Here is a 72,089-nt window from a genome sequence, read left to right as displayed (position 1 = left end):
TGCACATTTATATGGCAGAGAAAAACCTTGCCCATTTTTTCTTGCACTTTTATGGGGTGTGATGAAAAGTGAGATTCCTTACCAGATAAGGGTGGTCATTCCGAGTTGTTCGCTCGGTAAATTTCTTCGCATCGCATCGATTTTCCGCTAATTGCGCATTCGCAATGTTCACACTGCGACTACGCCAAGTAAATTTGCTATGCAGTTAGGAATTTTACTCACGGCATTACGAGGTTTTTTTCTTCGTTCTGGTGATCGTAATGTGATTGACAGGAAGTGGGTGTTTCAGGGCGGAAACTGGCCGTTTTATGGGTGTGTGTGAAAAAACGCTGCCGTTTCTGGGAAAAACGCGGGAGTGTCTGAAGAAACGGAGGAGTGTCTGGGCGAACGCTGGGAGTGTTTGTGACGTCAAACCAGGAACGAAACTGACTGAACTGATCGCAGTTGCCGAGTAAGTGTGGAGCTACTCAGAAACTGCTAAGAAGTGTCTATTCGCAATTCTGCTAATCTTTCGTTCGCAATTTTACTATGATAAGATTCACTCCCAGTAGGCGGCGGCTTAGCGTGTGCAAAGCTGCTAAAAGCAGCTAGCGAGCGAACAACTCGGAATGAGGGCCAATATGTGCTATAGAATTATGCAAGGTTCCAACGGAAGCTCACTGTTAATTGATTCTCACCAATTGTATTTGCAGAATGGGGCAACTGGGTCACTACTGATCACGCACGTTGTTGCCCGGCAACGGATGTCGCCGAGCAACAACGAAGGGAACGAAGAAAGCGATCGCAGCGGCGATCGCTTGAAGATAGACAGGCGGTGGGCGTTCCTGGGCGGCAACACAGCGTTCAGACCCGTTTTCTGGAAGTGGTAAGAAAAACGCAGGCGTGTTTGAAGAAACGCAGCCCTGTGCTGGGCGGCCCCCTACATGTGAGGAGATGAATGCAGATCTGGCTGCATATATCGATCTGCATTCATCTCTGAATAAGGGGCCTGATTCAGCATGGGTTGTGGTTGTGTGAAAAATCGTACAACTACAACCCTTTACACTGACATGCGGGGGGCTGCCCAGCACAGTGCAAGTCCAACCCGTATGCCGGGTCCTCCCCCCCACAAACATGCGAGGGCCGCCATCTTTTGGGTTGCAGTGGCTGCGTGTGAGGTCACGCAGCCACCACGGGCCACCCCGCGAATGGTCCAGACACATCTGCGTTGTCCAGACCCCCAAAACCACAACACCACCCCTAAATGCCATGTCGACGCCCCCTCCCACCCCGCAAACACCTCTGCCTGTCAACTAGGTAGAGGCATTTGCATATGTGAGTTGCCGTCGCATCTCACTGTGTGCATACGCGCAGTGCAACTTCTGCACGTGTGCACACTGTAGAAGGCCTTCAGCATGCGAATGCATCGTAGATGCGTTCCATGCTGAATCGGGCCCAAGGTTCACAGATCCGCAACACAATTCTCCTACAATAAAAATTGTGTCATTGTTTTAGAATGGGGAATTGCACAAAACCACATGATAATGGCATAGTATTTGTCATTGCTCAAGTACATGCTGAGAGAAACACTGCTAAGGAAGATGAATGAAATGTTTGTCCATTAGGGCACATCTCAAGTTAAGTGTCTTTAGTCTGTAAAGTGATGTATGATCTAAAATGCTGCTGCTTGCTTTTGTGTATTAAATGTCTCATTTAAAGTACAAGATTGAACACACAATGTAAATTGTGGGGGGAAAAAATAGAAACAAATTCATCAGGAATTTGTTTCCTAGAATCAATTTCCAAATGGATTTACTGTTGATTAAGCAAAATTAGCACAAATAGATTCCTATCATTATTTTAGCAAAAAAAAAAACAGTTTACAGTACAAGGTGGGGAGGTCCAAAAAATTGGTCCAGGATACGGTACTATTAAGTTCAAGCACTGTACCTTGAGAAGCTCAAACGAAAAAAGGGAAAAGCAATACTGTAGTAATATTATAGGACGAGGAACCCTTATACAGTTAAATAGTAATATACATGTGTACCAGATTACAGACATTTAAAACACATATAAACATAGTAAGCTTAATGTAACCTCTGGTGATTAATAGTAGAAGTAAAATTGGTCCAATATATATAATGGAGAAATTTAGCACATCTATAATTAGTTTAACAGACACGTGGGGGGACGCCCAGCACAGTCTGAATTATCCCCTGTATTCCTCTGATGAGCAGTGTGCAAAACATCTACCATGAAGATTCGCCTCTATGTTGGCGTAAGTGTGGACGGGAGGGCACCCTGCTTAAAATTTTCTGGAACTGTTCAAAACTCACACCTCTCTGGAAATAAGTGTACCACCTTGCATTGAGTGTAACCCAGATTCATGGCCCCTCTTACTCTCTCTTGCCTAGGCAGCAGACCTATCTCTGATATTTCCATACATACTCAGCATCTGAGTATATTTTAAATGCAATCCGATGACAGATCTCCTTGGCTTGGAGACAACAAGACCCACCCATCCTTGGTTCCATTGTTGAGAAGGTTTGGTTTCTTTGTTTAGAAAATGAAGGACATCGCCTGTATAATCTCCATGTTTCTTTTTAACAATTTGGTTCCCTTGGCTGTATCATTAAGGAGCATCCTCTACATTCTCCCATGGCCTCTGAACAGGTCTAATACACACACACACACACACACACACACACACACACCTCTCCACCCCCTCTGTGTTGTTGTTAGTATAATGGCTGAGCAGTCCATGCATATACTGTAGGAGTCCACTTTAAGAAAAACCAGGATCCAGTAATAATTGCCAGAAATACTACACTAGTAGGAGCCTGTCTTTTAACACCTTTACAGAATCTGACTGTAAATCGAATCACCTAAAGACTGCTGCCATGGTATCAATCAAGAGAGTGTATTTAAGTCTTATTTTAATAACGTTTTTGGGAAATTATTTAATTCAGTTAAATGTGAAATCGGTGTGTGCACATTTATATGGCAGAGAAAAACCTTGCCCATTTTTTCTTGCACTTTTATGGGGTGTGATGAAAAGTGAGATTCCTTACCAGATAAGGGTGGTCATTCCGAGTTGTTCGCTCGGTAAATTTCTTCGCATCGCATCGATTTTCCGCTAATTGCGCATTCGCAATGTTCACACTGCGACTACGCCAAGTAAATTTGCTATGCAGTTAGGAATTTTACTCACGGCATTACGAGGTTTTTTTCTTCGTTCTGGTGATCGTAATGTGATTGACAGGAAGTGGGTGTTTCAGGGCGGAAACTGGCCGTTTTATGGGTGTGTGTGAAAAAACGCTGCCGTTTCTGGGAAAAACGCGGGAGTGTCTGAAGAAACGGAGGAGTGTCTGGGCGAACGCTGGGAGTGTTTGTGACGTCAAACCAGGAACGAAACTGACTGAACTGATCGCAGTTGCCGAGTAAGTGTGGAGCTACTCAGAAACTGCTAAGAAGTGTCTATTCGCAATTCTGCTAATCTTTCGTTCGCAATTTTACTATGATAAGATTCACTCCCAGTAGGCGGCGGCTTAGCGTGTGCAAAGCTGCTAAAAGCAGCTAGCGAGCGAACAACTCGGAATGAGGGCCAATATGTGCTATAGAATTATGCAAGGTTCCAACGGAAGCTCACTGTTAATTGATTCTCACCAATTGTATTTGCAGAATGGGGCAACTGGGTCACTACTGATCACGCACGTTGTTGCCCGGCAACGGATGTCGCCGAGCAACAACGAAGGGAACGAAGAAAGCGATCGCAGCGGCGATCGCTTGAAGATAGACAGGCGGTGGGCGTTCCTGGGCGGCAACACAGCGTTCAGACCCGTTTTCTGGAAGTGGTAAGAAAAACGCAGGCGTGTTTGAAGAAACGCAGCCGTGTCCAGGGCGGGTGTTTGACGTCAGAGCCAGGACCGAACAGGCTGAAAACGTTGCAGCTGGTAAGTATGTCTAGACCTACTTAGAAACTGTACAAATTTTTTTCCCATAGCAGGGCTGCACAAGCGAACGCAGCCTTGCTATGGGAAAAAAATCCACCCCCATAGGAGGAGTATAGTTGATCGCACGGGCTGCAAAAAGCAGCTACGTGCGATCAACTCGGAATGACCCCCAATGTGCATTAAAATGTTATACTATTTGCAATGCCACTCTAGTACCTTCAACATTCCAACCTAGAACTAGGAATCTTTACTGTGGCTGCAGCATAGATAAATACATTTATACTGGAAAGTAGGTATCCATTCTATAGCTGATATGAAGACATGCTGCAATAGTACTAGGGTTAATTTTCTTTAAAGTAGCAAAGTGAGGAAGATGCAGCACAGGAGGAAAGTGATTATACCATCAAATTCAATCAGCTGGATTATTCGTCTCCACTATCCCTGACCTTGATTCTGTTTGCCAAGGCATGAATAACCTACCCTCAAAAAGCAATGATAGGTCCTTATGGAGCAAATCACATCTTTCTTTCTGTCTAAAGATGTAAGAGGTCTTGAGGCAAAAAAAAAAAAAAAGAGTGAAAAAGTATGGAAGGCCAGCAGAATAGTTTTATTCATATAAAGAGTTTTGGAAAATATCTAATAACGAGATATGTGAAGAAAGGTTCTCTTAAACTTTAACCTGCCTAGGTGACGAGAAGTTTTACAGACCTTTGACACTGAAATGATTAAAACCAAGAACATACCCTAAAATGAAACTATTACAGTATTACCTACTGTATCGCATTTCTTCAATACAGCACAATAATGAAAATAACTAAAATGAAGCTTTGTTTGATGAACTTTGTATTTGCTAATTATATACTGTAGGTCAGGATTTGTCAGCAATTATTTTACTAATCCAAAGATAACTCCAGAGTGATAAATCTAGCATTGTACCACAGAGGAATCTATTTTTTACTTCTGTAGCTCTATATTCTAAGTAGAGAAGACTGGATCTTGCTAAAGATACAAAAGTCTCAAGGGTCATAATAAAGTTGGAAAAAAGTAGCCCACAGCGATAATTATACCAAGACGACCAGGGCTGCAAATGTTAGTCCTTCTGATAGGAAGAGCGGAGTGGATTGCAGTATCCTGTACTAATTGTGGGCTTCATGCACTTATTATTAGTACATTTTCTTTATAAGTGTTTCACAGCACCGTACATACGACACATTAGAACAATATGGGGTACACAGAAGTTAACATTACAAAAAACTAAAACAGAGCAGAAGGTAACAATTAGCACCACAGTTGTCAGTACACAATACAAATGAGATATACGGAAGCAAAGAAGTAATCGGCGTATTACTAGGGGCGGGCAGCCGTTGGAAGAGATGAACAGTCACGAGCAAGAGGAAATGTAGGTATAGACCAGAGGTTCTCAAACTCGGTCCTCGGGGGCACACACAGTGCATGTTTTGCAGGTCTCCTCACAGAATCGCAAGTGAAATAATTAGCTCCACCTGTGGACCTTTTAAAATGTGTCAGTGAGTAATTAATACACCTGTGCACCTGCTGGGTTACCTGCAAAACATGCACTGTGTGTGCCCCCGAGGACCGAGTTTGAGAACCTCTGGTATAGACAGTCACTTATTAGGAGAGAGCTGTAATTGAAGTGCAAGAGAAGAGGGCTGTGAAAACAGAAGGGAAGAGGGTTCTGCTCCAAGGAGCTTACTATCTAGGGGGATGGCGGAGACAAACAGATGACATGAGGCACAAGCAAGCGGAAGGTGGCCTGGTGACAGGAAGTAAGCGAGGCAGAGATAGCCAAGGCATGAGGATGGGAGAGCAGCCTTGAGACTAGGTTATGTGGAAGGATATGTTTTGATGAACAGGTGAGTTATCAGAGTCCGTTTGAAGCTTTGCAAGGTCGGGGAGAGTCTAATGGAGCAAGAGAGCTCGTTACAGTGAAGGGAGAGCAGCACGGGCCAAATCTTGGAGTCGTGCATGGGATGCATTGACCAGGAGAGGACGGAAGGGAGTATGTAGGCAGATGAGGTTAGAGATGTATTGAGCAGTGGAGTTAGAGAGGGCTTTGCATGTGAGGGTGAGTATTATGTAGAGGATTCTGTATGGAAATAAGAGCAAGTGCAGGTTTTGTCGAAGAAGAGTGGCAGCATTGACGTTTCTAAAATGGGTGCAATGTGTGCGGTGCAAACGGGCCCCTGAGTACACATTGCACCCCTGTTTTTATTACTTACCATTCTGGAGTAACATGTTGGAGCAGACGCAGTGCAAAAATCGCCCCCGTGCAGTAGAGATTTAGACTCTGAAACATGGGGGGCACCATGTTTCCAAAGTCCGCAGATGTGCAGTAGACTCTGGCATAATGCCAGCATCTACTGCACTGCTAAGAGGAAGAGGCCCACCCAGAGGCTGCAAACAGGCCCCCTCCTCTCTTGAGTGGCAGATGTGGAGCAGCGGTAGAGGAAGATAATGCAACCATGTTAAAATGAGAATTCCCATTGTAGGAGATGAAATGAGTTTTAGGGGATTGCATTTACAGTATGGAGAGTGTTACAAATGTAGATGGACGCCACAGAGCCTTTCATTTCTATATTGTGGCCTGATTATAACACATAACAGGTGATGGAGCATACTTACCTCCTGTATGGAAGTTGTGGGAAACTCACAATTTTTCAGGAGTAAGAATAAGAATCAGGGCTGATTCAGAGTTGGAAGCAAAGCAAAAATAACTTAATTATCTTCTACAAGGAAGTGAGCGAAAATCTTGACCAGGGAAAAGCTGTGGATGTGGTGTATTTAGATTTTGCAAAAGCCTTCGATACAGTGCCTCACAGGAGACTGATCATCAAATTAAGGGAATTTGGCCTAGGATATACTATTTGCACATGGGTGGTCATTCCGAGTTGTTCGCTCGTTATTTTTTTTTTGCAATGGAGCGATTAGTCGCTAATGCGCATGCGCAATGTCCGCAGTGCGACTGCGCCAAGTAAATTTGCTATTAAGTTAGGTATTTTATTCATGGCATTACAAGGTTTTTTTCTTCGTTCTGGTGATCGTATTGTGATTGACAGGAAGTGGGTGTTTCTGGGCGGAAACTGGCCGTTTTATGGGTGTGTGCGAAAAAACGCTGCCGTTTCTGGGAAAAACGCGGGAGTGTCTGAAGAAACGGGGGAGTGGCTGGGCGAACGCTGGGTGTGTTTGTGACGTCAAACCAGGAACGAAACTGAACTGATCGCACTGGCAGAGTAAGTCTCGAGCTACTCAGAAACTGCTAAGAAGTGTCTATTCGCAAATCTGCTAATCTTTCGTTCGCAAATCTACTATGCTAAGATTCACTCCCAGTAGGCGGCGGCTTAGCGTGTGCAAAGCTGCTAAAAGCAGCTTGTGAGCGAACAACTCGGAATGAGGGCCATGGATAGGTAATTGGCTGGATAACAGAGTACAATGATTAGTGGTCAACGGAATGAGCTCCAGCTGGGCACCAGTAGTCAGCGGAATACCACCAGGGTCCGTACTTGGTCCGCTACGATCTAGGAATAGGCCTGGAAAGCACAGTGTCAATATTTGATGATACTAAACTGTGTAAGGTAATTAATTCAGAAAGCGATGTGGAGTCTCTACAGAAAGACTTATTTAAACTTGAAACCTGCGCGTCTAAATGGGGAATGAGGTTCAATATAGAAAAATGCAAAGTTATGCATTTTGGGACAAAAAAAACACACATGCATCCTACACTCTAAATGGGGACTATATAGGGGTAACTGTGGTAGAAAAAGATTCGGGGGTGCGCATAGATAATAGGCTTAATAACAGTACACAATGTCAAAATGCATCAAAGAAGGCAACTAAAGTGCTTGCGTGCATAAAAGGGGGAATTGAGACAAAGGACGAGGATGTAATCCTGCCACTGTACAAATCATTGGTACAGGTTGAGTATCCCTTATCCAAAATGCTTGGGACCAGGGGTATTTTGAAAATTGGATTTTTCCGTATTTTGGAATCATGGCATACCATACAGAGATATTATGGTGATGGGACCTAAGTCTAAGCACAGAATGCATTTATGTTTCATATACACCCTATACACACAGCCTGAAGGTCATTTTAGCCAATATTTTTAATAACTTTGTGCATTAAACAAAGTGTGTGTACATTCACACAATTCATTTATGTTTCATATACACCTTATACACACAGCCTGAAGGTCATCTAATACAATATTTTTAATTCTTTTGTGTATTAAACAAAGTTTGTGTACATTGAGCTACAGAAAACAAAGGTTTCACTATCTCAATCTCACTCAAAAAATTCTGTATTTCGGAATATTTGGATATGGGATACTCAACCTGTACGCCCACACCCTGAATATTGTGTTAAATTTTGGGCACCATATTATAAAAAAGATATCGGGGAACTAGAAAGAGTTCAAAGGCGAGCTACTAAATTGATTAAAGGGTTAGAGACACTAGAGTATGAGGAAAGGCTTACTAGGTTAAATATGTATACACTAGAAAAGAGGCGTCAAAGAGGGGACATTATTAATATCTTCAAATATGTAAAGGGTCATTACAAGGAGTTAGCAGGGGATTTGTTTATTAATAGAACCCTGTATAGGACACATGGGGACTCGGTGAGGCTAGAGGAGAGAAAATTCCGTACACAACGTAGGAAAGGGTTCTTCATGGTAAGGGCAACAAAGATTTGGAACTCCCTGCCGGAGAAGGTAATAATGGCAGACTCTGTAAATGCATTTAAAACGGATTGGACACATTTTTGTCTGCAAAAAGTATCCAGGGTTATAGCATTTAACATACTGACATTAATATTTGGGAGTGGTAACAATCATAGATGTCAATTGGTACTAAACCATTACTTTAGCAGGAGCATTATAATATGAATTGCTTAACACAGAATACAGGTTGAACCCAATGGGCATTTAACCTCTTTAGCCTCTTTTCAACCTCACTAACTATGTAACTATGGGGGTAATTCCAAGTTGATCACAGCAGGAATTTTGTTAGCAGTTGCTAGCTAGTTTTAGCAGCCGTGCAAATGCTACGCCGCTGCCCACTGGGGAGTGTATTTTAGCTTAGCAAAAGTGCAAACGCATGTGCAGCCGTGCTCTGCAAAAACCAGTTTGTGCAGTTTCAGAGTAGCTCTGAACCTACTCAGCGCTTGCGATCACTTCAGCTTATTCGTGTCTGGATTTCACGTCATACACCCGCCCAGCGAACGCCCAGCCACGCTTGCGTTTTTTCAGACACGCCTGCGTTTTTGCAAACACTCCCTGAAAACGATCAGTTGACACCCAGTAACTCCCCCTTCCTGTCAATCTTCTTGCGGCCGCCAGTGCGAAGGAAAAAACTTTGCTAGAACCTGAGCACAACCACAAAGAGCTTTGTACCCGTACGTCGCGCGTGCGAATTGCGGAGCTTATGCATGCACAGAAATGCCGTTTTTTCACCTGATCACTGCTCTGCGAAAAATCGGCAGTGAGCGATCAACTTGGAATGACCCCCATAGTGCACTGCATACAGACTTACCCATCTGCTGTACAATATGTCTGGCCAGACACACTCATTTAAATTAGAGATGTGCACCGGAAATTTTTCGGGTATTGGGGGTCATTCCGAGTTGTTCGCTCGCAAGCTGCTTTTAGCAGCTTTGCACACGCTAAGCCGCCGCCTACTGGGAGTGAATCTTAGCTTCTTAAAATTGCGAACGAAAGATTCGCAATGTTGCGATAAGACATCTCTGTGCAGTTTCTGAGTAACTCGAAACTTACTCGGCATCTGCGATCAGTTCAGTGCTTGTCGTTCCTGGTTTGACGTCACAAACACACCCAGCGTTCGCCCAGACACTCCTCCGTTTCTCCAGCCACTCCCGCGTTTTTCCCAGAAACGGTAGCGTTTTTTCACACACACCCATAAAACGGCCAGTTTCCGCCCAGAAACACCCACTTCCTGTCAATCACAGTACGATCACCAGAACGAAGAAAAAACCGTGAGTAAAATTCCTAACTGCATAGCAAATTTACTTGGCGCAGTCGCAGTGCGAACATTGCGCATGCGCACTTAGCGGAAAATCGCTGCGATGCGAAGAAATTTACCGAGCGAACAACTCGGAATGACCCCCATTGTGTTTAGGATTCGGTTCCGCGGCCGTGTTTTGGATTCGGACGCGTTTTGGCAAAACCTCCCTGAAAATTTTTTGTCGGATTCAGGTGTTTTTTCAAAAACCCCTCAAAAACAGCTTAAATCATAGAATTTGGGGGTCATTTTGATCCCACAGTATTATTAACCTCAATAACCATAATTTCCACTCATTTCCAGTCTACTCTGAACACCTCACAATATTGGGGGTCATTCCGAGTTGTTCGCTCGTTGCCGATTTTCGCTATATTGCGATTAGTCACTTACTGCGCATGCGCAAGGTTCGCAGAGCGCATGTGCTTAGTTATTTTACACAAAAGTTAGGTATTTTACTCACGGCATAACGAGGTTCTTTCATTGTTCTGGTGATCGTACTGTGATTGACAGGAAGTGGGTATTTCTGGGCGGAAACTTGCCGTTTTCGGGGCGTGTGCGAAAAAACGCTGGCATTTCTGGGAAAAACGCGGGAGTGTCTGAAGAAACGGGGGAGTGTCTGGGCGAACGCTGGGTGTGTTTGTGACGTCAAACCAGGAACGAAACTGACTGAACTGATTGCAGTGGCAGAGTAAGTCTCGAGCTACTCAGAAACTGCAAAGAAATTTATTTTCGCAATTCTGCGAATCTCTCGTTCGCAATTCTGCAAAGCTAAAATTCACTCCCAGTAGGCGGCAGCTTAGCGTGTGCAAAGCTGCTAAAAGCAGCTAGCGAGCGAACAACTCGGAATGAGGGCCATTATTCTTAGTCCTAAAATTTGCACCGAGGTCGCTGGATGACTAAGCTAAGCGACCCAAGTGGCCGGCACAAACACCTGGCCCATCTAGGAGTGGCACTGCAGTGTCAGACAGGATAACACTTAAAAAAATAGTCCCCAAACAGCACATGATGCAAAGAAAAAAAGAGGTGCACCAAGGTCGCTGGATGGCTAAACTAAGCGACCCAAGTGGCCGGCCTCCTTCCACATTTTTGTTCTCCATCTTTTAATGTGTGGAATTATATGCCAGTAATATATCAATAGCAATGGCCTACTGTACCGTACTGCTATATATATATATATATATATATATATATATATATATATATATACATACTGGTGGTCAGCAAAATTCTGCACTGTCCTCCTACTATATACTGCGCACAACTACAATGCAGCACAGGTATGGATTGTATACTTGACGACACAGAGGTAGAGCAATGGACTACTGTACCGTACTGCTATATATATACTGGTGGTCAGCAAAATTCTGCACAGTCCTCCTACTATATACTGCGCACAACTACAATGCAGCACAGATATGGATAGTATACTTGATGACACAGAGGTAGAGCAATGGCCAACTGTACCGTACTGCTATATATATATATACTGGTGGTCAGCAAAATTCTGCACTGTCCTCCTACTATATACTGCGCACAACTACAATGCAGCACAGGTATGGATTGTATACTTGACGACATAGAGGTAGAGCAATGGACTACTGTACCGTACTGCTATATATATATATATATATATATATATATATATATATATATATATATATATATATACTGGTGGTCAGCAAAATTCTGCACTGTCCTCCTACTATATACTGCGCACAACCACAATGCAGCACAGATATGGATAGTATACTTGATGACACAGAGGTAGAGCAATGGACTACTGTACCGTACTGCTATATATATATATATATATATATATATATATATATATATATATACTGGTGGTCAGCAAAATTCTGCACTGTTCTCCTACTATATACTGCGCACAACTACAATGCAGCACAGATATGGATATTATACTTGACGACACAGAGATAGAGAAATGGCCTACTGTACCGTACTGCTATATATATATATATATATACTGGTGGTCAGCAAAATTCTGCACTGTCCTCCTACAATGCAGCACAGATATGGAGCGTTTTCAGGCAGAGAACGTAGATATTTGCAGCACACTGAGCACAGATATTTGCAGCACACTGAGCACAGATATTTGCAGCACACTGAGCACAGATATTTGCAGCACACTGAACAGTGAACACAGAAACTGAGAGAACGCAGCCACGTTCTCTCGCTATCATCTCCAAAGCACGAGTGAAAATGGCGGCGACGCGCGGCTCCTTATATAGAATACAAATCTCGCGAGAATACGACAGCGGGATGATGACTTTTGGGCGCGCTCGGGTTAACCAAGCAAGGCGGGAAGATCCGAGGCTGCCTCGGAACCGTGTAAAATAGGTGAAGTTTGGGGGGGTTCGGATCTCGAGGAACCGAACCCGCTCATCTTTAATTTAAATACAGTATGCCTGCTCAGTTGTACTGTAATTTGCAGTGGTTTCTACAACCAATATAACATGCAGTTGTTTAGTCGTCTGTACGCACAAAAGGATGTGAATAATATATCATATAATGAATCTGCCGTGCAGCACGGCCAATGTGATATATTAGTGAAAGACGTTGTTCATATATTTATTGTGGTTGGTACGATAAATCATTTATTGGATGTGTGAACAATATATCCCCTATTGTGTATCCAGGGGGTAATTCAGACCTGATCGTTCCTCAGATAGTGGCCGGCCAGCCAGAGTGAAAACCTGCCCCATGCAAGTCTGAGTACGCCTTGAGAAAAGCTCTGCAAACGCTGGTCAGCTGCAAATCCGTTCGCAATGCACTCACCATCTAATGTTTTTTTCCAGTCTGTGCATAGCCCAGGACCTACTCCTACAGTGCGGTAGAATCAGGCTGATCAGGCCAGAGCTGATGTCACACACCCTCCCTGAAAATGCTTGGGCGCGCCTGCCTTTTTCCTGACACTCCCAAAAAATGGGCAGTTACCACCCCTAAACGCCAGCTTCCCGTCAATCAACTCACTTATTCCTAGTGATCAAAAAAGTCGCTGTATTTTTTCGCAGTTTGGCCTCATGCCTGCACATTAACAAACGACTGCGCATGCGTATGGATTGTAATCGGCCGCTTTACGATTTCACACAACAACGAACAGGTCTGAAATAGGCCCTAAAACTAAAAGACAAGATCGGAAATTGTGTTGTCAACTTGAAGCTCAAGTTTTAATTGTTATCTAAATATGTAAAAAATTCCATTGTTTAAACACTGTGTATTGATTACTCATCCATAGTAGCTGGGAACAATACTAATCTACAATACATTACAAATAATGAAACAATTACAAATAAAAGGGAGAGAATGAAAAAAAACGAAATCTTCCCCTGCAAAACAAGAAAAGGTTAGTTTTAAACACATTCAGCCTGCTAATACTGATCGCATTCTGTGGAGCACTGAAATTTAGGCATGAGGCTGCTGCCCTCCAGTGGAGAGTTTGTAAAAATAAAAAAAGCCTGGGTTTTAACATTTAATAAAGTGCTTTAGATACAAAGCTGTTAGCAGCTTATTGTTTGTAATAAATGTGTGTTTTTTAAAAGAGAAGCTATCCGATTTTTTGTGTACAGGTGTATACTAAATACAAATCATCCAGCGAAGCCATATGTATAAATAATCCTTGGCCAATGCTTTGCTCTAGACCAGGGGTGGCCAACCAGTCAGAGACAAAGAGCCAAGAAATCTTGTTAGGTACATCAAAGAGCCGACTTCGAGTCGAAGGCGCACTTGCAAAAATGTGGTGTGACCTTGTGCCTGCTAGGCAACGCCCCTGGTATAAAATACATTGAAAGAGCCAGATCCAACATAAAATATAATGAAAGAGCCACTTCTACATCAAATAACTGAAAAAGCCAGATCCGCATAAAATATATTGAAAAGCCAGATTCACATAATACACTTTAGTTCCCCAATGTGTCACTCCAGCCAGCACCCGCCTGTGTCACTCCAGCCAGCTCTCCCTTGTGTATTTGGCTCCCTCAGTTCTCAGTCTACGTAGTGCTGCTGCATGTCTGGCTGGAGTGCAGCGGTTTATAGATCTCTTGTGGTCACGTGACTTTGAGTGTTGGGAGCCACATTTGAATCAAGAAAGAGCCGCATGTGGCTCAAGAGCCACGCGTTGGCCACCACTGCTCTAGACCAAGTAACAATTCTTGTTTTATTGGCTTGCTGAAAGTAAAAGCCATTCCAATTTCTGTTTTTATATATAGTGCGAGGGTCTTTTTTGTACCCTCATCTTTTTCTTCTGTTTAAAAGTAATTTCTAAAATATGCAGTTGAACAACACATCTTCTCTATTTGAGCACCTATCTACCTCCTAGCATAGTGTGTACTGTTAAAACGTCACTTCAAGGCCCGTCTTATTACCACTTTTGGACATCTCTTTCATTAATTTAAACATTACTGGGTATTTGTTGTATATATATATATATATATATATATATATACATACATACATACATACATACATACACACACACATACATACATACACACACACACACACAGTAGCGGACGCAGAGGCTCGCAGGTAGTGGTATAACATAATATGTATAGATAGATGTCTGAGTGTAAGTTGGACGCAGATGGGGCCTTCTTTGCGTCTTTTGCTACAGTTGTACATGTGACTTTATGCTAATGATGCTACAATGCCCTTCCCTAGTGTGCATCCGTGCATCCAACTACACAAGGACTGAGATGTCCACTGTCAGTGAAAGAAAATATTTTTGGGCCTTTTCATATCAATGTCAATCATTTCATTATATGTCTAAGAATCTTGCTCGTAAGATCATAATGTATAGAAGCATTAAACAAGTTGTGGTCTTCATTTGGATCTATTTTGCTTAAATATAACTCTTGTGCATGGATGTCCGTAATATTGGCCCTGAATGTAACAGGATTGTACCCAACCCATAGAGTATATCTATAGTCACATGTCCTCATTGAATATCCCATGATTCTTATATCTTGGAGATCAGGGAGGTCAGAATTCCACTGGGGGGTATCAGAAGGCCGAGGGTAAGAGCTGTAAGCAACGGTTCCGGCACTGTACTCCCCATCAGCAGATGCTTTGAAGTATGGAGCAAGGCTGTGACCCTCAGTGCATAGCTCTACATGAAATGAAGGAACAGGACACTCTTGTAGAAGGGGGAGCTGGGCAAGCTCAGCAAGTGTTGGAAATAGAGACACTAATTCAACAGGATCTGTCTTGATTTTGCCTATATAAAACAAAATAGAATAACAGCATTCATCAAACTTGTGAAACCTAAAGAGGAAATAACAAAGAAACTGGCTGAAGTAATTGAATACATTCAAAGTAATAGCCATCACTGCTGAGCCAATATTCACAAGAGTACAGCCTTAAATCACTACCGGGAAGATTTAGCGAATCTCAGAGAGAAAGTGGAGAGATAAAGGGCTTAATTCAGACCTGATCGCATCAGCAAATTCTTTCTCTAATGGGCAAAACCATGTGCACTGTAGGTGTGGCAGATATAACATGTGCCGAGAGAGTTAGATTTGAGTGGGTTATTTTGTTTCTGTGCAGGGTAAATACTGTCTGCTTTATTTTTACACTGCAATTTAGATTTCAGTTTGAACACACCCCGCCAAAATCTAACTCTCTCTGCACATGTTATATCTGCCCCACCTGCAGTGCACATGGTTTTGCCCATTAGAGAAAACGTTTGCTGCTGTGATCAGGTCTGAATTAGGCCCAAAGTACCAACCAACCAGCTTCTTTAATTTTACCTATTAGAATCTGGCTATGTCAGATTCACATTGCTGTGCAGGTCTGTTTTATACTTGCAGTACCATGTTTCACCACTGTTTTGTTGTTCAGTGCTTTTGTGCAGCTTGCTGCAAAAGTGTGTTGCTTTATGTTCATTTGCAGTCCACTATGCACAGATTGACAGAGAACCCTTAAGCCTGGTTTGGGGAGTTAAACGATTCAATTAGTATTTATTTGGCAAAAAATTCACACTTGCGACTGATCATCAACCACTTTTGTCCATCTTTAAGCCTCAGAAGGATATTCCTGTCACGGCGGCTGCAAGGATGCAGCGCTGGGCCCTGTTCTTAGGTTGACATTGCTATACTATAGAATTCAAGCGGACTGCACAACATGCCAATGCAAATGGGTTGTCCCAACTGCCTTTACAGATTGCCCCATTGCCACAGAAAACCGAGTATTCGTGGAATGTTTTCACAATGACACAAGTGGAATGACTTCCCATAACTGCCAGTATGATCAGATGTGAGACTGCTCAGGACCCTATCCTGGCTCAAGTACTCACAGCCACACAAAAAGGGTCAGTTGCGCCTGGCAATCGGTAGCTGGCCCCTTACTTTCATCGGAGGCGTGAGTTGACAGTTGATACTGGCTGCCTCCTCCATTTCTATATTGGAGGTGACAAAATTCGTATGGTAATTACCCATTTAGTCATACCAGTGTGTGCACACATCTTTAAACAAGAATTTCTCTAAATCTTGGACTCATGAACACATGTAGTGTTTGAAGACAACTACTAGCCATTCCATATTTTGTCCAGTGGACGCTACAAAAAATTAGTCACTATACATTTAGTCCAGTGGACATTATAACAAATAGCTATATTCATGGGATCCAAATAAAGATCAGCCTCATAAGTTCTCAGTACTATTCAATTTAGTCTTTTATGGACTTTTTAGATAATTATGTATTGAATAATGATTTTTATGAATTTGTTATGTTTATTATGCATTGATGGAGTGTTCATATGCTGCAGCATTATATGAAATTAATAAAATAAAAAATATATTTTTTTGAGAATATTTTATTCTGTCTGAATGTATAGTACTTGTCTCCTTTAATTGGTTCAGATAGCACACTATTTTTTTTACAGGGAGTTTACTCCCTGTGATTATTGTGTTGTTCTATTGTGCAGCTTGCTGCAAGAGTGTGTTGCTTTATGTTCGTTTGCAGTCAAGTAAAGTTGAAAGCAGCATGCTGATCTCAGCTCCTGGTCTGCTTGTCTGTTTGTGTCAATGAGCACTTACACGGACACCACATTACCGTCTTTATCTCTCTCCAAGACTTGATAAATCTCCCCCTAAAGCTGGGCATACACACTAGATTATCTGACAGCCTCAGACCCTGCAGATATCGTGGCCATACATGGTGAGATCTCTCACAGTGTATGGCACCTGGTAGCTGTGCTCCACCCCTGGTGGTGGTGGGGGGGGAGGGGCATTTCCCTGGTCCTCCAAAGTGAAGGAGCAGGGAAAAGGTCTGTTATTTGGCCGTGGTAGATACACTGCCTGGTGCAGCCAACTTTTAACTTCATTGGATGTATATGCTTGATGATCTGGCATGCCCGAGCGATCAATATTTTGAGATCGGTCACACTCATACACAGTAAAATTATTTTGCTGATCCATCAATATAGGGCGGATCAGCCAAATAATTGTATTGTGTATTCCTAGCATTAATAAAACAAATTTGAAAATTGTCAGGTTTTTAAGATAAATATTACTAGGGTCTAAGCACCTCTTTGTTACTACATTTTTATTCCTTGTTGTAGCGTAGAACAGCGTATAACCCAAAGATGACCAGAATGCTCATTACAGACTGAGGGGGAATTGTACTGTATCAAGCCTTGGCAAGTAATGAAGTGGAGAAGCTGTCCAAATCAATTAATCATCTTCTAAGTGTCATTTCAAAGACTATACTAGATAAATGAGTTTCAAGCTGATTGGTTGCTTTGGATAACTACTCCACTTTATCACTCTCCAATGCTTCATACTGTACATATATCCCTAAGTATTTTAGGATATTCGTGTACTGATCAGTGACACGTCTTCCTCTGCAGGTCTATTATAATGAAAAGAAGAATGGAGACAAGAAGGAAGCCAGAGACTGATACCCCTTTCACATCGCCAAAATAACCCGGTATATTGCCGGGTCTACCTGGGTGAAGGTGCGATGTGAAAGGACCAGGTTAAAAAATCCCAAGTCAAGCAACCCAGCATTTTAATTCGGTATTAAAAGGAGGGTTTTACACGGGTTATTCCCGTGTCACGTGTGGCGTGAATGGGTTACCCGGGTCGATGCGATCACATATGGAGGAGGTGGCGCATGAAGATGATCTCATCTCCATGTGCCGCTTCTGCCCCTGATGATGTCAGGGTTGCCTTCGCCCCTGATGGCAACCCAACTGGGCACAGTGCCGGGTTGGCTTGCCAGTCTGAAAGGGGTCACATGGCGGGTCACACCCGGGAAGGACATGTGTACAATTCCCGGGTGCGACCCGTGTTTGCAATGTGAAAGTGGTATGAGTGACAGTGGAAAGATCATGGACCCCACAGTAGTGTTAGACACCCGGAAAATTGTAGTGCTATAAAAACAACAACAACAACAACAATTAATCTCATACATTTAACTTGTTGGTACATACAGAAGGCTTTGTGTTGAAGTCCTAAATATGTCCCCAAAATGTAGTTACCATTGACTACTGCAATCACAGTCTGCACTGCATTAAGAAATGTGCTTATATAATAGACAAACTATAAAAAAGAAATTAAATACATTACAAGGTAACACAAACAATGCTAAATACAATATAAAGAATTGCATCTTGAAGAAGAGATCACACATCACCTGGAAGCTTTCTCCTGGCTTCTCTGCTAAAGGGATCTATGTACATAAAGATGTTCTGCTGTGGTTGGCCCGTATTGGTCACGCCTGGTATATAAAACATCAATGGCACACGAGTAGTCACGTCAAAATTGCTGTATTTTGCCCATTCACCGTGTTCTCCCAAAGACCATCCTGAACGGATGAAGAAAACACTCAATAATACACAAATATAAAATAATACATTATGGGGCAAATTCAGTAAGGATTGCAAAAATTACAAAATTAGCAAAAATTGCGCGCAAAAGCAAAATTGCGAAAGCAGCACGCCCAAACGGAAAAACTGCAACACTAATTTAATTTAACAAAAAGAAGGTGGCCTTGTAAAATGTGCAAATATTGCGAAAACCATCCTAATAATTGCAATTTTTGCATACATATTACAAATGTACACAATTTTTGCGTACATGTTTCTGATGTTGCATTTTTTGCTAACAACAGTGTTTTTCCCTTAAAGAGCCCTACACATTGAGCGATCCGCCGCCGAGCTGTCCAACGGCGGATTCGGCCGCCGGGTGACCCGGCGATGGGGGTGCAGTGACGGGGGGAGTGAAGTTCTCACTCCCCTGTCACACGGCTCCATAGAAGTGCAGGCAAATATGGACGAGATCGTCCATATTGGCCTGCATGCACAGGCGACGGGGCACCAGCGATAAACGAGCGCGGGGCCGCGCATTGTTCATCGCTGGTGCCTCCACACTCAAAGATATGAACGGTATCTAGTTCATTAATGAATGAGATCATTCATATCTTTGAGTATTATCGCCCAGTATATAGGGCCTATAAAAATTGCACAACCTACTTTCCTGCACCCAAATTAAAGAAACTACTCAACAATTGTAAATCAATTCAATCGTCACTTAATTGGTCAAATGATCTTGTGGTAATTTAGCAATTATTATCTTAAAGATACCATAGTGTTTTTCTTCAAACATTGACTAATGCCCATAACCGTGTTCAAATATATTCAACTAGAGAGAGTGTGAATTCTAGCCTCTAAACCCTACACAACAGCAATTATTGGTATATGTTTTAACAAACACACTTTTTGGAGTCAAAATATTTTAATTCGGAAACAACAGTAACATTTTTATAATGATTGTGATGTGGTCAAACATTACATATTATTGTTTCTTTGCCGTTATTTACATACCTTACTTTAAGGAATTCTGTATAAATATTTGTTTCAATTAGTATACAAATGGTGCAGAATTTGCAAAACTTGAAAATAAAAAGATGGTCTTGCTGTTCTTCAACTATATTTATGTGTGTAGCGCACAAATAAAATGTAAAAAATAAAAAAAATGTATGTGGGTCTGTTTTGTTTAACAAAAAAAATATGTTGGTTGTTTAAAAAAAAAAAATGTTAGGAAGCTAAATGTCATTCAGGAGAGACTACTAAGCAAAATGTTTGTAAAAGTTATTTTACATTTGCTTCTATCAAATAGTGTGGTTGTCAAACCTCGATTGTTAGTAATAGGCCCTACACACTAGCCGACATCAGCCAAAGATATGAACGATCTCGTTCATAAATGAACGAGAACTTGTTCATATCTTTCAGTGTGGAGGCTCCAGCGATGAACGATGCGCGGCCCCACGCTCGTTCATCGCTGGTCCCCCGTCGGCTGTGCATGCAGGCCAATATGGACGATCTCGTCCATTATTTGCCTGCACTTCAATGGAGCCGCGTGACGGGGGGAGTGAAGAAACTTCACTCCCCCCGTCACTTCCCCCCCACCGCCGCGTCGGCCGTATCCGCCGTCGGGCAGCTCGGCGGCGGATCGGCCAATGTGTAGGGCCCTTAAGTGTAAACACAAATCGGTTAGTAACATATATTTTCACAATCAACATGTGTAACAGAGTTAAACAATACCTTACATGTTTCTAAGTTCCAATACAGCTGAATGAAGTGATTTGTGGTCTGAGGCGCGAGCTTCTTCAGCTGGGAGTAATGAAGCAATGATTGCAGTATACATGCAGTCTACAACTGAGGTCAGCTTGTGCAATTTTTAAGGTAGACCTATAGTCACTCAGAAACTGCACATCAGAAATGTGCGATCGGTTGTAAAAATTGTGAATGCACTGCCCACTGTCCATCAGCATACACCCACAACACGCCTCGCAACACGCCCCTGATCGTAGTTTTTGCGAGTCCAGCCCTTTAGTACGCCCCCTACAAGCCTACTTTTCGTAGGGCATATGCAGTTTTTACTCAGTCTCAGAAATTGTTTTTTTTTCCTCAGTTTTTGCTATTTAAGTTGCAGAATTTGCGGTTTTACGCTTTTTTTTGCTAATTTTGCCGATTTGAGATCCTTGCTGAATTAGGTCCTATATCCACTTTCATTACGTACCATGATCAGAAGCAAACGCAATGATAGTGTCATTTGAAAATCCCATATTTTCCACCGCATTCAGCAATTGTCCAACTTGGCCATCAAGGTAAGAAACGGAGGCAAAGTAACTCTGGCGTATCAGGCGCTGTAATAAACCAATATACAAGACATGTTGCTTTACAGGGTCCAGCCTGCTCAGGCCAAACACACAAAACATGATCAGATCAGTACTTTGGGTCAAAAAAGAAAAACGCCATCACATGCATTTAATGAGGAATCAAGACCAAAATTTAAATATGTACAGTATATCACGTGGAAAACTTCTTAATAATTATAGTGCATTTAACCTCACTGTTGGGAAAATCAGTGCTAATTTGAGCATGCCGGCTACAAGCTTCAGTAATGGGTTGGGCTTCCATTTGCTGTATTTGGGAGAAATATTGCTCCAAATACAGCAAACGAAAACTCCACTAAAGGAGGAGACGCCCTGTACTTGGGAACCCACATACATTGATGTGGCCTTAGATACAAGGTCCAAGACTCAACATTGAGATTTGCAATTAGTTCAGTAATTGTAATTTATTAATTGCAAAACATGTAGGTGCACACAGCTTTTCATTTATTGGAAATGCACCAATATTTCTACTTGGGGAATACCATACCTGCCTACCTGACCCTCTCCATGAGGGAGAAAATGCTCTGTTCCTGGACTTTCCTGGTAATGTATGATTGCCATCACCTGTGGTGAGCTAGTTAATTGATAAGAAAGGTGTTTCACCACAGGTGATGGCAATCCTACATTACCAGGAAAGTCCAGGAACAGAGCATTTTCTCCCTCATGGAGAGGGTCAGGTAGGCAAGTATGGGGAATACCCATGTTCTGGTTTTGATCATTTCATTGGAAATAAGAATGGTCTAAACCACAGGTTTTCAAACTCGGTCCTCAGGACCCCACACGGTGCATGTTTTGCAGGTCTCCTCGCAGAATCACTAGCGACATAATTAATTCACCCTGTGGACCTTTTAAAATGTGTCAGTGATTAATTAATACACCTGTGCACCTGCTGGGTTACCTGCAAAACATGCACTGTGTGGGGTCCTGAGGACCGAGTTTGAGAACCACTGGTCTAAACAATGACAAAGTCACGTCACATATATGTACTATATTTACTATAGCGGCTACTTCCCCCATAATACTGAACAGTTTAGCTTCATTTATATATTGTCATAACATATTTTAATTCCATGAAACAAGATATCAGAAAGGAGAAAGCAAGTAAAAATAAGATTTGAAACCTACCGGTAATTCTTTTTCTCCTAGTCCGTAGAGGATGCTGGGGACTCCGTAAGGACCATGGGGTATAGACGGGCTCCGCAGGAGACATGGGCACTCTAAGACTTTAGATGGGTGTGAACTGGCTCCTCCCTCTATGCCCCTCCTCCAGACCTCAGTTATAGAACTGTGCCCAGAGGAGACGGACAGTACGAGGAAAGGATTTTTGTTAATCTAAGGGCGAGATACATACCAGCCCACACCATACACACCGTATAACATGGTATATACTAAACCAGTTAACAGTATAAACAAAACAGCATCAGCCAGAGACTGATCTCAACTGTAACATAACCCTTATGTAAGCAACAACTAAATACAAGCCCTGCAGAATTTGTCCGCACTGGGACGGGCGCCCAGCATCCTCTACGGACTAGGAGAAAAAGATTTACCGGTAGGTTTAAAATCTTATTTTCTCTTACGTCCTAGAGGATGCTGGGGACTCCGTAAGGACCATGGGGTTTATACCAAAGCTCCAGACCGGGCAGGAGAGTGCGGATGACTCTGCAGCACCGATTGAGCAAACATGAGGTCCTCATCAGCCAGGGTATCAAACTTGTAGAATTTTGCGAAAGTGTTTGAACCAAGTAGCTGCTCGGCAAAGCTGTAATGCCGAGACGCCTAGGGCAGCCGCCCAAGAAGAGCCCACCTTCCTAGTGGAATGGGCCTTTACCGAATTTGGTAACGGCAATCCAGCCGTGGAATGAGCCTGCTGAATCATGTTACAGATCCAGCGAGCAATAGTCTGCTTAGAAGCAGGAGCACCAACCTTGTTGGCTGCATACAGGACAAACAGTGCCTCTGTTTTCCTAACCCGAGCCGTCCTGGCTACATAAATTTTTAAGGCCCTGACTACATCAAGTGACTTGGAATACTCCACGTCACCCGTAGCCACAGGCACCACAATAGGTTGGTTCATATGAAACGACGAAACCACTTTAGGCAGAAATTGAGGACGAGTCCTCAACTCTGCTCGATCCACATGGAAAATCAGATAGGGGCTCTTGTGAGACAAAGCCGCCAATTCGGACACCCACCTCGCAGATGCCAAGGCCCACAACATGACCACTTTCCAAGTGAGAAATTTTAATTCAACTGTTTGAAGAGGTTCAAACCAGTGTGATTTAAGGAACTGTAACACCACGTTAAGGTCCCACGGAGCCACTGGGGGCACAAAAGGAGGTTGGATGTGCAGCACTCCCTTTACAAAAGTCTGGACTTCTGAGAGAGAAGCCAATTCCTTCTGAAAGAATATAGATAAGGCCGAAATCTGCACCTTAATGGAGCCTAACTTTAGGCCCATATCCACTCCTGTCTGTAGAAAATGGAGAAAACAACCCAGCTGAAAATCTTCCGTAGGAGCATTCTTGGCTTCACACCAAGATACATATTTCCTCCAGATACGGTGATAGTGCTTCGCCGTTACCTCCTTCCTAGCTTTGATTAGAGTAGGGATGACTTCCCCCGGAATACCTTTCCTAGCTAGGATTTGGTGTTCAACCGCCATGCCGTGAAACGTTACTGCGGTAAGTCTTGGAACACACAGGGCCCCTGTTGCAACAGGTCCTCCCTGGGAGGAAGAGGCCACGGATCTTCTGAGATCATTTCCTGAAGATCTGAATACCAGGCCCTTCGAGGCCAATATGGGACAATGAGTATTGTCTGCACTCTTGTTCGTCTTATGATTCTCAATATTTCTGAGATAAGTGGAAGCGGAGGGAACACATAGAACGACTGAAACACCCACGGTGTCACCAGGGCGTCCACCGCCACTGCCTGAGGGTCCCTCGACCTGAAACAATACGTCCGAAGCTTTCTGTTGAGGCGTGACACCATCATGTCTATTTGAGGAAGTCCCCAACGACTTGTTACCTCTGCAAAGACCTCTTGATGAAGTCCCCACTCTCCTGGATGGAGATCGTGCCTGCTGAGGAAGTCTGCCTCCCAGTTGTCTACTCCCGGAATGAAGACCGCTGACAGAGCGCTTACATGATTTTCCGCCCAGCGAAGAATCCTGGTGGCTTCTGCCATTGCTGCTCTGCTCCTTGTCCCGCCCTGGCGGTTTACATGCACCACGGCTGTGACGTTGTCTGACTGGATCAGAACGGGTAGGTTGCGAAGAAGATTCTCCGCCTGTTGCAGGCCGTTGTATATGGCCCTTAATTCCATTACATTGATGTGTAGACAAGCCTCCTGGCTTAACCATATTCCCTGAAAATTTTTTCCTTGTGTGACTGCTCCCCATCCTCGGAGGCTTGCGTCCGTGGTCACAAGAACCCAATCTTGAATGCCGAACCTACGACCCTCTAGAAGGTGCGCACTCTGGAGCCACCACAGGAGAGAGACCCTGGCCCTGGGGGACAGGCTTATCTTCCGATGCATCTGTAGACGGGACCCTGACCACTTGTCCAGAAGGTCCCACTGAAAAGTTCTCGCATGGAACCTGCCGAACGGAATGGCCTTGTAGGCCGCCACCATCTTTCCCAATACTCGAGTGCATTGATGAACTGACACTCTTTTTGGTTTCAGCAGGTCCTTGACCATGTTCTGGAGTTCCTGGGCTTTTTCCATTGGGAGAAAAACCCTCTTTTTTTTCAATGTCCAGAATCATGCCCAAAAATGACAGCCGAGTTGTCGGAACCAACTGAGACTTTGGTAGATTTAGAATCCAGCCGTGTTGTTGTAGTACTCTCAGGGAGAGAGACACGCTTTTTAGTAACTGATCTCTTGATCTTGCCTTTATCAGGAGATCGTCCAAGTATGGGATAATTGTGACTCCTTGCTCTCGCAGGAGCACCATCATTTCCGCCATTACCTTGGTGAAAATCCTCGGGGCCGTGGAAAGCCCAAACGGCAACGTCTGAAACTGGTAATGACAATCCTGTACAGCGAATCTCAGGTACGCTTGATGAGGCGGATATATGGGGACATGAAGGTATGCATCCTTTATGTCTAGTGACACCATAAAATCCCCCCCTTCCAGGCTGGAGATCACTGCCCGGAGAGATTCCATCTTGAATTTGAACCTCTTCAAATTTAGGTTTAGGGATTTTAGATTCAGAATTGGTCTGACCGAGCCATCCGGCTTCGGGACCACAAATAGGGTTGAATAAAACCCTTTCCCCTGTTGCACTAGGGGAACCCTGATAATCACTTGCTGTTGACACAGCTTTTGTATGGCAGCTGAAACTATTTCCCTCTCTGGGGGAGAAGCTGGCAAGGCCATTTGAAAAATCGGTGTGGAGGCACATCTTCGAACTCCAGCTTGTAGCCTTGGGATACAATTTCGACCACCCAAGGATCCAAATCCGACTGAACCCAGACTTGGCTGAAGAGTCGAAGACGTGCCCCCACCGGTGCGCACTCCCGCAGCGGAGCCCCAGCGTCATGCGGTGGATTTTGTAGAGGCCGGGGAGGATTTTTGTTCCTAGGAACTAGCCATAGCTGGTGTTCTTTTCCCTCTACCTCTACCTCTGGCGAGGAAGGAAGAGCCACGCCCCTTTCTGAACTTATGAGACTGAAAGGACTGCATCTGGTATAAAGGTGTTTTCTTCGGCTGTGGGGGAACGTAAGGCAAAAAAGAAAACTTACCCGCGGTAGCTGTAGAAACCAGGTCCGCGAGGCCCTCCCCAAATAAAACTTCACCTTTGTAAGGCAAAGCCTAAATATGTCTCTTTGAGTCAGCATCACCTGTCCATTGATGGGTCCACAGGGACCTTCTAGCAGAAACTGCCATGGCATTGGCTCTTGAACCCAAAAGCCCAATATCTCTAGCAGCCTCTCTCATATATAACGGTGCGTCCTTGATGCGACCCAAGGTCAACAAAATACTATCTTTATCTAGGGTGTCAATGTCAGATGACAAGTTATCTGCCCAAGCTGCAATTGCGCTACCCACCCATGCCGACGCTACTGCAGGTCTGAGCAGGGCTCCCGTAGTCGCATAAATTGATTTTAAGGTAGTTTCCTGCCTGCGATCCGCTTTGCTTTGTCCAATCTCTTATGTAATAAAGCAACATTAGCATTTAAAACATTCCACATGTCCAACCAATCAAGTGTCGGCTGTGCCGACTGAGACACCACCACCATCTGCTCTGCTTCCTCCCTAGACGAGCCTTCCGCTTCAGACATGTCGACACACACGTACTGACACCCCCACACACACTGGGATATATGAATATGGGGACAGACCCACAATAAGGCCCTTTGGAGAGACAGAGAGAGAGTATGCCAGCACACACCCAGCGCCACTAGATACTGAAACAAAGTCCCAGCCTGTACAGTGCTTTATATATAGAATTAGCACCAAATAAATGTGCCCCCCCCCCCCTCATTTTTGCCCCCCTGTTACTTGTTCAGCAGGGGAGAGTTCGGGAGCAGCTTCTCTGCAGCATGCTGTGGAGAAAATGGCGCTGGTTAGCGCTGGAAGATCAAGCTCCGCCCCCTCGACGGCGGGCTTCGGTCCCGCTATTTTTATTATACTGGCAGGGGATTTATTATATACTGCCTCCGCAGTATCTATATAAGTGTGCCAGTCTTATGTGAGGTAAAAATTGCCCTGCACCCTTGCTGTGCCTGTGTGTGTTGTGGGAGCAATGGCAAGCAGCGCGACCGCTGCGCGGTACCTCATGAAGATCTGAAGTCTTCTGCCACCTTTGAAGTCTTCTTGCTTCCTATACTTACCCGGCTTCAATCTTCCGGCTCTGTGAGGAGGACGGCGGCGCGGCTCTGGGACGAACAGCAAGGACGACACCTGTGTTCCGACCCTCTGGAGCTAATGGTGGTAGCCTAAGAAGCAGAGCCCATCAGTCCAGGAAAGTGGGTCTGCTTCTCTCCCCTCAGTCCCACGAGGCAGAGAGCCTGTTGCCAACAGTGCTCCCTGAAAATAAAAAACCTAACAAAAGTCTTTTCAGAGAAACTCAGAGCTCCCCTGTAGTGCATCCAGTCTCCTCTGGGCACAGGATCTAACTGAGGTCTGGAGGAGGGGCATAGAGGGAGGAGCCAGTTCACACCCATCTAAAGTCTTAGAGTGCCAACGTCTCCTGCGGAGCCTGTATATACCCCATGGTCCTTACGGAGTCCCCAGCATCCTCTAGGACGTAAGAGAAATGAACAATTAAATGGTGAGCAAAAAAAATGAACAAAAAATAAGATTTTACTTACCGATAAATCTATTTCTCGTAGTCCGTAGTGGATGCTGGGGACTCCGTCAGGACCATGGGGATTAGCGGCTCCGCAGGAGACAGGGCACAAAAATAAAGCTTTAGGATCAGGTGGTGTGCACTGGCTCCTCCCCCTATGACCCTCCTCCAAGCCTCAGTTAGGTACTGTGCCCGGACGAGCGTACACAATAAGGAAGGATTTTGAATCCCGGGTAAGACTCATACCAGCCACACCAATCACACCGTACAACTTGTGATCTGAACCCAGTTAACAGTATGACAACGTAGGAGCCTCTGAACAGACGGCTCACAACAATAACAACCCGATTTTTTTGTAACAATAACTATGTACAAGTATTGCAGACAATCCGCACTTGGGATGGGCGCCCAGCATCCACTACGGACTACGAGAAATAGATTTATCGGTAAGTAAAATCTTATTTTCTCTAACGTCCTAGTGGATGCTGGGGACTCCGTCAGGACCATGGGGATTATACCAAAGCTCCCAAACGGGCGGGAGAGTGCGGATGACCCTGCAGCACCGAATGAGAGAACTCCAGGTCCTCTTTAGCCAGGGTATCAAATCTGTAGAATTTTACAAACGTGTTCTCCCCCGACCACGTAGCTGCTCGGCAGAGTTGTAATGCCGAGACCCCTCGGGCAGCCGCCCAGGATGAGCCCACCTTCCTTGTGGAATGGGCCTTGACAGATTTAGGCTGTGGCAGGCCTGCCACAGAATGTGCAAGTTGAATTGTGCTACAAATCCAACGAGCAATCGTCTGCTTAGAAGCAGGAGCACCCAGCTTGTTGGGTGCATACAGTATAAACAGCGAGTCAGATTTTCTGACTCCAGCCGTCCTTGAAATATATATTTTCAATGCCCTGACAACGTCCAGCAACTTGGAATCCTCCAAATCGCTAGTAGCCGCAGGCACCACAATAGGCTGGTTCAGGTGAAACGCTGACACCACCTTAGGCAGAAAATGAGGACGCGTCCGCAGTTCTGCCCTGTCCGAATGGAAAATCAGATATGGGCTTTTATACGATAAAGCCGCCAATTCTGACACTCTCCTGGCTGAAGCCAGGGCCAGTAGCATGGTTACTTTCCACGTAAGATATTTCAAATCCGCCGATTTGAGTGGCTCAAACCAATGGGATTTGAGAAAATCCAAAACTACATTAAGGTCCCACGGAGCCACTGGGGGCACAACCGGGGGCTGTATATGTAGTACTCCTTTTACAAAAGTCTGGACTTCAGGAACTGAAGCCAATTCTTTCTGGAAGAAAATCGACAGGGCCAAAATTTGAACCTTAATGGACCCCAACTTGAGGCCCATAGACAATCCTGTTTGCAGGAAATGTAGGAATCGACCCAATTGAAATTCCTCCGTGGGGGCCTTCCTGGCCTCACACCACGCAACATATTTTCTCCAAATGCGGTGATAATGTTGTGCAGTCACCTCCTTCCTGGCTTTTACCAGTGTAGGAATGACCTCTTCCGGAATGCCTTTTTCCCTTAGAATTCGGCGTTCAACCGCCATGCCGTCAAACGCAGCCGCGGTAAGTCTTGGAATAGACACGGTCCCTGCTGAAGCAGGTCCCGTCTTAGAGGTAGAGGCCACGGATCTTCCGTGAGCATCTTCTGAAGTTCCGGGTACCAAGTTCTTCTTGGCCAATCCGGAGCCACGAGTATCGTTCTTACTCCCCTTTGCCGTATAATTCTCAGTACTTTTGGTATGAGAGGCAGAGGAGGAAACACATACACTGACTGGAACACCCACGGCGTTACCAGAGCGTCCACAGCTATTGCCTGAGGGTCTCTTGACCTGGCGCAATACCTGTCCAGTTTTTTGTTGAGGCGAGACGCCATCATGTCCACCTTTGGTTTTTCCCAACGGTTCACAATCATGTGGAAGACTTCTGGATGAAGTCCCCACTCTCCCGGGTGTAGATCGTGTCTGCTGAGGAAGTCTGCTTCCCAGTTGTCCACTCCCGGAATGAACACTGCTGACAGTGCTATCACATGATCTTCCGCCCAGCGAAGAATCCTTGCAGCTTCTGCCATTGCTCTCCTGCTTCTTGTGCCGCCCTGTCTGTTTACGTGGGCGACTGCCGTGATGTTGTCCGACTGGATCAACACCGGCTGACCCTGAAGCAGGGGTTTTGCCAGGCTTAGAGCATTGTAAATCGCTCTTAGCTCCAGTATATTTATGTGAAGAGATATCTCCAGGTTTGACCATACTCCCTGGAAGTTTCTTCCCTGTGTGACCGCTCCCCAGCCTCTCAGACTGGCATCCGTGGTCACCAGGACCCAGTCCTGTATGCCGAATCTGCGGCCCTCTAACAGATGAGCACTCTGCAACCACCACAGAAGAGACACCCTTGTCCGTGGCGATAAGGTTATCCGCTGATGCATCTGCAGATGCGATCCGGACCATTTGTCCAGCAGATCCCACTGAAAAGTTCGTGCGTGGAATCTGCCGAATGGAATCGCTTCGTAAGAAGCCACCATCTTTCCCAGGACTCTTGTGCATTAATGCACAGACACTTTTCCTGGTTTTAGGAGGTTCCTGACAAGTTCGGATAACTCCTTGGCTTTCTCCTCCGGAAGAAACACCTTTTTCTGAACCGTGTCCAGAATCATTCCCAGGAACAGCAGACGTGTTGTCGGGGTCAACTGAGATTTTGGAAAATTCAGAATCCACCCGTGTTGTTGCAGCACTACTTGGGTTAGTGCTACTCCGTCCTCCAGCTGTTCTCTGGACCTTGCCCTTATCAGGAGATCGTCCAAGTAAGGGATAATTAATACGCCTCTTCTTCGCAGAAGAATCATCATTTCGGCCATTACCTTGGTAAAGACCCGAGGTGCCGTGGACAATCCAAACGGCAGCGTCTGAAACTGATAATGACAGTTTTGCACCACGAACCTGAGGTACCCTTGATGTGAAGGGCAAATTGGGACATGCAGGTAAGCATCTTTTATGTCCAGGGACACCATAAAGTCCCCTTCTTCCAGATTCGCTATCACTGCTCTGAGTGACTCCATCTTGAACTTGAATTTTTGTATGTACAGGTTCAAAGATTTCAGATTTAGAATAGGTCTTACCGAGCCGTCTGGCTTCGGTACCACAAATAGTGTGGAGTAATACCCCTTTCCCTGTTGTAGGAGGGGTACCTTGACTATCACCTGCTGAGAAAACAGCTTGTGAATGGCTTCCAATACCGTCGCCCTGTCTGAGGGAGACGTTGGCAAAGCAGACTTTAGGAACCGGCGAGGGGGAGACTTCTCGAATTCCAACCTGTAACCCTGAGATACTACCTGCAGGATCCAGGGGTCCACCTGTGAGCAAGCCCACTGCGCGCTGAAATTCTTGAGTCGACCCCCCACCGCTCCTGAGTCTGCTTGTAAAGCCCCAGCGTCATGCTGAGGGCTTTGCAGAACCCGGGGCTGGCTTCTGTTCCTGGGAAGGAGCTGCTTGCTGCCCTCTCTTACCCTTTCCTCTGCCTCGGGGCAGATATGACTGTCCTTTTGCCCGCTTGTTCTTATAGGACCGAAAGGACTGCGGCTGAAAAGATGGTGTCTTTTTCTGTTGGGAGGGGGTCTGAGGTAAAACTGTGGATTTTCCGGCAGTTGCCGTGGCCACCAGATCCGATAGACCGACGCCAAATAATTCCTCCCCTTTATACGGCAATACTTCCATATGCCGTTTGGAATCCGCATCACCTGACCACTGTCGCGTCCATAAACTTCTTCTGGCAGATATGGACATCGCACTTACTCTCGATGCCAGAGTGCAAATATCCCTCTGAGCATCTCGCATATAAAGAAAAGCATCCTTTAATTGCTCTAAAGTCAATAAAATACTGTCCCTATCCAGGGTATCAATATTTTCAGTCAGGGAATCCGACCAGACCACCCCAGCACTGCACATCCAGGCTGAGGCGATGGCTGGTCGCAGTATAACACCAGTATGTGTGTATATACTTTTTAAGGTAGTTTCCAGCCTCCTATCAGCTGGATCCTTGAGGGCGGCCGTATCAGGAGACGGTAACGCCACTTGTTTTGATAAGCGTGTGAGCGCCTTATCCACCCTAGGGGGTGTTTCCCAGCGCGCCCTAACCTCTGGCGGGAAAGGGTATAATGCCAATAACTTTTTTGAAATTAGCACTTTTCTATCTGGGTTAACCCACGCTTCATCACATACATCATTCAATTCCTCTGATTCAGGAAAAACTACAGGTAGTTTTTTCACACCCCACATAATACCCCTTTTTGTGGTACTTGCAGTATCAGAGATATGTAAAGTCTCCTTCATTGCCGTGATCATATAACGTGTGGCCCTACTGGAAAATACGTTTGTTTCTTCACCGTCGACACTAGATTCAGTGTCCGTGTCCGTGTCGACCGACTGAGGTAAAGGGCGTTTTACAGCCCCTGACGGTGTCTGAGACGCCTGGGCAGGTACTAACTGGTTTGCCGGCCGTCTCATGTCGTCAATTGATTTTTGTAATGTGCTGACATTATCACGTAATTCCATAAACAAAGCCATCCATTCCGGTGTCGACTCCCTGGGGGGTGACATCACCATTACCGGCAATTGCTCTGCCTCCACACCAACATCGTCCTCATACATGTCGACACACACGTACCGACACACAGCAGACACACAGGGAATGCTCTATTGAAGACAGGACCCCACTAGCCCTTTGGGGAGACAGAGGGAGAGTTTGCCAGCACACACCCAAGCGCTATAATATATATGGGAACAACCCTATATAAGTGTTGTATCCTTATAGCAGCTTAAATATAGTAATATCGCTAAAAAAGTGCCCCCCCTCTCTGTTTTACCCTGTTTCTGTAGTGCAGTGCAGGGGAGAGTCCTGGGAGCCTTCCTCACAGCGGAGCTGAGCAGGAAAATGGCGCTGTGTGCTGAGGAGAATAAGCCCCGCCCCCTATTTCGGCGGGCTCTTCTCCCGGAGTTTGTGAGATCTGGCAGGGGTTAAATACATCCATATAGCCTCAAGGGCTATATGTGATGTATTTTTAGCCATAAAAAAGGTATTATACATTGCTGCCCAGGGCGCCCCCCCCAGCGCCCTGCACCCTCAGTGACCGCTGTATGAAGTGTGCTGACAACAATGGCGCACAGCTGCAGTGCTGTGCGCTACCTCATGAAGACTGAAAAGTCTTCTGCCGCCTGTTTCTGGACCTCTTCAATCTTCGGCATCTGCAAGGGGGGTCGGCGGCGCGGCTCCGGGACCGGACTCCATGGCTGGGCCTGTGTTCGATCCCTCTGGAGCTGATGGTGTCCAGTAGCCTAAGAAGCCAATCCATCCTGCACGCAGGTGAGTTCACTTCTCTCCCCTAAGTCCCTCGATGCAGTGAGCCTGTTGCCAGCAGGACTCACTGAAAATAAAAAACCTAAAAACTTTTTCTAAGCAGCTCTTTAGGAGAGCCACCTAGATTGCACCCTGCTCGGACGGGCACAAAAACCTAACTGAGGCTTGGAGGAGGGTCATAGGGGGAGGAGCCAGTGCACACCACCTGATCCTAAAGCTTTATTTTTGTGCTCCGTCTCCTGCGGAGCCGCTAATCCCCATGGTCCTGACGGAGTCCCAAGCATCCACTAGGACGTTAGAGAAATAAATAAATGCACGAGTATAAACAGAAAAGGCTGTTTCATTTATGTTTTGACCATGTGTGTCAGTGGGGAAAGTACAATCACAGTGATGCACAGATGTGCACATACATACTGACCACTTATAGTCCGGAGGATAAGTACATGATTACATAGGTACACCTCAAGAAGCTAGCACATGAATTTTTTTTTTATATATAGTCATTTTTTAATATATCAACAAAAACTTATAAAAACAATATTTCACATACAATTATTAGACACAGAATATGTAAAATAACTTTTAAAAGGTTGGGTACAATATACTGGTGATCAAGAGAATCCTGCCAGTCACAATCCGGACTGTCATAATGCAGAGGAATTTTGTTGAGCATTTTAACCCAGAGGCGTAGCGTGGAGGCATGACACCCGAAGCAGGGTCATGTCACGGTGTCCCCACCCACCAACACACATACACACACAGACATATTTAGGCATAGACATACAGTACATTAACACACATATACACAGATATATACACACACACACACACAAACATACACACAAATATATAAACAGACATACATAAACACACACACACACACACACACACACACACATGAACACACACATAAACACAGATATATACACAAATATACCCACAGACATACAGATGGAGCCTTCTTTATCTTTGCCTGCGTAGTCGCAGGCGTGCACTACCGGCGTGACTAGGCGATCCGTCCGCCTAGTCACGCCGAGAGTGTACGAGCTGCTTCCCATTCAGAGTGTCTCTGTCCGAGCGTGCGGACAGAGACGCCCTCCATTAAAGTGAATGGTCAGCGTCTCCGTCTGGGTGCGCACGTCCGTCCAGACAGAGATGCTCACAGTGACTAGGTGCACCCAGGCGGACGCGCCTAGTCACAGAGGACGGCAAGACAACGGAGGCCCCATCTGTACACATATACACAGACATATACACACACATACTGTATACAAAGATATATACACATAAACACACACACATATACAAAAGCACACAAATAGACACACAAACATATACATGTATAAACAAACACACATATGCACACAGACATATACACACAAACACATTTACACACACAAACACATAGATACAGACCCACACAGAGACATATACACATAAACACACAGTATACACAGAAATAAACACATACACACACAGTATACACACTTTAATTTTCACCAAGAGGGCAGCAGCAGAGCAGCTCCTCATTCTAGCCTGGAGCGGCGGAGCTTCTATGTGATTGACCTCTGTAGGGAGAAGGAGAGGACTGAGGAAAGGGAAGGGGTGGCCACCACACTGCCTGCATTTTCCAGATCACTGAATGCAGATAGCTGACTGCCAGGAAGATTCTTCTGACAAATCTCCAAACCTCCCCTGCTCCCTAACAACAAACCAAGCTGCACTGCACAGGACTCTCTGCACTGCAATCAGTGACATAGAACATGCAGGCAGTGTGGTGGCCACCCCTTCCCTCTCTTCTAGTCATCTCCTTCTACCAGAGTCCCGGCTCCTAGCTCTGTTACAGAGAACTGGTGCCTTCTGTTCCCGACGGCACCTGGAGTTCAAGCTCCACTCGATCCACTCTTGCTACACCCCTGTTTTAACTGCAACCCTAACCCACCCCACCAGCAGCCTAACCACTCCCTCCCACAGCCTAACCCTAACTATCCCCTTTTAGCAGCCTAACCCTCCCTCCTACTGCCTAGCCCTAATACTCACCGTCTGGATTGTGACCGCTGGAATTCCACTGCCGGGATTGTGAACCTAATTCAGACTTGATGGCAGCAGCAAAAAAAAAAAATTTATAATGGGCAAAACCATGTGCACTTCAGGTGGGGCAGATATAACATGTGCAGGGAGAGTTAGATTTGGGTGGGGTGTGTTCAAACTGAAATCTTAATTGCAGTGTAAAAATAAAGCAGCCAGTATTTATCCTGCACAGAAACAAAATAACCCACCCAAATCTAACTCTCTCTGCACGTTATATCTGTGTCCCGTCCGGGATCCGGACTGAAAGTCGACAGTAACTAGGTCGACAATGTCTAGTTCGACCACTATTGGTCGACAGGGTGTCTAGGTCGACAGGGTCTTTAGGCCGACATGTTCTAGGTCGACAGGTCAAAAAGTCGACATGAGTTTTTCACAATTTTTTTCTTTTTTTGAACCTTTTCATACTTAACGATCCACGTGGATTACGATTGGAACGGTAATCTGTCCCGAGCGAAGCGGTAGCGGAGCGAAGGCACCATGCCCGAAGCATGGCGAGCGAACGCGGTGCACTAATTGGGGTTCCCGGTCACTCTACGAAGAAAACGACACCAGAATAACATTAAAAACTCATGTCGACATTTTGACCTGTCGACCTAGAACATGTCGACCTAAAGACCCTGTCGACCTAGACACCCTGTCGACCTAGTTACTGTCGACCAATAGTGGTCGACCTAGACATTGTCGACCTAGTTACTGTCGACTTTCAATACCACACCCGTCCCGTCCCCGTCCCCCCCCCTCCCCTGCAGTGCACATGGTTTTGCCCACTAGAAAACGATTTTGCTGCTGCGATCAGGTCTGAATTAGGCCCTGTGACCATCAGGATCCTGACTGCAAGGATCCTGACTACATCCCCTTTTAATATTTGAACTGCTCACATCCCAACAGTACAATAATCAATGGATTTAGTCCAAATGGAAAACAACACCAAGTTAGTCAGTTGAATAAATAATCTGCATACAGTATATACCTGTACATCTGAGAAGGGTCTGTCAGGTTTCAAATATAAGCTGGATTTAGTTTTAATGATCACAGCAAGTACATTAATCAAGTTATTCAAATATTTATATATTTCTGTGTACCAGGAAAGCTAGCAGCGCCACAGATGCAGTATCCAGAATAAAACACTAGTGCCTGAACAATCGTAAAAGCCGTTTAAAAATTACTTAGAACCTGCCTACAAAGCACTCCCTGTGAGTTCACAGGGCGTCAGCTGTTTACCTCAGGTATATTAAGGTGCTGGTATAAGCACCTACAGACAAAATTCGTAAAGGAAGAGTGAGGTATTAAAAGCGACCAATGGTGCTTAAAAGATTGTAGTAGAACAAGGCAGTTGTAAAAAATAATATACAAGTTTATTACATTATACAGCACTAAACAAAGCTTAGTTAAAAAACTATGCAAAAAGGAGTAACATGCAACTAAAACGTTAAAAGAAAAATTCTAAAAAATGCAGAGAGAAAAAAAAATATATAGAGAAGAATATAGGATATAAAATATGCCAAGATAAATAAAAGTAAAAAAAATAAGATTTTACTCACCGGTAAATCTATTTCTCGTAGTCCGTAGTGGATGCTGGGAACTCCGTAAGGACCATGGGAATAGCGGGCTCCGAAGGAGGCTGGGCACTCTAGAAAGATTTATGACTACCTGGTGTGCACTGGCTCCTCCCCCTATGACCCTCCTCCAAGCCTCAGTTAGGACACTGTGCCCGGACGAGCTGACATAATAAGGAAGGATTTTGAATCCCGGGTAAGACTCATACCAGCCACACCAATCACACCGTATAACTCGTGATACTATAACCAGTTAACAGTATGAATATAACTGAGCCTCTCAACAGATGGCTCAACAATAACCCTTTAGTTAGGCAATAACTATATACAAGTATTGCAGACAATCCGCACTTGGAATGGGCGCCCAGCATCCACTACGGACTACGAGAAATAGATTTACCGGTGAGTAAAATCTTATTTTCTCTGACGTCCTAGTGGATGCTGGGTACTCCGTAAGGACCATGGGGATTATACCAAAGCTCCCAAACGGGCGGGAGAGTGCGGATGACTCTGCAGCACCGAATGAGCAAACTCAAGGTCCTCCTCAGCCAGGGTATCAAACTTGTAGAATTTTGCAAAAGTGTTTGAACCCGACCAAGTAACAGCTCGGCAAAGTTGTAAAGCCGAGACCCCTCGGGCAGCCGCCCAAGATGAGCCCACCTTCCCTGTGGAATGGGCTTTCACTGATTTAAGATGCGGCAGTCCAGCCGCAGAATGCGCCTGCTGAATCGTGTCACAGATCCAGCGAGCGATAGTCTGCTTAGAAGCCGGAGCACCCAGCCTGTTGGGTGCATACAGGATAAATAGCGAGTCAATTTTTCTGACTCTAGCCGTCCTGGAAACATAATTTTTCAAGGCCCTGACTACGTCCAGTAACTTGGAATCCTCCAAGTCCCTAGTAGCCGCAGGCACCACAATAGGTTGGTTCAAGTGAAAAGCTGATACCACCTTAGGGAGAAACTGGGGACGAGTCCTCAATTCTGCCCTATCCATATGGAAAATCAGATAAGGACTTTTATATGACAAAGCCGCCAATTCTGATACACGCCTGGCCAAAACGAAGGCCAATAACATGACCACTTTCAACGTGAGATATTTTAGATCCACGGTTTTTAGTGGTTCAAACCAATGTGATTTTAAGAAACTCAACACCACGTTGAGATCCCAAGGTGCCACTGGAGGCACAACCGGGGGCTGAATATGCAGCACTCCTTTTACAATGTCTGAACTTCAGGTACTGAAGCTAATGCTTTCTGGAAGAAAATCGACAGAGCCGAGATCTGTATCTTAATGGAGCCTAATTTTAGGCCCATAGACACTCCTGCTTGTAGGAAATGCAGAAATCGACCTAGTTGAAATTCCTCTGTTGGGGCCTTTTTTGGCCTCACACCAAGCAACATATTTCCGCCATATGCGGTGATAATGTTTTGCAGTTACATCTTTCCTGGCTTGAATCAGCGTAGGAATGACTTCCTCCGGAATGCCCTTTTCCTTTAGGATCCGGCGTTCAACCGCCATGCCATCAAAACGTAGCCGCGGTAAGTCTTGGAACAGACAGGGCCCCTGCTGCAGCAGGTCCTGTCTGAGCGGCAGAGGCCATGGGTCCTCTGATATATTTTCTTGAAGTTCTGGGTACCAGGCTCTTCTTGGCCAATCCGGAACCACGAGTATCGTTCTTACTCCTCGCCTTCTTATTATTCTCAGTACCTTTGGTATGAGAGGCAGAGGGGGGAACACATAAAACGACTGGTACACCCACGGTGTTACCAGAGCGTCCACAGCTATCGCCTGAAGGTCCCTTGACCTGGCGCAATATCTTTTATAGCTTTTTGTTGAGGCGGGACGCCTTCATGTCCACCTGTGGCCTTTCCCAATGGTGTACAATCCTTTGGAAGACTTCTGGATGAAGTCCCCACACTCTCGGGTGGAAGTCGTGTCTGCTGAGAAGATCTGCTTCCCAGCTGTCCACTCCGGGAATGAACACTGCTGACAGTGCTAACACATGATTTTCCGCCCATCGGAGAATCCTTGTGGCTTCTGCCATCGCCATCCTGCTTCTTGTGCCGCCCTGTTGGTTTACAGGGGCGACTGCCGTGATGTTGCCTGATTGGATCAGGACCGGCTGGTTTTGAAGCAGAGGCCTTGCCTGACTCAGGGCATTGTAAATGGCCCTCTGTTCCAGAATATTTATGTAGGGAAGTCACCTGACTTGACCAAAGTCCCTGGAAGTTTCTTCCCTGTGTGACTGCCCCCCAGCCTCAAAGGCTGGCATCTATGGTCACTAGGACCTAGTCCTGTATGTCGAACCTGCGGCCCTCTTGAAGATGGGCACTCTGCAGCCACTACAGTAGAGATACCCTGGTCCTTGAAGACATGGTTATCAGCCTAATGCATCTGAAGATGCGACCCGGACCACTTGTCTAACAGGTCCCCCTGAAAAGTTCTTGCATGGAACCTGCCGAATGGGATTGCTTCGTAGGAAGCTAACATTTTTCCCAGGACTCGCGTGCAATGATGCACCGATAACGGTTTTGGCTTCAGGAGGTCTCTGACTAGAGATGACAGCTCCTTGGCTTTCTCCACCGAGAGAAACACTTATTTCTGGTCTGTGTCCAGAACCATCCCCAGGAACAGTAGACGTGTCGTAGGAACCAGCTGTGACTCTGGACTGTTTAGAATCCAACCGTGCTGTTGTAGCACTTTCCAAAATAGTGCTACCCCGACTAGCAACTGCTCCTTGGACCTCGCCCTTATAAGGAGATTGTCCAAGTACGGGATAATTAAAACTCCCCTTTTTCGAAGGAGTATCATCATTCCGGCCATTACCTTGGTAACACCCTCGGTGCCATGTACAGTCCAAACGGCAGAGTCTGGACTTGGTAATGGTAATCCTGACGAGGATAGTAAATAGGGACATGCAGGTAAGCATCCTTGATGTCCCGGGATACCATATAATCCCCCTCGTCCAGGCTTGCAATAACCGCCCTGAGCGATTCCATCTTGAACTTGAATTTTTTATGCATGTGTTCAAGGATTTTAAATATAAAGAAGGGTCACACCGAACCATGCGGTTTCGGTACCCCAAACCGTGTGGAATAGTAACCCCGTCCTTGTTGAAGTAGGGGCACCTTAAGTATTACCTGCTGGGAATACAGCTTATTAATTGCCTCTAGCACAGCCTCCCTGCCTGAGGGAGTTGTCGGCAAGGCATATTTGAGGAAACGGCGGGGGGAAGACATCTCGAATTCCAGCTTGTACCCCTGAAATACTACTTGAATGAAACAGGGATCCACCTGTGAGCGAGCCCACTGATCGCTGAAATTTTTGAGACGGCCCCCCACCGTACCTGGCTACACCTGTGGAGCCCCCGCGTCATGCTGTGGACTCAGAGGAAGCGAGAGAAGAATTATGATTCTGGGAACAGGCTGACTGGTGCAGCTTTTTCCCTCTTCCCTTGTATTTGTACAGAAAGGAAGCGCCTTTGACCCGCTTGCTTTTCTGAAGCCGAAAGGACTGTACCTGATAATACAGTGCTTTCTTAGTCTGTTAGGAAAACTGAGGTAAAAATATTTCTTCCCAGCTGTTGCTGCGGATACGAGGTCCCAGAGACCATCCCCAAATAATTCCTCACCCTTATAAGGCAGAATCTCTATGCGTCTTTTAAGGTCAGCATCACCTGTCCAGTGACAGGTCTCTAATACCCTCCTGACAGAATGGACATTACATTCATTTTGGATGCCAGCCGGCAAAATATCCCTCTGTGCATCCCTCATATATAAGACGACGTCTTTAATATGTTCTCATGTTAGCAAACTAGTATGTTTGACAGGGTCACCGACCACGCTGCAGCAGCACGCTCTGCAGGTTTCAGTCTAGTACCTGAGTGTGTAAATACAGACTTCAGGATAGCCTCCTGCTTTTTATAAACAGGTACCTTCAAAGTGGCCGTTCCTAAAACGGCAGTGCCACCTATTTTGACAACCGTGTGAGCGCCTTATCCACCCTAGGGGATATCTCCCAGCGTAACTTATCCTCTGGCGGGAAAAGGTACGCCATCAGTAACTTTTTTGAAATTACCAGTTTCTTATCAAGGGGAACCCACGCTTTTCACACACTTCATTCATTCATCTGATGGGGGAACAAAACACTGCCTGCTTTTTCTCCCCAAACATAAAAACCCCATTTTTAGAGGTTAATGTCAGAAATGTGTAACACATTTTCTTTATTGCCGGGATCAAGTCACGGATGTTCCTAGTGGATTGTGTATATGTCTCAACCTTGTCGACACTGGAGTCAGACTCCGTGTCGACATCTGTGTCTGCTATCTGAATGAGCGGGCGTTTTTGAGCCCCTGATGGCCTTTGAGACGCCTGGGCAGGCACGGGCTGAGAAGCCGGCTGTCCCACAGCTGTTACGTCATCCACCCTTTTATGTAAGGAGTTGACACTGTCAGTTAATACCTTTTACCTAACCATCCACTCTGGTGTCGGCCCCACAGGGGGCGTCACATTTATCGGCATCTGCTCCGTCACTATATAAGCCTCCTCCTCAAACATGTCGACACAGCTGTACCGACACACCGCACACACACAGGGAATGCTCTGACTGAGGACAGGACCCACAAAGCCCTTTGGGGAGACAGAGAGAGAGTATGCCAGCACACACCAGAGCACTATATAATGAGGGGATTAACACTATAACTGAGTGAATTTTCCCCCATAGCTGCTTGTATATACAATATTGCGCCTAAATTTAGTGCCCCCCCTCTCTTTTTTATCCTTTGAGCCTGAAAACTACAGGGGAGAGCCTGGGGAGCTTTCTCTATCGTCCTAAGTGGATGCTGGGGTTCCTGAAAGGACCATGGGGAATAGCGGCTCCGCAGGAGACAGGGCACAAAAGTAAAGCTTTTACAGGTCAGGTGGTGTGTACTGGCTCCTCCCCCTATGACCCTCCTCCAGACTCCAGTTAGATTTTTGTGCCCGGCCGAGAAGGGTGCAATTCTAGGTGGCTCTCATAAAGAGCTGCTTAGAGAGTTTAGCTTAGGTTTTTTATTTTACAGTGATTCCTGCTGGCAACAGGATCACTGCAACGAGGGACAGAGGGGAGAAGAAGTGAACTCACCTGCGTGCAGGATGGATTGGCTTCTTGGCTACTGGACATGAAGCTCCAGAGGGACGATCACAGGTACAGCCTGGATGGTCACCGGAGCCACGCCGCCGGCCCCCTCACAGATGCTGAAGCAAGAAGAGGTCCAGAATCGGCGGCTGAAGACTCCTGCAGTCTTCTTAAGGTAGCGCACAGCACTGCAGCTGTGCGCCATTTTCCTCTCAGCACACTTCACACGGCAGTCACTGAGGGTGCAGGGCGCTGGGGGGGGGCGCCCTGGGAGGCAAATGAAAACCTTTAAAAAGGCTAAAAATACCTCACATATAGCCCCAGAGGCTATATGGAGATATTTACCCCTGCCTAAATGTACTAAATAGCGGGAGACGAGCCCGCCGAAAAAGGGGCGGGGCCTATCTCCTCAGCACACGGCGCCATTTTCTGTCACAGCTCCGCTGGTCAGGAAGGCTCCCAGGTCTCTCCCCTGCACTGCACTACAGAAACAGGGTATAACAGAGAGGGGGGGCAGAATAAATGGCAATATATTAATATAAAAGCAGCTATAAGGGAGCACTTAATCATAAGGCTATCCCTGTCATATATAGCGCTTTTTGGTGTGTGCTGGCAGACTCTCCCTCTGTCTCCCCAAAGGGCTAGTGGGTCCTGTCTTCGTATAGAGCATTCCCTGTGTGTCTGCTGTGTGTCGGTACGTGTGTGTCGACATGTATGAGGACGTTATTGGTGTGGAGGCGGAGCAATTGCCAAATATGAGGATGTCACCTCCTAGGGGGTCGACACCAGAATGGATGCCTTTATTTGTGGAATTACGGGATAGCGTCAACTCGCTTAAGCAGTCGTTTGCCGACATGAGGCGGCCGGACACTCAATTAGTGTCTGTCCAGGCGCCTCAAACACCGTCAGGGGCTGTAAAACGTCCCTTGCCTCAGTCGGTCGACACAGACCCAGACACAGGCACTGATTCCGGTGGTGAAGGTGACGAATCAACCGTATTTTCCAGTAGGGCCACACGTTATATGATTTTGGCAATAAAGGAGATGTTACATTTAGCTGATACTACAGGTACCACTAAACAGGGTATTATGTGGGGTGTGAAAAAACTACCAGTAGTTTTTACCGAATCAGAAGAATTAAATGACGTGTGTGATGAAGCGTGGGGTGCCCCGATAAAAAACTGCTAATTTCAAAGAAGTTATTGGCTTTATACCCTTTCCCGCCAGAGGTTAGGGAGCGCTGGGAAACACCTCCTAGGGTGGACAAAGCGCTAACACGCTTATCAAAACAAGTGGCGTTACCCTCTCCTGAGACGGACGCACTTAAAGATCCATCAGATAGGAGGATGGAAAATATCCAAAAAGGTATATACACACATGCAGGTGTTATACTACGACCAGCTATTGCGACTGCCTGGATGTGCAGTGCTGGGGTAGTTTGGTCAGAGTCCCTGATCAAAAATATTGATACCCTGGACAGGGACAATATTTTACTGTCGTTAGAACAAATAAAGGATGCATTTCTTTATATGCGTGATGCACAGAGAGATATCTGCACACTGGCATCACGGGTAAGTGCTATGTCCATTTCGGCCAGAAGAGCTTTATGGACACGACAGTGGACAGGCGATGCGTAGAGGAGTTATTTGAGGTCGGTCTATCGGATTTGGTGGCCACGGCTACGGCCGGGAAATCCACCTTTCTACCTCAAGTCACTCCCCAACAGAAAAAGGCACCGACCTTTCAACCGCAGCCCTTTCGTTCCTTTAAAAATAAGAGAGCAAAGGGCTATTCATATCTGCCACGAGGCAGAGGACGAGGGAAGAGACAGCAACAGGCAGCTCCTTCCCAGGAACAGAAGCCCTCCCCGGCTTCTACAAAAGCCTCAGCATGACGCTGGGGCTTCGCAAGCGGACTCGGGGGCGGTAGGCGGTCGTCTCAAAAATTACAGCGCGCAGTGGGCTCACTCGCAGGTAAATCCCTGGATCCTGCAGATAATATCTCAGGGGTACAGGTTGAAATTAGAGACAGAGCCACCTCGCCGTTTCCTGAAGTCTGCTTTACCAACGTCCCCCTCAGAAAGGGAGACGGTTTTGGAAGCCATTCACAAGCTGTATTCTCAGCAGGTGATAGTCAAGGTACCTCTTCTACAACAAGGGAAGGGGTATTATTCCACTCTATTTGTGGTACCGAAGCCGGATGGCTCGGTAAGGCCTATTCTAAATCTGAAGTCCTTGAACCTATACATAAAGAAGTTCAAGTTCAAGATGGAGTCACTCAGAGCAGTGATAGCGAACCTGGAAGAAGGGGACTTTATGGTATCCTTGGACATCAAGGATGCGTATCTCCACGTTCCAATTACCCCTCACACCAGGGGTACCTCAGGTTCGTTGTACAAAACTGTCACTATCAGTTTCAGACGCTGCCGTTTGGTTTGTCCACGGCACCTCGGGTCTTTACAAAGGTAATGGCCGAGATAATATTTCTTCTTCGAAGAAAAGGCGTATTAATTATCCCATACTTGGACGATCTCCTAATAAGGGCAAGGTCCAGAGAACAGCTAGAGATGGGTTTAGCACTATCTCAAGAGGTGCTAAAGCAGCACGGATGGATTCTGAATATTCCAAAATCCCAATTAATGCCGACAACTCGTCTGCTGTTCCTGGGGATGATTCTGGACACAGTTCAGAAAAAGGTTTTTCTTCCCGAAGAAAAAGCCAAGGAGTTATCTGACCTGGTCAGGAACCTCCTAAAACCAGGAAAGGTGTCTGTACATCAATGCACAAGAGTCCTGGGAAAAAATGGTAGCTTCTTACGAAGCAATCCCTTTCGGCAGATTCCATGCAAAGGGATCTGTTGGACAAATGGTCAGGGTCGCATCTTCAGATGCACCTGCGGATAACCCTGTCGCCGAGGACAAGGGTATCCCTTCTGTGGTGGTTGCAGGAGGCTCATCTATTGGAGGGCCGCAGATTCGGCATACAGGATTGGATCCTGGTGACCACGGATGCCAGCCTGAGAGGCTGGGGAGCAGTCACACAGGGAAGAAATTTCCAGGGAGTGTGGTCGAGCCTGAAAAAGTCTCTTCACATAAGCATTCTGGAACTAAGAGCAATCTACAATGCTCTAAGCCAGGCGGAACCTCTGCTTCAAGGAAGACCGGTGTTGATCCAGTCGGACAACATCACGGCAGTCGCCCATGTAAACAGACAGGGCGGCACAAGAAGCAGGAGGGCAATGGCAGAAGCTGCCAGGATCCTTCGCTGGGCGGAGAATCACGTGATAGCACTGTCAGCAGTATTCATCCCGGGCGTGGACAACTGGGAAGCAGACTTCCTCAGCAGACACGACCTTCACCCGGGAGAGTGGGGACTTCATCCAGAAGTTTTCCACATGCTATTAAACCGTTGGGTAAAACCAATGGTGGACATGATGGCGTCTCGCCTCAACAAAACACTGGACAGGTATTGCGCCAGGTCAAGAGATCCGCAGGCAATAGCTGTGGACGCGCTGGTAACACCTTGGGTGTACCAGTCGGTATATGTGTTTCCTCCTCTGCCTCTCATACCAAAGGTATTGAGGATTATACGGCAAAGAGGAGTAAGACTAGTGGCTCCGGATTGGCCAAGAAGGACTTGGTACCCGGAACTTCAAGAGATGGTCACGGACGATCCGTGGCCTCTACTTCTGAGAAGGGACCTGCTTCAGCAGGGTCCTTGTCTTTTTCAAGACTTACCGCGGCTGCGTTTGACGGCATGGCGTTGAATGCCAGATCCTAAAAGGAAAAGGCATTCCAGAAGAAGTCATTCCTACCTTGATAAAGGCAAGGAAGGAAGTCACCGCGAAGCATTATCGCCGTATTTGGCGAAAATATGTTGCGTGGTGCGAGCAGCGGAGTGCTCCGATGGAGGAATTTCAACTGGGTCGTTTTCCTACATTTCCTGCAATCAGGATTGTCTATGGGTCTCAAATTGGGATCTATTAAGGTTCAAATTTCGGCCCTATCAATATTCTTCCACAAAGAATTGGCTCAGTCCCTGAGGTCCAGATTTTTATCAAAGGAGTACTGCATATACAGCCTCCTGTGGTGCCTAAGGTGGCACCGTGGGATCTAAATGTAGTTTTAGATTTCCTCAAATCCAATTGGTTTGAACCACTAAAGAATGTGGATTTGAAATATCTCACATGGAAAGTGACTATGTTACTGGCCCTGGCTTCGGCCGGGAGAGTATCTGAACTGGCGGCTTTGTCTTATAAAAGCCCTTATTTAATTTTCCATTCGACATAGGGCAGAGCTGCGGACGCGTCCGCATTTTCTCCCTAAGGTGGTATCAGCGTTTCACCTGAACCAGCCTATTGTAGTGCCTGCGGCTACAGACGACTTGAAGGACTCCAAGTTGTTGGACGTTGTCAGAGCCTTAAAAATATACATTTAAAGGACGGCTGGAGTCAGAAAATCTGACTCGCTGTTTATACTGTATGCACCCAACAAGTTGGGTGCACCTGCTTCTAAGCAGTCGATTGCTCGTTGGTTTTGTAACAAAATTCAACTTGTACATTCTGTGGCAGGCCTGCCACAGCCTAAATCTGTTAAGGCCCATTCCGCAAGGAAGGTGGGCTCATCTTGGGCGGCTGCCCGAGGGGTCTCGGCATTACAACTCTGCCGAGCAGCTACGTGGTCAGGGGAGAACACGTTTGTAAATTTTTACAAATTTGATACCCTGGCAAAGGAGGACCTGGAGTTCTCTCATTCGGTGCTGCAGAGTCATCCGCACTCTCCCGCCCGTTTGGGAGCTTTGGTATAATCCCCATGGTCCTTTCAGGAACCCCAGCATCCACTTAGGACGATAGAGAAAATAAGAATTTACTTACCGATAATTCTATTTCTCGGAGTCCGTAGTGGATGCTGGGCGCCCATCCCAAGTGCGGATTATCTGCAATACTTGTACATAGTTATTGTTAACTAATTCGGGTTATTGTTTAGGAAGCCATCTTTCAGAGGCTCCTCTGTTATCATACTGTTAACTGGGTTTAGATCACAAGTTGTACGGTGTGATTGGTGTGGCTGGTATGAGTCTTACCCGGGATTCAAAATCCTCCCTTATTGTGTACGCTCGTCCGGGCACAGTACCTAACTGGAGTCTGGAGGAGGGTCATAGGGGGAGGAGCCAGTACACACCACCTGACCTGTAAAAGCTTTACTTTTGTGCCCTGTCTCCTGCGGAGCCGCTATTCCCCATGGTCCTTTCAGGAACCCCAGCATCCACTACGGACTCCGAGAAATAGAATTATCGGTAAGTAAATTCTTATTTTCTTCCAGTTGCACTGTGAAGAGAAAATGGCGCCAGTGTGTCTGAGGGAGATAGCTCCGCCCCTTTTCCGCAGCCTATTCTCCCGCTTTTTTCTGGATTCTGGCAGGGGTATTTACCACATATATAGCCTCTGGGGCTATATATTGTGGTATTTTTGCCAGCCAAGGTGTTTTTATTGCTGCTCAGGGCGCCCCCCCCCAAGCGCCCTGCACCCTCAGTGACCGGAGTGTGAAGTGTGTATGAGGAGCAATGGCGCACAGCTGCAGTGCTGTGCGCTACCTTGGTGAAGACTGATGTCTTCTGCCGCCGTTTTTCCGGACCTCTTCTTGCTTCTGGCTCTGTAAGGGGGACGGCGGCGCGGCTCCGGGACCGAACACCAAGGACTGGGCCTGCGGTCGATCCCTCTGGAGCTAATGGTGTCCAGTAGCCTAAGAAGCCCAATCCGGCTGCAAGCAGGCGAGTTCGCTTCTTCTCCCCTTAGTCCCTCGCTGCAGTGAGCCTGTTGCCAGCAGGTCTCACTGAAAATAAAAAACCTAAATCTATACTTTCTTTCTAAGGGCTCAGGAGAGCCCCTAGTGTGCATCCAACCTCGGCCGGGCACAAGATCTAACTGAGGCTTGGAGGAGGGTCATAGGGGGAGGAGCCAGTGCACACCAGGTAGTCATAAATCTTTCTAGAGTGCCCAGCCTCCTTCGGAGCCTGTTATTCCCATGGTCCTTACGGAGTTCCCAGCATCCACTAGGACGTCAGAGAAATAAAAAAAGAATTTAAAAAAAAAAAAAAATTTAAATAAATTTGTAAAAGACCAATTAAAAAAGAGGAGTAGAAATATCTTAACTTATGGTAAGTGAGGTAGGATCAAGGCAGGGTGCTGCCTTGATCCTACCTCACTTTCCATAAGTTAAGATATTTCTACTCCTCTTTTTTAATTGGTCTTTTAAAAATGTCATTAAAATAAAATATATATTATTATTTTTTTACTTTTATTGGTCGCTTTTAATACCTCACTCTTCCTTTACGCATTTATATATTTCTATTGTAACACTTAATTCATGAAAAAGAAACCACAAAATGTATAATTTTAATGATTCCAATATATTATTTAAAAATTTAATGAATGATTCCAGCTAGTGAATAATGTTATGTCAGCATGTGTTTACACATTTATATAGTAACTTTCTTACATCCTAATTGGTAGAACCGTAACCACAGGCATGGGATTTTGCTTTAGTTTGAAATCTTAAAGGTCATAAATAAAATAAAATGTGGTGCTACTTAATAAGAAGATAGTGCATATAAAAAGCCCCTTCTTGCTGATAATTGCTTACGCTAGAGTTTGTTCTCAACACTAGCCTTAATTGCTGTTAAATATATCTTATTATGTAAAAACGTTAACAGCTTGTGATTTGATGTGAAATCTCTAATACTAATGAAAATGTTTCAGACTGCCTTCTTATTTATGATTTTTAGTTTTATTACATTCTAGTTACTTTGAATATATTGTAATCTAGCCTGTGGATGCAATTAGAGAATGAGCTGTCCAGATGAATGCTAATTAAGCTGCTGACTGAAGATGTATTTATATCCAGTCTGGACGGTATCAGGTCTCTAGGTCGACAGTCATTAGGTCGACCACTATTGGTAGACATGCATTAGGTCGACAGGGTTTCTTGATCGACATGGTCACTAGGTCGACATGACAAAAGGTCAACATGAATTTTTCACAATTTTTTTCATTTTTTAAACTTTTTCATACTTTACGATCCATGTGGACTACAATTGAGAACGGTAACCTTGCCCGAAGCATGGCGAGAGAAGCGAGCCATGCGAGGGGACACGGTGCACTAATTGGGGTTCCCGGTCACTTTACGAAGAAAACGACACAATTTTTTTTTTTTTATAAACTCATGTCGACCATGTGCAGGTTGACCTAATGCTTGTGTCGACTTAGTCACTGTCGACTAATAGGGGTCGACCTAAGTGTGGTCGACCCTATGAACCATTCGTCTGGACTATGGTCCTGATTCAGAGTTGTAGGCAATGCGATATTTAAAGAGATGTGATCTCCGGAAGAGTTGACAGTCAGGGACCATCTAGGGGAATTAATGGGGAGTGGTGGCAAAAAACGCAGGCGTGTCACAACCATTTACAGGAAGCGTCCCAGCCTACAACTGAGATCCAACTGATCCATCAGCACAAAACATGGCGCTAACGTCTCAATTCCCACAGGGAGTTGATTATCAAAGTATCTGCTACACATTGTATGCATTTGCATGGATCTGAGAAGCCGTCTATGGGCATTTCAACAAATATCCGGATGTCTGTATCATTTGCCTATTTTCCAACATCCGCTGTGTACAGGATCAAGAGCAGCAAATGCATTAGTGTCCAATGTTAATACATACACATTTTACCTCTAAAGAGGGTATCTATAGGATAATGAAAAGCGTCAGGGATCATTAATGGTAATGCTATCTCAATTCATCAGGAGCTACAGAATCAGTGGGATTAGAAACCTTTATATGGGCGTTTCCTTTATGAATCTCATTGCTAGAACATAAATTAATTTTGCAGATTATCCTTCAACAACTGCTACTGGGATTCAATTTAATATGTGGAAAGTTTATGTTGAACCAATTAATTTTACTGGAAATTCTTAGCAAAGCTGTGTCTCTCCCCTGCCAATATTTGAATATGATCACTAAAGATTCACGTACATCAAGATCAGCGAGACAGCTTCATCAGCTGCCCCAGGAGCGCTGTTTTATTACTGTGATATTACCCATCTTCCATATACAGTGAATACAGAAATTTTGTTAATTGAATCAACACAAGGGGGTTGATATATTCTCATGGACATTGGTTCATCAAACAATATGGCTGCCTCCAGCTTTGGGTTGTGCTAATGAGTCTCTAGACAAAATTTGACTGAATACAAATATTCTATGCTGTATTAGGCAACAGCATGCATCGCTCCAAAGCTTCATTTGGTGTGCCGATTGTATTGCAGTGTTATCAGTACTTTCATTTAATTACCCCCATGTATTGAACAATTTGACCAAAGTATACCTGGAAATGAGGTGGAATTGGGCCATATGGAAAACTGATGTTTAAAGCCTGAACATCTTCTCGCTTCCGAATGTCTGTCCATGGGTTGTAAGCAACAGGAGGGAGATTCTTGGGTATGTCCGGATCAGGTGCCAAGGAAACGTTCCCAATGGGATATAGCTTTAGAAACTCCTTGGAGAAAAAAAAAAAGTCAATACGAGCTGACAAAATATTTGGTTAACTGTATTCTAAGTGGCGGACAGCCATTGCTGTAATTAATAAAGTGGTGATACTGAAACTGTTGAACCCTTTAAAATTAGAGGGGGCAAACATCTGCTATTTCAAATAGTCACAAAAAGGGGGATATTCAATTGTTTGAAAAGTCAGTTGGGTGTCTGTTTTTTCCTAAAAACAGGAGAAACAGACACCCAACCGACTTTTCAAACATTTGAATTCCCCCCCCCAAAGATAGACAGACAGTTTATTTTTAGAACATTTTGCATTAAAAAAAAAATGAATCCCCTAAATTAACTTATTATAACTACCTGTATGGTAAATATTGACAATATTGGATAGTTTTTCTTACTTTTGGAAATCTGAATGGAATATGAGGCTTATGATAACCAACTGCTAAGAAGAATGAAGAATTCTGCTGCTTTACGATCTTTAAGAGTCTGACAGCTTCTTCTGTGCTCTGTATATCTGGTAATGTTCCCTCTGGAACCTCAGACACATCGACTGGACAAACCAAGTTGGCATGAAGTTGCCCATCTTTACCCTTGCAGGTCTACAAAGATCATATAACAAAGTAAGCAAGGCAGACATTGCTGAATCACAGGTAACAGTTTGCATAAATTATATAATTTATTTATTTTTTAATGAGCTGCAATCATGGAATTCTTAAGGTACCATTAAGCGACATAAGGGGAGATGTATTAAGCCTCCTAAAGAGTGGTCAAATGAAAAAAACGTTCATACCAACCAATCAGCTTCTAGCTAGCATTATCAATACTCCATCAAATGATAGCTAGAACATGAGGGGAATTTCTTCACCTGTTCACTCTTTAGAAGGTTTGATAAATTTCCTGCATAGTTCCGAGGATGTAAATGCTGAATGGATATAAATCAGTAATCGGATATATCTTTTTTTTTTAATTATTATTCCATTACTACAGGCTAGTGGGAACAGCAGCTATTCCAATATAAATATCTCACATATACCTTTGTGTTCTCATACTTCTCAGAAGATGGATGGAAAGGTCTAACTGACCAACTGTATGGATAGTCATCACTGTGATTAGATGAAATACCTAAAACAGGTGAGAATAGGATAGTTACAGGTCAGGCACTGGATGTACCATTAATATTCTACATATTTAACAGACTGAACAGACAAAATAGGTCCTTTCTTGTAAAATACCTGCCCAGTTGTACAAACAAAACTTAGACCACAATAGTCTCTCACACAGCGGAAAACTTCCATCTTTTACTCACTGCAACTAGTTTTGTTGTATATTAGCAATGGTTGTTTTGTCGTTTTCAAAAATCTATCATTAACATGCAACCAAACTATGACTCTTGGTCTAAAGAGCCATTAACCATAGGTTTTTGTATTTCATCTATAATTCACTGTGTAGGTAATATAAGGAGCCAGGGTACATAGTACACATCCACCAAGCAGGCTGACACAATGCAGGCAGAAGACAAGCGCAGAGACCACTCCCCACTCACCCTGGCTGCGGGTGTAGTATGGTATGCCGGCGCTCGGGCTCCCGGCGACCAGCATACCGGCGCCGGGAGCCCGACCGCCGGCATACCGACAGCATGGCGATCGCAAAGGAGCCCCTTACGGGCTCACTGCGCTCGCCACGCTATTTTATTCTCCCTCCAGGGGGGTCGTGGACCCCCACGAGGGAGAATAGTTGTCGGTATGCCGGGTGTTGGGATTCCGGCTCCGGTATACTGTGCGCCGGGATCCCGACATTCGGCATACACAAGACCACCCCTGGCTGCTGCTGCCTCCTGTGGCAGAATGACTAGCCACAGGGCTAGCACATACCCTGCCGGCTGCCAGCTTAGCCAGTGGGAGGGGATGTAGGCAGCCCTGTTGTCTTTATGCTGCCACTGCAGTAACAAATTTGCATCAACAAAAATACAGCAAATAATCTTCTGTTTGCCAGTGATCCCCTGTTTAATGGCTGATTAGGGCTATTTAGACAAGGGTACTGTTCCCTATTTTCTCTCATATAAACTAGCTACATTGTTCTCATACAATGTTTCCCCCTCCTCCCTTCCCTTTCTCCTCCTCATTTGGCTGCTGGGGGCAATTTATATAGTATATAGCTTCTTCAATTATAGGATGTAACCCTCTCTCAATACAAATAGCCTGGGGTATGATCTTGTGTTAAGGGATATGTAAGACAACGATGTGGTGTGACCAGTAATATAACAGATCAGACAGCAAGGCAGCAGATATAACAATAGTTAGCACATAAACATATGTCTCTGGACTTTTACATGTCTATGGATGATATTATGCCATCATCAGTGGATAGGATTTGGTTTGGTTGGCTTGACCTTAAAGATTCCAGTGCATATGCATCCCTCCTAATTTTTATTTACTGTACGCTCTTTTCCGGACCTCGGTTTACTCCCTCCTTTTTACTAAAGTTGTAATTTACTCCTCGACTCTATACTAAGGTCTTGATTCCTGCTCTCACAGCATATATCTTACATGGCTTATATCTTGGGTTATATCTTACTGGGTTCCTCAAACTTCCATTCCTTGCTTTTACCACCTCTCTTTCCTCACTATTCCCCCACCCTCTGTTTCTCTATTTTTTTTCTCATGGAGCATTCACATTCTGATATCACATTTGGCCTTTCCTGCATCGCTGTTATCTTTTTTGTGATATGCCTGTGATACAGTATCTTGAAAATCTTTAAATAAAGAATTTATTTACAAAAACATACATCTGTAGTATACATTGCTCTGTGCCAAGTACAATTAAGCAAAGAACAATTTGAAGCTATACAGTCCCTTTATTGTTATTGGAAGATGCGGCTTCAGTCCCAGATGTGCCTCTCATTCTGTGGCTTCTTGCTGGTCTCCATTCTCCTTTTTACATCATGATACCGACCCTATCATAAGCAGCCCTATCCTTCCTCACCAAGCTACAGTAATCACCAGTGGTCAGGTCACGGTGTGTTCAAACGTTGGCACACTCTAAGAAATACTCTTTGCCTCTGTGATCACTGACTTAGTTGACCTAATTATTAATCAAATTATATACTATGGCAGTTATTGTTCACTGCCAAACACTATGTCTCAACCTAGTTCTGCCCCCTCACACCCTGTAAAGCTGGATATCTCTGTTGTTCTATTTACTAAGTAAATGTAACTTGCTGGTGTGGCGTGTGTAGACTATGGGGGTCATTCCGAGTTGTTCGCTCGGTAAATTTCTTTGCATCGCAGCGTTTTTCCGCTTAGTGCGCATGCGCAATGTTCGCACTGCGACTGCGCCAAGTAAATTTGCTATGCAGTTAGGAATTTTACTCACGGCTTTTTCATCGTTCTGGTGATCGTAATGTGATTGACAGGAAGTGGGTGTTTCTGGGCGGAAACTGACCGTTTTATGGGAGTGTGTGAAAAAACGCTACCGTTTCTGGGAAAAACGCGGGAGTGGCTGGAGAAACGGAGGAGTATCTGGGCGAACGCTGGGTGTGTTTGTGACGTCAAACCAGGAAAGACAAGCACTGAACTGATCGCAGATGCCGAGTAAGTCTCGAGTTACTCAGAAACTGCACAGAGATGTCTTATCGCAATATTGCAAATCTTTCGTTCGCAATTTTAAGATGCTAAGATTCACTCCCAGTAGGCGGCGGCTTAGCGTGTGCAAAGCTGCTAAAAGCTTGCGAGCGAACATCTCGGAATGAGGGCCCATGTGTAAATTATGTACTATGTGGATAAAATACTGGATATGTCTTTGTGGCTTTCTATGTGAACGCGTATGCTACCGCATTTACTCATACCACGCGCTAATACGCAGGGCTTCGTGAGCCAATGTACGCAGCGTGCGGGTATGCGCATGCACGGCAGAACACGTGCATGCACTGAGGCCACTCTGTGTGGTGTTTGCACGTGTTGAGTGTGGGTGTAATATTTTCAACTTCGACAATACACATATAAGACCATTAGAACCAGACGTAGTACTTTCTTACCTGGATGAAACACTTTTCCAACTGACATAGTTACATAGCCATGTTCTTTAAAATACTGGGGGAGAGTGGAGTAGTTCCCGGCATGCTTCCTCCAGTAGGAGTTGAAGTCGAACAGTTTGGTAGTTCCCGGTCTTCTTCCTGTTAAGAAGGACACCCTGCTGGGAGCACACACCGCTTGCTGCAGCAGAGAGTATGATAGAGACTTACTGTACTAGAGCTGGCAGCTCAGTAGATTATCAGAAAGATACAACAGTTCTTGTTTTGCTAACTAGTACAGTGAGCTTCAGAGCAATCAATCACTTTTAATGACATGATGTAATGCAGAATCGAGAGATTTCACAAAATGTAAATTAAAATAAGTGTCAAGCATCAATATTAATGTCAGGAAAAGGAGCATACAGCTCCACACATTCTGAAACTCAGTAATGGTATATCACTAGACCACAGTATTTGTAAGGTATTTCATTACAGCACTGGGTTATGCCATGTTAGCCACTGAAAGAAATGAGACAGCTGGCGTTTTAGGCTGGGTACACACTTAATGATATGCATGAGGGCAGCACTGAGGAGGAGGAGCGAGGTCACGGACAGTAAAGTACAACAGAAGATAAAGACAAAAGGAAGTAGAATGACAAAAAAAAATAGGATTTTAATACCTACCGGTAAATCCTTTTCTCCTAGTCCTTAGAGGATGCTGGGGACTCCAAAAGGACCATGGGGTATAGACGGGATCCGCAGGAGCTTGGGCACACTAAAAAGACTTTGACTGGGTGTGAACTGGCTCCTCCCTCTATGCCCCTCCTCCAGACCTCAGTTATAGGAACTGTGCCCAGGAGAGACGGACATTTCGAGGAAAGGATTTTTGTTTAAACTAAGGGCTAGAAACATACCAGCCCACACCACAAACATACCGTACAACCGGAGTAGCAGCAAACCAGATAACAGTATGAATTAACAACAGCAACAAGCTGAATATAAGTAATACACAACCCACGTGTAATCAAATATAACCAGTAATAATACAACCAGGGCCGGTTCAAGGGCGCTCTGCGCCCCGGGCAGGAAATGGGGCGTGGCCTAATAAGGGGGCGTGGTCAATTACGCCACCTGTACATTAAAAGCGCCGCTTGAATGCTGAGCGGTGCGCGATGACGTCATCGCGCACCGCACAGCAAAAGGTCCTCTCCACGAAGGGAAACTAGACGCTATGAGTCTAGTTCCCTTCGTAGAGATGACCTTTGCTGTGCGGTGCGCGATGACGTCATCGCGCACCGCTCAGCAAAGTTACTCTCCAGGAAGGGAAACTAGACGCATAGCGTCTAGTTCCCTTCAGGAGGCGGACGGGGACGGCAGCGGAGGCGGACAGGGACACAGCGGGCAGCAGTGGCGGATCTTGCCACGGTGCGGCGGCGCCCCGGGCAAAAGTCCTGCTTGCCCGTGGCAAGATCCGCCACTGAATACAACTGCAAGTAACAGTCCGCACTGGGATGGGCGTCCAGCATCCTCTACGGACTAGGAGAAAAGGATTTACCGGTAGGTATTAAAATCCTATTTTCTCTTACGTCCTAGAGGATGCTGGGGACTCCAAAAGGACCATGGGGTCTATACCAAAGCTCCAGAACAGGCAGAAGAGTGCGGACTACTCTGCAGCACCGATTGAGCAAACATGAGGTCCTCATCAGCCAGGGTATCAAACTTGTAAAACTTAGCAAAGGTGTTTGAACCAGACCACGTAGCTGCTCGGCAAAGCTGAAGTGCCGAGACCCCTCGGGCAGCCGCCCAAGATGAGCCCACTTTTCTGGTAGAATGGGCCTTTACGGACTTCGGCAACGGTAGCCCAGCCGAAGAATGAGCTTGCTGAATCGTATTACAAATCCAGAGTGCAATAGTTTGCTTAGAAGCAGGATTAACAATCTTGTTGGAAGCATACAGGACAAACAGAGCCTCTGTTATTCTGGTAAGAGCCGTTCCGGCGACATAAATTTTCAAAGCTCTTACAACATCAAGAGACTTTGGAACCGTCACAGCATCCGTAGCCACAGGCACCACAATAGGTTGGTTAATGTGATACGAAGAAACCACCTTCGGCAGAAATTGTTGACAAGTCCTCAATTCCGCTCTATCCGAATGGAAGATCAAATAAGGGCTCTTGTGAGACAAGGCCGCCAACTCTGACACTCGCATGGCAGACGCCAGAGCCAAAAGCATGACCACTTTCCAAGTGAGAAACTTTAACTCAACCTTACGCATAGGTTTAAACCAGTGAGACATAAGGAACTGCAACACCACTTCAAGATCCCACGGCGCCACCGGCGGCACAAATGGAGGATGGATATGCAGCACTCCCTTCACGAAAGTCTGAACCTCTGGAAGGACGGACAATTCTTCCTGAAAGAAAATAGATAAAGCCGAAATCTGCACTTTGATGGAACCCAATTTCAGGCCTGCATCGACGCCTGCCTACAAAAAATGGAGAAACCGACCCAAGTGAAACTCCTCCACAGGAGCTGCTTTGGTTTCACACCACGAAACATACTTTCTCCAAATACGGTGATAATGTTTCGCCGTAACCGCATTCCTAGCTTTAAGGAGAGTGGGGATGACCTTCCCGGGAATACCTTTCCAAGCTAAGATTTGGCGCTCAACTTCCACGCCGTCAAACGCAGACGCGGTAAGTCCGGAAACACGCAGGGCCAAGGATCTTCTACAAGCAATTCACGAAGATCCGGATACCAGGCCCTGCGTGGCCAATCTGGAACGACGAGAATCGCCTGAACCCTTGTTCGACGTATGATCCTGAGCACCTTTGGAATGAGAGGAAACGGAGGGAACTCATACACCGACTGAAACACCCACGGAGTCACCAGGGCGTCCACTGCACTGGCTTGGGGGTCCCATGTGGGTAAAAGAACATTTTTGTGACCCTGAGGGGGTCTGCACCGGAGCCAAAGCATCCTCCATAGATTTTCTCCATGTCTGTGTCTGAGAATCAGATTTATCCAACCTCTTAGACAACAAAGCAACATTAGCATTAAGTGTACTCAACATAGCAACCCAATCAGTAGTCGACTGTGTCGACAGAGCAATTTCCAGCTCCTTTTCTGCACCCCCAGTAACTTCCTCCGGGGAGGAACACTCAGCCTCAGACATGCAGACACGAAGTACCGACACCCAACACACACACTGGCCAATAAAGGGGACAGCCTACAGGGAAGCCCAGAGGGAGAAACCCAATCCCAGAGAGAGAAACCCAATCAGTAGTCGACTGTGTCGACAGAGCAATTTCCAGCTCCTTTTCTGCGCCCCCAGTAACTTCCTCCGGGGAGGAACACTCAGCCTCAGACATGCCGACACGAAGTACCGACACCCAACACACACACTGGCCAATAAAGGGGACAGCCTACAGGGAAGTCCAGATAGAGAAACACAGCTCACACCCCAGCGCCCATATATTACACCACACTAATATATGTCAACAGCGCTGTACCAACAATAAGAAAAGCACAAAAAAATGTGTGCCCCCCCCCCTCCCCCCCACCATTTTGCTACCTTTTACGTGTGAGGAGCCTGGAGGTCCGGGCCAGCGTTCTCTGCAGCGGCTGTTGAGTGAAGAAAATGGAGCTGGTGAGCTGTGCGGCTAAGCCCCACCCCTTCCCGGCGCGCTTCAGTCCCGCCTGAATTTGAATTTTTTATACTGGCGGGGGTTACTATACGGTGCCCGGGCACCGAATAATGTCTTTTACCAGTCTAAAACACTTCAGTAACTGAACTCCTCCTCCCTCCTCCCTCCTCCCCCCCCCCCCCCCCCCCCCAGCGCCCTGCACCCTGTGAGTGCCGTTAGTGGTATGTGTGGGAGCATGGAGCGCAGCGCTACCACTGCGCTGTACCTCCGTTACTGAAGTCTTCTGCCGTCTGAAGTCTTCGGTTCTTCTAATACTCACCCGGCTTCTGTCTTCTGTGAGGGAGGTGACGGCGCGGTCCGGGAACAAGCAGCTAGGCGAACCAAGTGATCGAACCCTCTGGAGCTAATGGTGTCCAGTAGCCTAAGAAGCAGAGCCCTTAACTAAGCAGAAGTAGGTCTGACTTCTCTCCCCTCAGTCCCTCGATGCAGGGAGCCTGTAGCCAACAGGTCTCCCTGAAAATAAAAAAACTAACAAAAGTCTTTTTCCAGAGAAACTCAGTAGAGCTCCCCTAGTGTGTGTCCAGTCACTCCTGGGCACAAAGTCTAACTGAGGTCTGGAGGAGGGGCATAGAGGGAGGAGCCAGTTCACAACCAGTCAAAGTCTTTTTAGTGTACCCAAGCTCCTGCGGATTCCGTCTATACCCCATGGTCCTTTTGGAGTCCCCAGCATCCTCTAGGACGTAAGAGAAAAAGAACAGCAAGTAAGATGGAAGATAAAGAATAAAACTTGTCAGGAAAACAAAAATTAGGAAAGGGGTGGCCTGGTGCAATAAAATAAACTGTAAAGGGTGAATTCTGACACAGTTGTAGTGTTAGTTAAAGCATTTTATCAGTTTTGGCTTTAGAACTGTAAATATAGGGCTCTACTATCTACTGTACTATCATGTTCTAATGTCAACATGGTTAAAATGCTAAAACGAACATTACAACCGTGTCAGCATAATGCGGCCTCATCCACATATAGGGGGTCATTCTGAGTTGATCGTAGCTACGTAGCTAGTCCGCCCCGCATGTCAGTGCCGCCCCCCTCCCCCCGCAGAAGTGCAAAGGCATCGCACAGCGGCGATGCCTTTGCACTTCAAGAGTAGCTCCCGACCAGCGCAGCTCTAGCATGCTAGCCGGGAGCTACTCATCGCTCCCTGGCCCGCAGCGGCTGCGTGTGACATCACGCAGCCGCCGCAGCCCACCCCCCCACCCCCAACGGTCCGGCCATGCCTGCATTAGCCGGACTGCGCCGCCGTCCAGCCCCCTCCTGCCCAGCGACCGCCTCTGCCTCAGAGACGATCGCTAGGCAACAACGGCTGCCATGCGCCGGCGCATGCGCAGTTCCGACCCGATCGCTGCGTTGCGACAAACTGCAGCGAGCGATCGGGTCGAAATGACCCTCATAGTTTGTAGATATACACTGTATTGACTGTCAATAAACTACTTCTGCCCGAGACTTAAAGCTATGAACTAATACATTCAGCATTTCCAGTTACATATTCAATTTTACTGACTTGCTCCCTTGCTTAGAGAATCCCCACCAATTGCACGTGTTTCTGTATCGCAGTGAAAAAAGTTTATTATTCACTATACTGCAATGGGCCCCCAGAGCATGAGAGGAAGGATGAAAAGGTGCAATCTTCAACCTTGCAGCTTCTTGTAGGTCCTCGCAGTATCAGCCAAAAACGCAAATAGAAGTAGCTGTACTACAGAAACACGGTATCCGGACTCCAGGTAGACAGCACAAAGGTCGACACATCTTAGGTCGACATGAAAAAAGGTCGACATGAGTTTTTCACGATTTTTATCTTTTTTTGAACCTTTTCATACTCAACGATCCACGTGGACTACGATTGGAACGGTAAAGTGTGCCGAGCGAAGCGGTAGCGGAGCGAAGGCACCATGCCTGAAGCATGTCGAGCGAAGCGAGCCATGCGAGGGGACGCGGTGCACTAATTGGGGTTCCCGGTCACTCTACGAAGAAAACGACACCAAAAAAACATAAAAAACTCATGTCGACCTTTTTCCACGTCGACCTTGTTCCTGTCGACCTTTTGTCCATGTCGACCTTTTGTCCATGTGGACCTAAGGTGTGTTGACCAATTGGTGTCGACCTAAGGTGTGTCGACCTTTGTGCTGTCGACCCTCAGTCCCAGACCCCAGAAACACAGGAGCTCTTTAGCGCAGTTAACAGGGTTCCAGTTAATTGGATTGAGCAGTTTAGCTAAAATTGAACCAGTCACTGGGAATCGTGTTTTAAAGGACCACTAAGCCTAAATACAGGTTACCTCATATAAAAGAGCTCAAAATATATTTTCAACTATATAAGCAAATGTTTCCATACAATGACAGTACTTGAGATATTTAAATTGAGGTTTTTATTTGCTCTCAATTCTCAGCCATTTTCTTCAAAGCCTAGGTCTAAGAACTGACATTTCTTACCTGGGCATATGCATTTGTGAACAGTACACTTTGAGATGCCAGCTGATCAATGTTTGGAGACTTAACAATACTGTCACCATAACAGCCGAGGCTTGTACGGAGGTCATCCACAATTATCAGGAGGACATTCATACCACCTTAGGAGAAACAATTGTATATCTCTGGGTAAGAAATGGTTGCTAAAGCAAATGTCTATCAAATAAGTCTTATGGCATATTCTATACTGGATCAGGCTTAATAATTAAGAGATACATCACTTGCGGTTTATTTTCTGAGAAATGCTGTTTAATGTGAAACCAGCGAATAAGCACATTTCTATAGGTATCCGGATGATAGATCTACAGTGTCTAGTTAGACAGTCAATAGGTTAACACCATATAGTCGACATGCATTACGTCGACGGGTTCAAAAGTTCAACAGGTACAAAAGGTCGACCAATGAACGGTTCACGGTGCTTAATATCAACAAGTACAAAAGGTTGACAGGTTCAAATAGTCATAATAGGTCTGTGCGTTGCCTATGCTCACCGTGGGGATGGTGTGAGTGGGTATCTGTGAACAAATGAGCGGCCTGAGCACAGCACTGCCCCAAGGATCGGAGGTGACGGCTCTTACACCAGCAGCACTTCCGGTCTGACAAGCAGCACCCAGTGGGTCCTCACATTGGCCAGCAGCAGATCCATTCCATCCTGCAGCACCAGCGCTGTGGAGGACAGTGGGACAGGGGAGCCACCAACACCACCCTCAAAAGGGGATAGAGAGAAATAAGACGACTCAGCACCACAAAGACCTTAGGAAGGGTAAGTTGATTGCCAGTGGTGGGTTGGGATACCGCCCCCCCCCCCCCCCCCCTCCCCCGTGACACAACTCCCAACCTGCTCATCCCCACAACGTTTTACCCTGCATTTGGAGACAGACTAACCCAACTCCTGCATCAGGGAATCGGGACTTCTCTGGACATTAATAAGCAGAGTACTACATCCATCCACATAAGGATGTAAAATGAATTCTCTCTATACTCCACATTGTGCACAACAAGCTGTATGGTACCTTGGGGGTAATTCAGAGTTGATCGCAGCAGCAAATTTGTTAGCAGTTGGGCAAAACCATGGCCCTCATTCCGAGTTGTTCGCTCGCTAGCTGCTTTCAGCAGCATTGCACACGCTAGGCTGCCACCCTCTGGCAGTGTATCTTAGCTTAGCAGAATTGCGAACTAAAGATTAGCAGAATTGCGAATAGAAAATTCTTAGCAGTTTCTCAGTAGCTCGAGACTTACTCCTACAGTGCGATCAGTTCAGTCAGTTTCGTTCCTGGTTTGACGTCACAAACACACCCAGCGTTCGGCCAGCCACTCCCGCGTTTTTCCCTGAAACGCCTGCGTTTTTCTGCACACTCCCAGAAAACTGCCAGTTTCCGCCCAGAAACACCCACTTCCTGTCAATCACACTCCGATCAGCAGAACGATGAAAAAACTTTGTTACGCCGTGAGTAAAATACCAAACTATTGTGCTAATTTACTTGGCGCAGGCGCACTGCGAACATTGCGCATGCGCAGTTTGCGACCAATCGCTCTGTAGCTAAAAAAAATAACGAGCGAACAACTCAGAATGAGGGCCCATGTGCACTGCAGGGGGGCAGATATAACATGTGCAGAGAGAATTAGATTCAGGTGGGGTGTGTTCAAACTGACATCTAAATTGCAGTGTAAAAATAAAGCAGCCAGTATTTACCCTGCACAGAAACAAAATAACCCACCCAAATCTAACTCTCTCTGCAAATGTTATATCTGTCACACCTGCAGTGCATATGGGCCCTCATTCCGAGTTGTTCGCTCGCAAGCTGCTTTTAGCAGCTTTGCACACGCTAAGCCGCCGCCTACTGGGAGTGAATCTTAGCATAGTAAAATTGCGAACGAAAGATTAGCAGAATTGCGAATAGACACTTCTTTGCAGTTTCTGAGTAGCTCGAGACTTACTCGGCATCTGCGATCAGTTCAGTCAGTTTCGTTCCTGGTTTGACGTCACAAACACACCCAGCGTTCGCCCAGACACTCCTCCGTTTCTCCAGCCACTCCCGCGTTTTTCCCAGAAACGATAGCGTTTTTTCGCACACACCCATAAAACGGCCAGTTTCCGCCCAGAAACACCCACTTCCTGTCAATCACATTACGATCACCAGAACGAAGAAAAAACCTCGTAATGCCGTGAGTAAAATACCTAACTGCATAGCAAATTTACTTGGCGCAGTCGCACTGTGGACATTGCGCATGCGCATTAGCGACTAATCGCTCCGTTGCGACAAAAAAATAACGAGCGAACAACTCGGAATGACCACCATGGTTTTGCCAAACTGCTAACAAATTTGCTGCCGAGATCAACTCTGAATTACCCCCCTTGTTCTTTCCATGGTATATTTCACGCATTTGAAACACTGCACATACCTCACTTGTTTCTGTACTTACAATATTGTAACCTTTATCCAGTCTGCATTTTCCTACACACTCTTTCCAACGGTATCACATACTCTTAGGGGGTCATTCCGAGTTGTTCGCTCGTTATTTTTTTTTGCAACGCAGCGATTAGTCGCGAATGCGCATGCGCAATGTCCGCAGTGCGACTGCGCCGAGTAAATTTGCTATGCAGTTAGGAATTTTACTCACGTTTTTTCTTCGTTCTGGTGATCGTAATGTGATTGACAGGAAGTGGGTGTTTCTGGGCGGAAACTGGCCGTTTTATGGGTGTGTGCGAAAAAACGCTACCGTTTCTGGGAAAAACGCGGGAGTGGCTGAAGAAACGGAGGAGTGTCTGGGCGAACGCTGGGTGTGTTTGTGACGTCAAACCAGGAACGACAAGCACTGAACTGATCGCAGATGCCGAGTAAGTTTGAAGCTACTCAGAAACTGCTAAGAGGTGTGTAATCGCAATTTTGAGAATCTTTCGTTCACAATTTTACTATGCTAAGATTCACTCCCAGTAGGCGGCGGCTTAGCGTGTGCAAAGCTGCTAAAAGCAGCTTGCGAGCGAACAACTCGGAATGAGGGCCTTCGTTTTTAAGCACTGTGACTCAATAAAGACAAACTTTGCATGTGAAAACATTCAGATATATCATTTGTTTACAGTTACCCAGTCACACCATCCCCAAGGTGAGCGCAGGTAGCACACAGACCTATTATAAGCTAGCATGCACCGGGCCCGGACAGCCCATTGCCACCAGCAGCTCCCACAGCATCAGGTCAGAATAGCAGGGTTGCACAGAACACCCAACCACCAAGACAGGTTCAAAAGGTCGAAACAATGGTCAACACTTTTCTTGGGTTTTTCTCATGTTTTCCCAATATTTGCTTGATTTACTATCCACGTGGATTACGATTGGGAATAGTAACCTGCCCAAAGAGTGGGGAGAGTCTCCTTTTGTACCAGTGGTGATCACAGAACATGGAATACACACGATGCGGGCAGAAAAAAAAATGTCAACCATTTCTGTGTCAAGCATTGTCATGTTGACCTTTTTACGCTGTCGACCTTTTGTACCTGTGGACCTTAACCACTATCAACCTTTTTTCTGCTGACCATATGGTGTTGCACTATTGACTGTCTATCTAGAAAGTGCAGATATTCTATACCACACCCATTTCCCTACATCTAGGGATGTCCATCTGTTTGTTTACCAATAATGGTTGCCATCGATGGTATACTGGCAAGTAACTATTGATGGCTACAAACAATACATTAGATGACCATCAATGGTCATCCTTGTTGTTTTACTGACTGGCCGATCTGGGGGTACAGCTTCACAGGTGTCAGGGGGCGGAGCTATGCTCTGTGTCCTGGCACATTGTAGTGAGAAAAAAAATGGGGGTACAGATACCATCGATGACAGGAAACCATATGGTACTCACCCATCGATGGCAAAAGTATTCGCCATCGCCCATTAACCATTGATTATTTCACATCATCGATGGCCATCCCTAATCTTCTCAATGTTCACATTTTAACAAGATCCAGACAATCTATTTTCAGAGTGTATCTACAATAATTCTAAACTCCTGTACCATTACACACAGGTCAGACAACTTGTGGACCTTTGACTACAAATGCAGCTTTCCCCAATCAAGACATTGGGGGTAATTCAGAGTTGATCGCAGCAGCAAATTTGTTAGCAGTTGGGCAAAACCATGTACACTGCAGAGGGGGCAGATATAACATTTGCAGAGAGAGTTAGATTTGGGTGGGTTATTTTGTTTCTGTGCAGGGTAAATACTAGCTGCTTTATTTTTACACTGCAATTTAGATTTCAGTTTGAACACGCCACACCCAAATCTAACTCTCTCTGTACATGTTATATCTGTCCCCCCTGCGGTGCACATGGGCCCTCATTCCGAGTTGTTCGCTCGCTAGCTGCTTTCAGCAGCATTGCACACGCTAGGCCGCCACCCTCTGGGAGTGTATCTTAGCTTAGCAGAATAGCGAACGAAAGATTAGCAGAACTGCTAATAAATATTTTCTTGCAGTTTCTGAGTAGCTCTAGACCTACTCCTAGATTGCGATCAGCTCGGTCCGTTTAGTTCCTGGTTCGACGCCACAAACACGCCCTGCGTTCGGCCAACCACTCCCCCGTTTCTCCAGACACTCCCGTGTTTTTCCCTGACATGCCTGCGGTTTTTAGCACACTCCTGTAAAACGAACAGTTACCACCTAAAAACGCCCCTTTCCTGTCAATCACTCACCGATCAGCGGTGCGACTGAAAAGCGCCACAGGATCCACAACAAATTTACTAAGTTTTGTGTAAAATAACTTAGCACATGCGCTCTGCGTACCATGCGCAGTTAGCAACAAATCGCAGCATAGCGAAAATCGGCAACGAGCGAAGGGCCCCCTTGGTTTTGCCCAACTTCTAACAAATTTGCTGCTGCGATCAACTCTGAATTAGGCCCATTATGCTTCCAATACACTTTTAGGAAAATGTATATAAGCAGTTACAGCAGTAAAAAAATTTAAGTAATGCGGGATGTTTGTGAAATGTTTCAGATAGAGTAGCAATGTGCATTGTTGTTTATGGACTGAAGGGGGTACACACAGAGAGATGTATGCTTAAATTGTAAGCAATCTGACTAAATTGATTAGAAATGAAGCACATATCATTCTCCGTGTATGCCCCAAGGCGATAGCGATGCGCGGCAGGCCAAATCTAGTTAGATCGCCCCCCTCGCTCAGCACACATCTGTACGTGTGAACCCCCCATTAGAAATATGGCAAATATAATACCAAACTGTTTCTTCTTGAAATCACCACAGCTCAACTGACACAGGATTTTATGGGATTGTACTGTGTAGGTTTCCGATTGCATTCACATGTGACATTTTTTATATAATTTATATATAGGCTGCTTACACACCAGCATTGCACAAGTGGTGGAAGGCACAAGCACTTCAAAATGTGCCGGAGGGAGGACAAATCGCTAAGGCTAATATTACATTATTATTATTATTATCATCATCATCATCCTTTATTTATATGGCGCCACAAGGGATCCACAGCGCCCATTACACAATCAAATGAGCAAACAAGAAAACAGCACTTACAGTTCAAGACAAAATAGGACAGGTATTGAAAACCAGGGGTTAGGTGCCATGAAAGGGAGTATGGAGTATAAGAGTAAGTAAGAAAAGGAATTACTTACATTGAATGTACTGTACATACTGTAAATGGAGTAGGCAACAGTGAAAAGATAATGCAACACTTTGTAAATAGCCTGATAGAGTGACCTCTAAAGGTGGGTACACACTATTAGATATATCTGCAGATCAATTGATCTGCAGATATATCTATGTACGGATCGGGCAGTGTGCTGTGCATACACACAGCCCGATCCGTCGGGGGACTGACGTCATGAACTGGGCGGTTCACCCGTCAATCACCGCCGGCCGCCGCAGCATGTGTACGGGCGGTCGTACACACACAGCAACGCGCCAATATATCGTTAGATATATTGGCTGTCGGCTGTGCTGCGCGGCCGACGCGATACGTCTGTGAACGACGGAGTTCACAGACGTATCGCCCGTACACACTGGCCGACGGTCCCGCGATGTATCGGCCGTTCAAGAGAACGGCCGATACATCGACCAGTGTGTACGGGCCTTAAGGCGCTACAATACACGCACAGGCTGTAAATATTATTGAACTATCAAAGTAGCATTTTCCATTTGTTTTCTTTCAGATTTTGCTTGATGCAGGAATACGGTAGGCTGATAATAAAGCCAGCCTGAGGAGGACCTTATTCACTAAGGATTGCATATTTTGCAAATCGCAATCTGGCCAATTGTCGAATGACTGCGCATGCGCAGCATTCGCGTTGCGCACGCTCGGGTAATAATAGCGACAGAAAATTTGTTTTCTGGGTGACTGAAAAAACGTAGGTGTTCCCAAACGTTTTTAAGGAGGGCCACTGACATCAGTGATGACCACTTCCAGCATCTTGTGTCGCAAGAATTGTGGATGTCCTTGCCTGGTGCAGATAGGAAAAATCTTTGATCGTTCCGGTAATTGCGTATGGCTTTGCAATCAGCCCGCATATTGTGATGCATTTGCTAATTTCTGCAATGAGCGTTTTCTCTCAATTTCAGGCAATCAACTATTTGATCGCAGCAACCACTTTTTAGGAGAAACTGCAATCCTTACTGAATAAGGTCCTAAAGCTTTGACATCACTTTAATTAACCTACTCAAAATTATTTAAAAACCTTTGACAATATTTTATCATTTATATAATAATCTAAAGCAATACAGGAAGTTTTTTTGAATAATTACTAATTTCAAAACCCAATATTATTTGAAATACACTGGGCCTTATTCATGTCTCGACAAACCTTTCGGCGCACAGTGCAAAGTGCCGATGTTTGGTAATTTGCGTATGCGCTGGACCTGTACTGCACAATCGCATATGGGTCTGTGTCGGCAGATGCAAAATGGCATCAGACTGTCAGTGATTGACAATCTGATGCCATTTGTGGGCGGTGACTGCCTCCCCTTCTCAAAATGAGGAGGGATGAGGCCAGGATCAGAGGATGGAGGTTTCCTAGCCTCTTGGTAGCTCCTGCAGCGGCCAGCTTGCTCGACCCCATAGGTCACGCAGTCTGCCGATGGTGTTGCAGATTTTCCGATATTGGGAGTAATTCCAAGTTGATCGCAGCAGGAAATTTTTTAGCAGTTGGGCAAAACCATGTGCACTGCAGGGGGGCAGATATAACATTTGCAGAGAGAGTTATGGGCCCTACACACATGCCGATATCACTGCACGATATGAACGATCTCGTTCATTAATGAACGAGATAACGTTCATATCGTGCAGTGTGGAGGCACCAGCGATGAACGATGCGCGGCCCCGCGCTCGTTCATCGCTGGTGCTATGTCGGCTGTGCATGCAGGCCAATATGGACGAGATTGTCCATATTTGCCTGCAAGTCTACGGAGCCGGGTGACGGGGGGAGTGAAGAAACTTCACTCCCCCGTCACTGCCCCCCCCCCCGCCGCCGGGTCGCCCGTATCGGCGGTCGGGCAGCTCGGCTGCACATCGCCGAGTGTGTAGGGCCTATTAGATTTGGGTGGGTTATTTTGTTTCTGTGCAGCGTAAATACTGGCTGCTTTATTTTTACACTGCAATTTAGATTGCAGATAGAACTCACCACACCCAAATCTAACTCTCTCTGCACATGTTATATCTGCCTCCCCTGCAGTGCACATGGTTTTACCCAACTGCTAAAATATTTCCTGCTGCGATCAACTTGGAATTACCCCCATTGTGTCCTAGGATGCAGCTCGGATCAGTAATGCTACCTGGAGGTGTGACGCCCCCTGCTGCATTACCCTATTAGAGCTATTGCTTCCATGTAAGTAGCAGCGATGGCACCTCCAACCACATCTAATGAGGCACATTGTTATTACATTTCATTTCTACTTTCTTCTGTTGAAATTAAGCTGACTTGTTGGATGTAATATATCCGAGCCAACCTGCACCAAATCTGAGAGTACCACCATCGAAGACAACAAGTTCCAACCTTGTTCACCCGAGGTCTATATATTATGTCGCCATTCATCAGAATGTTATAATGTCAATAGTGAACATACCGTGTTTCCCCGATAATAAGACCTATCCCGAAAATAAGCCCTCCCCTTACTGTGTAAGATTCCTCTAAAATAAGCCCTCCCCCGAAAATAAGCCCTATTGAGATTGCTACTGTAGTGAAGGTGATCCCCTGCGCTACACGCGACATTACGGTACCCTCTGTATGCACCGCCCCCCCCCCCCCCCGGGTGAAACGCACGCCGCGCTCCGAGCTGCATCCAATCAGAGCTGCAGCAGTGAGCGCGTCATCCTGTTCTTCCCCAGTGATTTGCTTGCTGGCGCCATTGAGAGCAGTGCCGCGGAGGAGAGCTGAGGCAGGACAACATAAAAACCCGGTATGTAAGCGGGAGTGAGGGGGCATGATGGAGGATAAAAGGGGCATTAAAATTGCTGTCAATGTTCATTAAAATAAGCCCTCCCCTGAAAATAAGCACTCTGGTGTTTTTCTGTCCAAAAAAAATAATAAGACAGTGTCTTATTATCGGGGAAACACGGTATCAACATGTCGATATTGATGAAACAATGACGTGGTCAGAATGTTGACAATGTGCTTCTGCAGTAAGTCTATCCCTAACACTAACTATAATGTTGACATTTCATATGCCGAGATTTTCAGGTGTCAACATTTCTGATTTCAACATTATCAATGTTGACTTTATGACTGCACATGGGGGGTAATTCAGAGTTGATCGCAGCAGCAAATTTGTTAGCAGTTGGGCAAAACCACGTGCACTGCAGGGGGTTGCAGATGTAATATGTGCAGAGAGAGTTAGATTTGGGTGGGTTATATTGTTTCTGTGCAGGGTAAATACTGGCTGCTTTATTTTTACACTGCAATTTAGATTTCAGTTTGAACACACCGCACCCAAATCTAACTCTCTGCACATGTTACATCTGCCCCACCTGCAGTGCACATAGTTTTGCCCAACTGCTAACAAATTTCCTGCTGCGATCAACTCTGAAATACACCCATGGTTCTATCACAGTAATACAGCACAATAACAAATACAGCTTCCTTTCATCTGGGCAAAATAAAATAACTTGTTTGTAAAAAGCACCCCCAGCATAATAAGCACTGCACTGTTTACCACTGATGTGTAACAATAATAATAGGACTTATGTAATATGTGAAATGTTACAGCCAGGCAATAACTGTTGGACTATCATAAATGCACAGTAGAATAATATGCACGTATAGCATATGACCTGTGACAGACTTCAGTTGCCTTCCGGAGACAGCAGGTCCTCCAGTAACAGCAGTAATGACAGACAGGATAAGCAGGGGTCTCAGGCTGCAGCAACATAGTGATCTCATGCTGGGGAGAATTCCTGCCACACAGAATATCTGTTATTCAGCTAAAGTATCAGCGCAAAAGAAGCCTGTATATGTATGCATGCAAAACTTCCTTCCTAATGTAGTACTGATTGAGAGCTCTGCTGCCATTGGTACACTTCTACCAGATGATGATTGGACACTGTCTGGGTGATTGGGATTGGCTTTGGTTGGCTCAGGCTGTACTTGTTTAGGAAAGAAAGTTATGTTTATTTACACAGCACCAAGCATCAGTTCCTTCCTTCCCAGTTGTGCTGTGCTGGGGTAACTGCACCCACACACTGCACAGCACAGCCACATTTCATGTGAAAGCTTTGTGCTTCCAAGTCAGAATGATCAGAAATGATATGTTATGGTATTCTGTAATAAATGCAGGTTATTTACTGAGAGATAAGCTTTTATGCCCTTCGTGACTGAAAGCACATTTATATCTTCCTGAGCAGAGCGTGACAAAATTTTTATTTTTGTTTCACCAAGGTGAATTGTAGAAAAACATTTTTTAATGAGGCAAACAGTATTTTCTTTCTGCAGCAAATGGCAATAACATCCACTATAGGTTATTTGTATTTACTGCTGCCATGTATTTAATTTAGTTAAAATGGAAGCTGCTCAGTCATTTTTTTATTTTAATCACTTAACTGGCAAATATTTTTCTCATATGTCCTAGAGGATGCTGGGGTCCACTTCATGACCATGGGATATAGACGGTTCCGCAGGAGCCATGGGCACTTTAAGACTTTTCAATGGGTGTGAACTGGCTCCTTCTATGCCCCTCCTCCAGACCTCAGTTTTAGAAATGTGCCCAGGCAGAGGGGATGCACTCTAGGGGGAGCTCTACTGAGCTTCTCTGAAAAGACTTACGGTATGTTAGGTTTTTTGTTTTCAGGGAGAACTGCTGCCAAGTCTCCCTGCTTCTTTGGACTGTGGGGGCAGAAGTAGGAACCAACTTCCTGAAGAGTTTCATGGCCCTGCTTCTGGCTGACAGGACACCATTAGCTCCTGAAGGGTACTGAACGCTAGCCGTGTCTAGATGCTCACTCCCACAGCACGCCGTTACCCCCCTCAAAGAGCCAGAAGTCAGAAGACAAGTGAGTAGAAGAAGACAGATCTTCTATCAAGAAAAGTGACGGCTGAGGTGCGGCGCAGCTGGCGGGAGCACAGCGCGCCATTGCTGCCCATACACACAGGCACTGCAGGGTGCAGGGCGCGGGGGGGCGCCCTGGGCAGCAAAAACACCTCTATAAACTGGCAAAAAGGGGACATAAGATGTCCAGGCACAGCCCTACCCCCGCCAGTATAAATATTATGAAAAGTTTCTGAGGTAAAAAGGGTGGAGCTTCTTCTTCAGGCAGCCAGCACACTGCTCAGTGCCATTTTCTCTCTCCTCAGGCTGCAGAGACATCGCTGGTACTCCTTCACTTCTGACTACAAGTATCAGGGTGCAAAACAGGGGGGGGCACAAGCGAATTTGGTGCTTTACAAATGTGTTTTACTGTGTAAAAAGTGCTGCATGTCAGTGGGCATTCTGTGTTCACAGGCATTAGATACTGGCATTGGGGTTGTGAACTGGCTGCTCCTAAACTGTGTCCCTCTGACAGATTTTACTGTGGATCTGTCCCCTATAAGTCCCAGTGTGTCTGTGTGTGTGCATACCCTCCAACATGACCCGCCCCACTAGGTACAAAATGCTCTGTTTCTGGACTTCCCTCTTAATTTATTATTGCCATCACCTGAGAAGAAACAGCTTTCTTATCATTTAACTAGTTCAACACAGGTGATGGAAATCATAAATTAAGGAGGGAAGTCCAGGAACAGAGCATTTTGTACCTAGTGGGGCGGGTATTGTTGGAGGGTCTGTGTGTGTTGTACATGTGTGTAAGACATGTCAGAGGCAGGGAGTTCCTCCCCGGAGGAAACCATTTTAGGGACACAGAAGTGTAATGTGGTGGCGCTGCCGGCACACCAAGAGCCTGCATGGGTGAAAGAAATACGTGATAGTATGCATCATGGGGGTCATTCCGAGTTGTTCGCTCGTTGCCGATTTTCGCAACGGAGCGATTAAGGCAAAAATGCGCATGCGTATGGTACGCAGTGCGCATTCGCTAAGTATTTTAGCACAAAACTTAGTAGATTTACTCATGTCCAAACAAAGAATTTTCATCGTTGAAGTGATCGGAGTGTGATTGACAGGAAGTGGGTGTTTCTGGGCGGAAATTGACTGTTTTCTGGGAGTGTGCGGAAAAACGCAGGCGTACCAGGATAAAAAGCGGGAGTGTCTGGAGAAACGGGGGAGTGACTGGCCGAACGCAGGGCATGTTTGTGACGTCAAACCAGGAACGAAATGGTCTGAGCTGATCGCAGT

At 45.6% G+C, this 72,089-nt stretch overlaps 1 protein-coding gene across 3 annotated transcripts; it reads right to left on the bottom strand.

Annotated features, from left to right (window-relative positions):
* Window positions 1-13,128: 13,128 nt before the first annotated feature.
* On the bottom strand, window positions 13,129-69,822 carry IDS (iduronate 2-sulfatase). Of its 3 annotated transcripts, none has more exons than XM_063937393.1 (9): window positions 69,601-69,822; window positions 60,275-60,411; window positions 54,166-54,343; window positions 51,166-51,254; window positions 50,531-50,731; window positions 49,966-50,136; window positions 21,007-21,133; window positions 18,620-18,790; window positions 13,129-15,200 (listed from the first exon to the last, which is right to left on the bottom strand). In XM_063937393.1, exons 1-9 carry the CDS (start codon window positions 69,707-69,709, stop codon window positions 14,734-14,736), a joined length of 1,650 nt encoding a protein of 549 aa, XP_063793463.1. In that variant the 5' UTR covers window positions 69,710-69,822; the 3' UTR covers window positions 13,129-14,733. The 3 variants fall into 3 exon arrangements, with proteins under 3 accessions (XP_063793463.1, XP_063793464.1, XP_063793465.1); XM_063937394.1 differs by lacking the exon at window positions 69,601-69,822 and adding an exon at window positions 60,802-61,074; XM_063937395.1 differs by lacking the exons at window positions 54,166-54,343; window positions 60,275-60,411.
* Between the last annotated feature and the right edge of the window lie 2,267 nt (window positions 69,823-72,089).

This window comes from Pseudophryne corroboree, chromosome 8 (assembly GCF_028390025.1).
Source record: "Pseudophryne corroboree isolate aPseCor3 chromosome 8, aPseCor3.hap2, whole genome shotgun sequence".
Classification (NCBI taxonomy): Eukaryota; Metazoa; Chordata; class Amphibia; order Anura; family Myobatrachidae; genus Pseudophryne; species Pseudophryne corroboree.
This window is presented reverse-complemented; position numbering and strand designations above follow the sequence as displayed.

What these genes read in the sequence shown, in the direction of transcription:
- IDS (XM_063937393.1), bottom strand. Translation starts at nt 69,709, where the DNA reads ATGAGATCACTATGTTGCTGCAGCCTGAGACCCCTGCTTATCCTGTCT. An exon ending in TCACAAATGCATATGCCCAG is followed by an intron (nt 54,344 to 60,274) that starts GTAAGAAATGTC and finishes TCTCTGCTGCAG; the next exon opens with CAAGCGGTGTGTGCTCCCAG. An exon ending in CAATTCCACCTCATTTCCAG is followed by an intron (nt 21,134 to 49,965) that starts GTATACTTTGGT and finishes GGTTTATTACAG; the next exon opens with CGCCTGATACGCCAGAGTTA.